General features: G+C 39.6%; 1 protein-coding gene across 1 annotated transcript; it reads left to right on the top strand.

Annotated features, from left to right (window-relative positions):
• Positions 1–15,241: 15,241 nt before the first annotated feature.
• LOC124121559 lies at positions 15,242–37,306 on the top strand. Its single transcript, XM_048394210.1, has 3 exons — positions 15,242–15,468; positions 34,182–34,391; positions 35,800–37,306. Exons 1-3 carry the CDS (start codon positions 15,399–15,401, stop codon positions 36,174–36,176), a joined length of 657 nt encoding a protein of 218 aa, XP_048250167.1. The 5' UTR covers positions 15,242–15,398; the 3' UTR covers positions 36,177–37,306.
• The last annotated feature ends 34,783 nt before the right edge of the window (positions 37,307–72,089 follow it).

Raw genomic sequence — 72,089 nt, 5'->3', positions numbered from 1 at the left:
CGAGAGCCCTCTCCGTCTGTTGTGCAGTTAAACGTAGCATATCTTTTATGGTTTTTCATTTCTTGTGATAGCAACGATGCACGCATGCAAGCACGCATGCACGCATGCACGCACGCACGCACGCACACACACACGCACGCACACACAGACACACACGTCGCTCTATGAGTGAAATAAGTCTGAACTGGGCGTCCTCACCTCACCTTCATTCGTCACCACTCACGCAGAAAGAACCCTGCATTCGGCTTTATTCGTCAACACTCGCGCCTTTCCGTACCCTGGATTCGGCTTGTGCAGTAATGACAAGAAGGATCAAGGATGCACAAAGAGGAACCAAAACTGTTTTAACCTATTCTTTATAAAAGCGTTAAAACCATTACCACAATGCTTAATGCAGAGACCGTTGGACGAGTCCGAACAATATCATAAGCAAAAACACACGCAAGGGCAAATCAAGTGTCCATCTGCCCCACACTGAAGCACATGAACCACATGTGGTGTCTCCTTTGGCAAGTGACTTTGTTCGAAATGTGCCTCTGTTCACCCAGCAGTGAGTGGGTACCCGGTAGGATGAGATGGTAGTGGCTGTTAACCTTCTAGCGCCTCACAGGCAGCTTGGGTTGTATACTTCCCAGGGAGCTGAGAATGAAAATCGAGTGCTCACTGATCCATTGACTGGGCTAATAATGTAAGCATCATGAGCACACGAGCTGGTATGGAGTTTGGAGCCATACAAATGGACTCATTATTATTATTATTATTATTATTATAAACAATCTGGTGCAACGAAGCAGGACCAGTGTTCTAAAACGTGTAGTTCTAGTGCCTTTCGCCTCAAAGCTGTGGCGTGAGGGAAATATGGATTAATAACACTATTCAATTTTTGTATCTTATTCATTATAAGTTACTAATGTTTTCATATCGAAAATATTGTTTCGATTTTGAACCCGTTTCTTTTCAAAATAGTTTGGTAGCATAACTTCTCTTGCACCCTGACGTTGGAACGGTGAGAATATTATTAATTCAACACAATACTAGCAAAGGAAACAAATCTCATAAATAATTATTTATCGGAATACGTTTTGTCATTTCTCTGCAACAAATACATTGTTTATGTCATTTTTATTATAGGTTAAGAGACCCGTGAAGATTCGGGGTAGAATAGGTCTTCAGCAACCCATTCTTGCCGTAAAATGCGACTATGCTTGTTGTAAGAGGCGACTAACGGGATCGGGTGGTCAGGCTCGCTGACTTGGTTGATTCATGTCATCGATCACAATTGCGTGGATCGATGCTCATGATATCAATCACTGGATTGTCTGGTCCAGACTCGATTATTTACAGAACGCCGTCATATAGCTGGAATATTGCTGAGTGCGGCATAAAACAACAAACCAAACCCAAACCAAAGGCTAATCTCAAATTCGAGAAATAAATTTACATAGCGCTATCTCGAACCTTTGGCTCGGCAACAACTTTGACTTTACTGTAGAATTTAGAAGCTTTATCTTGAAGTTGGCATTTGCCACACTAACAACTTTGAGAAGCCCGAATGAGCATTTCACATAGGTGTGAGCAATTCTCCTTGTTACAGGCTGTGGCATCTGAAATGAAGTGAATTACAGAGATAACTTGCACCATTGTCTAACGTAGCTTCATCCACAGAGGGGGCGGTCGGGTAGCCTAGTGGTTAAAGCGTTCGCTCGTCACGCCGAAGACCCGGGTTCGATTCCCGACATGGGTACAATGTGTGAAGCCCATTTCTGGTGTCCCCCGCCGTGATATTGCTGGAATATTGCTAAAAGCGGCGTAAAACCATACTCACTCACTCACTCACTCATCCACAGAGGACGTTGGCATAAAGTGCCAAATAAATCTAGCCCGACTTATTTCGTAAACATAATTAATCTTTGAGGAACTACCGAGGCCACGTTCAACTCACTCAGCTGTTGGCATTTCCACACGTAATACATGTACACATGTCAATTTACCACAGTGGTTTATTGATCATTTCCTGCGAAATACGTTAGTCCTCGCATACACCTGTCGCATTCATAAATTATCGTCTGTGCAATCGTATTGATTTTGATCCATGATACTCAGTCTGTTACTCAGTCATGAGAAATATACGGTACCTTATATTTTCCATCTATACAAAATTATACTCCGGAAAATATTATAACATGAAAGAGATTTGTGAACACACACAATTAACTATCTATTTAAACACCACTTCCTTTCAAATAACAAATATTTTAACACACAATTGTTTTGCAAACAAGTCAGTTTTAAAATTTGCTTCAAGCCAGACGCCAGCTGTCGTTGACTTTCAAATTTAGCCTTGGTAAATGTATCTATTAGTCTTATTAAGCAAATCTCTTTGTTTTTTTCATAAATGTAACACGTGAACTAGATCTCCGCATGGACAAGATGGACATGAATTACATGTAAGCCCCTCCAATATATCTTACTGAGGAGGACCGCCTCCGTGGTCTAATGGTAGAGCGTCCGCCCGGAGAGCGGAAGGTCCGGGGTTCAATCCCTAGCCGCGTCATACCAAAAGACGTTAAAAGGTGGTACTTGTTGTTACCCTGCCTGGCGCTCGGCATTAAGGGGCTAAAACAAGGACTGGTCGGCTCGGAGTCAGTATACTGTGTCTGAGTGGGGTATTCATGTTAAACTGCGGCATGGTATCTCAGTGTGCTATCACTATAAATCGGCATCAGTCCGGACTAGTACAAGCAGCCACACACATACACGTGCATGCACGTCGTTATATAAGTGCAATAATCTTGGACGCGACGATAAACCCCATTTCACCTCACCTCTTACAGAGGAACAGAGCTCTCTTCCAGAATGAGCATGTACGAACACTTAAGTTTCAATTTTTCTTAAGAAACTTATAATCGCAATTGTTTACAATCATTGTTTATTTATTGTCATACATTAATTTTAAATGGCTCAGCATTTACTGTTATCCCAACCACCAATCAGTTCAGAGACAGTATACCAGTCATATTAATGTGAAAATATTCATTCACAGTAATCAGTGACAGGAAGTTGTGTTTCCGGAACACCACTCACCATTCTATTTGTCATCCTTTTAATGTAATGTATAATAATGTTACAGCAGCATCAAACAATCAGGCCACACCATCCCATAGATCTAGGGGGCGGTCGGGTAGCCTAGTGGTTAAAGCGTTCGCTCGTCACGCCGAAGGCCTGGGTTCGATTCCCGACATGGGTACAATGTGTGAAGCCCATTTCTGGTGTCCCCCGCCGTGATATTGCTGGAATATTGCTTAAAGTGGCGTTAAACCATACTCACTCACCATTATAGTCCATGAGCCAGACCCCAAAATTTTATAAAGCGGTACTACTTGGGTGGCAAAATCTCAGTATGGTTTTTTGAAAGTCATATATCCATAGATGAAAAAAAACTTTGAAAGCAATCCGGGACTCACAGCTTAGTGGTAGTAACTTTACAAGCAATAGTCATATGGTGAAGTATGACCACTCAAAATGTTGGTAACCTGATGCTCTACATGTTGGTATGTAATATAGGACTAATACAGTAAAAATGTAGGTCACCAGAGGTCAAAAGGTCACAACATTTGACCTCTGCTTAAAATATTACCACCTTTCAGAAAATAAACTGCACATACCACTACAATGGGACTTTCTTAACCCAAATGGGCTTTGATTGAAGTCAAGAAAAAACCAAGTCCGTTAAAAGTCTGAAAAAAGTGAAATTTATTATCTTTTGTGGTGTGGTAAAGAACGGTTTTTGATGCATTTTAAGACAAATGTCGTTTTGCGCTAAAAGCATACAAGATTTGTATGAAGTTGGACTTCCTGAAATATGTCATTATGTTTTGATAAAACAAAACTACTCCTATTGCTCATAGTCATGCCCTATACGTATTCAGATGATGATTAATTACATTTTGATGTAATTTGGTTACCCTTTATCCAAGAAGAATGCCATCTAGTACCATATATGAACTCGGTTTCAACGTGAATATATTACAAAAAATAACCCTTTGAGTTAGAATAAGAAGGGACCTTTATTCTGCAAAAGAAAAGACAAACTTAATGTTTTGTACTAAAGTTGAATTTTGAGACAGAGACTGCTCGCTTTCAATGGCCTCCTCATAAGAACAAGAACAGGGATGTGAGCCAGAAGCATTATGTGAGCATAGAATCTTTTTTTCTATTGGAAAACAGTTGCTAATATTTAACTCTACTTAACATATAGAAAAGTTTAAATGATCAAATACACAGTTTCCAAGTCACATTACCGGTACTAAACATTCTTAAAAAGGAATCCAAACTGTTGTCTGCTTTTCAAGAGAGATAACTCTCATCTATCGTTTTTCAAAAGGGAGCAGTAAATGTTTTTGAAGTCGCTGCTGAAGGACATTTCCATCGCTCTGGCTATACACTAAGCCTGGAAATACGCCACAAACCAAATCTAGGCTGCAGCTTCCACAGACTCTGTTCCGTGCGACCTTGAGTAAACATATACTCAAAATGAAGAGTATCCATATGATACCTGATGAGAAAAGCAAACCTTCTGATTATCCTGATAAACATTGACTGAGCTAGTCAAAGAAAACCAGAAGTTGAAGGAACAGCTCCTAGCTGCCAAGCAAGACACTTCTCATTTTGATAAAATGATGATGAATGTATACGCTTAAAAAAAAGAAGAAACTTGACATAGATGTAAAACCACTTTTTGCCAAATATCTAAAATAATTACATTAAATGAGAACCAAATAAGTCAAACAGAAAGATGATGTGTCTATAATTCGTGAAAACAGATTCAAAGCACATGAACGTAGAGTTTGGGGATCAATTCTACAGCTTCATCCAAACGGAACCGCCTGTAAAAAACGTGCAGCACAGGATCCTGCATTTAGCCATGCAGGCCCTCCTGCTGAATGGGTATAAAAATCTGCATCAACGGCTGTTCATACAGTCCTTATAACGACAGTAGAGGCGGTGACAGAATGCCAAGACTGAATGCAGCTCAACGGAACAACGCCATTGGGAGATTACTAGCTTGAACAACTCAGCAAGAAGTGGCCAGGCACTTTGGCATATCCAGACAGACAATCTCCGCACTGTGGACCCAATACAACAACACCAACAGAGTTGACGACAGACCAAGGTCAGGAAGACCAAGGGTGACAACCCAAGCACAAGATCGATACATCCGGCTGCGACACCTCCGAGACCGCACTACCACAGCCACGTCTACAACCACACAGATCCCTGGGGTACACAGAATATCAGATCAAACAGTACGCTACAGACAGAGGGAGGCTGGACTTTTTGCACGAGGACCTGTTCGACGTCATGTATTGACCCAACGTCATCTGGCGGACCGTCTGCTTTGGTGCCAACAGAGGGTTAGATGGGCACGTGCAAGGTGGAGAAATGTACTGTTTACTGACGAGTCCCATTTCCTACTCACACGTGCTGATGGGCGCGCACGTGTCTACAGACGTCGGGGTGAACGTTACGCCCCAAACTGTGTGCAGCAGGTTGTCCCATTTGGCGGCGGGAGTGTCATGGTATGGGCCGGAATTCATCACGGTGGTAGGACGCCTCTCGTGCATGTGGCAGGTGCATTGACAGGTGTGCGTTACAGAGACTTGATCCTACAGCCTTACGTTCTTCCTCACGTCAACGTTCATGGCGGACAGTTCCAGCAGGACAACGCTCGACCGCATATTGCACGTGTTTGTCAGGACTTCTTACAGCACAACAACATCCAGACATTACCTTGGCCAGCCCGGTCACCAGATTTGTTCCCGATTGAGCATCTGTGGGACGAGTTGGATCGACGCGTTCGCAGAAGGAATCCACCGCCCCAAACACTTCCGGCGCTTCTTGATGCACTTCAGCATGAATGGCAGCACATCCAACAGCGTGTTATTGACAACTTGATTGCATCTATGGGTCGTCGGTGTGTGGTGGGCACAACATTAACTGTAACTGTTGACATTAACTGTATCGTGTACGTGTGTCTGTCCAGGTGACACGATTAATGTTTTGAACATTGTGTACATTGATCTACATGTTTCACTTATGGTTTCTGTGTCCTATTTTGAAACAATCGCATTATATTACATTTTGAAAGTCAGTGTCAAGTTTCTTTTTTTGAAGAGTATATTTTTTATGCTTAGATATGAAGTCAAGGGATAAGATGTTACAATGTCTTGGCCAACAGTATCAACAGAAATGAAAAATACATCTGCCTACATTCCTGCATCATTAAACCTCTTCTTGAAAATGCTTTTAACTTGAGGCACTAACACGTCAATTCTTGTATCAGACCATATTCACAGACTCTATAGGGTAGGACATTGTGATGGCAAAATGTGTGTCAGGGTGAAACTCCAAAAAAAAATCCTGCTGCCATATGTTGCGAAATTAGTCACTGGATGTGTGAAACTAATTCGCATTCTGAACCGAATTGGACATGGCGTTTCATACTCCCAAATTGAAGAGATTGACACAGCACTCTGTCTTCATAAATTGTCACTGAGCGAAGAAAGTGTTACACTACCAGGATGCATACAACCAAATGTCCAAGTAACATTGGCGTAACAATGTGATAACATCGACTGACGTGAAGAGACACTAAGTTAAGGAGGGACATCACACTAAGTAGATGGAATCAACGTGCAGCAAAAGGTGCGTGGTCCACAGCATTTGAAGGATGTCCTGAATGAACCAACACAGAAGCATGGAACTATCAAGGTTGTCAAGTCGCAGCTTCCTATCTACAATGCTTGTGTATGAGCTGGTCCGCCACCTCGTAATAACATTGAAGTAGACGACATGGAACTGAAACAGGAGGTGAACAAGAAAACCCTACTATGGATGATAACTCGGTTGCATTGTTCAACAAACCAGACTGCGAGCAGCTTGAAAGGGTTCAATATTCATGTCCATGTATAAGTTGTGACTGGCTTTCCACTCACTGTCCATGAGGTTTTTTATCAGTCCCAGAAGATCAGAACGTCACTAGCCCTTGTGACCATTGTTTTGGTTTGCGATCAAGCATTGTATGCAAAGGCCACTGAAAATTTTTTGAAACAGAAGAAGCTATTCTCTGAATCGTTCCTAGGTTAGGCATATTTCACAATTTCATATGTACACACTGTTAAGTGTAGTAGAAAAACTGGGTTAAGAGACCTCTGCATAGAGTGATCGCAGAAGGTTCTGTTGAAGGTTACACTTGATGGTTGAAGATACAACCGTGCTGTTAGATTCCACAAATTGCTATATGAGGCACTGCAACGGCTTGTTTGGAATGCGTTTAACTGATGGAAGGCCTCCAAAAAGATAAAAGAGATGATCAATGCGTTTTCACAAGACATATGCCAGGAGACCTTCTATGAAGCACTTAGCACTCCAGAGTTTATATCTTTGGTAGAGTATTTCTACCAGGATCAGGATGATCTTCATCACCAATTTTGGATGCCACACTTTGATATTGTCGATATATTGTACCTAGAAGGCACGACGGGGCACCAAAGGTTTCAGTCTGAAGCCTGGAGCCATAAGCAGACATTACCTTACTGCATTACCTTAATATGTCGTATACTGAAGTTCCCAAAGCCTTGCGAGAAGGAATATCCTGTGGGTATATTGACATCAATCAATCAAAAATGCAGAGAGTGCCAACGGAGGATCCCAGCATGGCATACCATTCAGGACCCCTGCACCCGAACATTGGGTCATACAGTGAATGTCCTTCTGAACCTAGAGAACAAGGCACACCTGATTTAAGTACTTGTTACTGGCTGGAGTGAAGGTGAACGGAGACGCAGACTTGCATAAGACTACAGTGGAGCCAGTCAACAATGTTAAAGCCCTCAGATGTAGCCAAGAAGAGGCAGACACCAGACTCCTCCTTCATACGAAGCACTGTACTGATTCTGGCTTTACTGCAGTTGTGATTGGGTCTGATACGATACGTATGTCCTTATTACCATCCTCAATTTACATGAAGGGTGGAACCAGAACATGAAATGAATATGTTGACGTCCAGAAAGTTGCTGACACGCAAGGCCTTCTGGGACTGCATGTGTTTACAAGGGGATTGCCTAAGGTCGGGCCAAGAAAAGTCGGGCCGGGCCGGGCCAGAGGGTAATACAAAAAATGGATTGCAGAATAATAAAACGAAACGTGCATATCTAGGCAGATCGCAAATGTCCACAAACGTATAGTTTTGCTCATTTAATTGAGTTTGAATCAAAATGCATCTTCAACAATGTAATAAAATGATAATCATGACTACATACCGTGAGTCCTCGCAGAAAAGTCAGTGTCTTGACTGTGTGTTTTTTTTTATGAGAAAGTTTCTCACCGACCTTGGCGTGTAGGGGTGTGATGTCCAGGGCAGGAAACAACAGTGTCTTGACTACTCTTCTTTCTTTAATTAACGTGTTGGGCATCCCTAATTAACCTTTACTAATTCAATTTAAACTAACACAGAATGTTTTCTGGAAGTGGATATTCGCGAATGTCATAGGGCTGACACGACACATGTTAAGAACTGTCCTCGCACTTCTAAATTTCCTAACATTCTTTATATCTAAAGACTAGTATTATATCTATTTATATACCACTTTATTGTCTCATATTGCGGTAGTTAAAGAAAACACAGTGCTCGAAGTGAAGCCCTTTTCCCTCTACATTCTCAACATAGTCTCTATCAGAAGTGTTTGGCTTGTGTTGGGTCCGACTTGGCCTGGGCTCTCAAAATCAACTTAATCATCACAGATGTATCATCAAATGTGTTTACATCTATACACTAGTATTATATCTTCCTATATACCACTTTATAATGTCACAGAACATCGCATTTAAAGAAAACGGATCCGTTAAAGTCAAGCACTTTTACTGTATTTTTTCAAGAAAATCTGTCACATGTGTTTGCCACGACTCGGCCCGGGCTGTCAAAATCAACTTAAACCTCATATATGTATCATGCCATGGATTCAGATCTATAGATTAGTATTATATCTAACTATATACCACTTCATAGTCTCTCAGATATTTACAGAAAACAAGGTGCTCAAAGTGAAGCCCTTTCCCCCCTACATTCTCAACATAGTCTCTATCAGAAGTGTTTGGCTTGTGTTGGGTCCGACTTGGCCTGGGCTCTCAAAATCAACTTAATCATCACAGATGTAACATCAAATGTGTTTACATCTAAAGACAAGTATTCTGTCTACCTAAATACCACTTTAGTGTCTCAGATCGCGGTATTTAAAGAAAACAAGGAGCTCAAAGTGAAGCTCCTGTGTGTAATCGGTTTAATTGTACGGTATACATTGTAGACAGACAGACAATAATTTATTAATGTCTCACTTCTATACATACATAAAACAGCTTTGTACAAATAAACATTGATAGAATGTACAGAACCATTCAATAGAATTATGAGAGATTATTAACAGAATATCCCACTGCTAAGTATATGATAAATTGTTGAATTAACATAAGATAGGGTTGAGAATTAAGTGTGTGTTTTTTCAATACATCTTAGACTGTTGAGTCGTCTGCTCGATGATCACCAACCTACTCATATATTTACCCTGATCCCCATTGTTGGAAAGTGTGTCGTCTGCTACCCCAGCTGGAGCCATCTGCTAACAATTAATAACAAGCTGTCAATATACAATACATTATAACACATCAAGATGGCAGCTTCCATGTTATGATTAAGTATTTCTAAGCAACTAAAATATATGTACAATATCTAGATATATGTATCTTTAATTTGCTTAGAAATACTTAATCTTTACATGAAAACTGTCATCTTGATGTATTATTCTGTTTTGTATATTGACAGCTGGTGATTGAGCTGTGATTGCTGCCAAGGGCGGTCACACGAGATACTGAGTTCAGCGCACCTTTGTGGCCTTATGTGACATGACAATGAGTGAGTGAGTGAGTGAGTATGGTTTTACGCCGCTTTTAGCAATATTTCGGCAATATCACGGCGGGGGACACCAGAAATGGGCTTCACACAATGTACCCATGTCGGGAATCGAACCCGGGTCTTCGGCGTGACAAGCGAACGCTTGAACCACTAGGCTACCCGACCGCCCCGACATGACAATGAACAGTTTTCAATGCCTTTGTACAACGACAACATGTGACTGTCCAAAAATTCATATTTGTATCTATTAAATTAAATATATCGACTTAAATAGGTTCAGTAAATTTAGTAACAAATCTACCTATTGCGCATTGAGCGATTATCTCCTTTAGCTGTATGCGTAGTATAGAGCTTTATCACGCGTGACCTTGCAATGCTGTACATCGTATCTTATTCAAGCCGTATCACTGAGAGTGAGTGATTATCTCCCTTACCCGAATAGCTCTTTTGCGCACTACCTTTGCAATGTATCGTGTGTTATTCAGGCAACCAGCGAGAATGGTTACAGGGAGGAATTAAGGTCAAGCATGTAACGCGTAACGCGTCGTTCTCCCTTCACACTGCTATTGCAAATTATTGTTCAACACGATTAAATACCAGGCTTCTATGAAGCATGACCTTGTTCAATAAACAACACATGTAAAACAACGGGTTTGATATCAGATATTTGTAATACGTTGTCTTCACAATCACATGTATGGTGCTTGCTGTGCAGATTTGAGCACAGTTTCAAGTGGTTGTAAAATATGTAAAATATGATTCATACCGTTTCATACGGCGGTTTATGGTTCTGCGTGGTTTATTGTATTGACAGTTGTTTTAACTTCCTGCAGAGATTATACACCCGAAGAAGATCTTTGCTTCTGGATACATTGGAAATCAACATGTTGGCCCTTTGTTTGCAATTATTCTCCTGAAAAATAATTCGGTTGCATGTTATATTCACGATGTTTGGCTTGAACATTCTTCTAAACATACCACAAATTTAAGTAGGAAGTAATCACAACACAAACCCAGTTAACCAAACGGAACCGTACACAGGAGTAGTGAGTGAGTGATATGGGTTAAACGCCGCTTTGTATAGTATAATTCCAGTTATATCACGGCGTGTCAGCTTGATGTTGAAGGGAAGCCCGAAGTGATGCAGGTATTAGACGTTCACCAATTTGGTGAAACCCATGAGCACGTGTATAGTGCTGACAACATAATCGGGGCGAACCGGGATTCGAACACAGGTCATAGGTTTCTGGCGTGCCCAAGGGACACCACTCTGCACAGCGAATTGCAGCGCATAAGGCGACTTTGGCCAACCGTGCCCCCGTACACAACTGTAACAAACTATCATACAACAAAGATGTTGAAGATGAGATATGTATTGCGTAATTGCCCGACTTTTAGTCAATCCCGTTTACAAGCTGTGATACCGTCAGCTGCTTCACTGGAAGCACAAGGATACTTATTGAGAAGTGAATTGCGGTTCAAGCTGTTTTGCGCAAAGAAAAAGTAAGCTGAATCTTGGCAGCTTCCTCCTTGCACCTCTTCACCGCAGAACCATTGCAAGTGGGACAATTATCAAGTATGGAAAAGGAGCAAGGAGGCTTTTCCTGTTGGTCATGGTTGGAAGGAGGTGGGGGGCGGGGGGCTTGGTTATTGACTGGGGGGGGGGGGGATCTAGAGCTGCTTGTGGAAATCAGAGGAAGAGATTATTACAATCAATTCAAGGAAAATAATAATATTACCCTTCACGCAACGAAAGAATTATTATTTTGAATAATTCTTTAAATAGTTCATATAATTTCTCTGTATACATAGTTTTCAGGTGTCCATTAGTTAATGACCCAATTAACACATTTGTCATACTGAATGGAATAAATAATCTCTGTTTATCAGATAAAGGGGATGACTACATGAAGACCCTGTCAGGGGATGGGGACAGGAAGGGTCAGCTCCTTGAGGGCATTCTGTGTGAGCTGTGTGGTTCTCATCACCTCCTGTACCCGGCGTCTATTAGAGTCCCGGCGTCTATTAGAGTCCCGGCGTCTATTAGAGTCCCGGCGTCTATTTGAGGCAATACGGTATGCACTTTTCAGGTTCAAATAACAGGCACCCCGAGGATTTGTGCAAGCACCTGGAAAAAAGTTGTGTCTCAGAATCTGACATTAATTGCTACATTAAAGTACTCATGGAAATGGAAAAAAAATGTTTTGCTGGATTTAATAATCGACACAAAGCATTACGTAGATGTAAATACGAAATAACAAAACAACTGGAAAAGTACTAGTCCTGATTTGCTAGTTTTATCTCAGTGCTCAATACAAAATGTACTTTACCGGAGGTAATTTGCAGGCTCTTTCAACATTCAAAAATAAAACAAGTCCAAATTGACATGGCAGAAACAGGCTATAGGCATTATGCAAATAAGCCTGGAAAAAAATTATCAAAACAACAATAAAAATAACAGCTATGTTTATGTACATAATAATAATGACATGTAAGTTGTTGTTTAAGAAGGGAATATGTTACTTTTACGTTCTGATATTTTGACGATGATTCACTATTCCACAATGCCAATCACAAATCACTAACCACTGACAATTCACATGCACGTGGGTTTCAAGCACCTGTTGTCACCTGTCGTCAAGGTGTCATAGGTCATGGACATTCACCTTGATCTACCAACACCTGGTTATGCTCAGTTTCACAATAGTCTGTTTTGTTCATATTTTTACACACCTTTACGTGTAAAAAGACATAAAAACCTTTGATACGCTGTATTTGTGCCAAGGCCTAATTAGTACTAACTGAGTTGTTTGAATATTTATATATTTTGTATATTAACTGCATTTATTTAAAATCTGAGATCGAAAAAACAGTTTGTTTTTATTTCCGTGAGTACTTTTAGCAATTACTTTAGATTAACATTAGTCATTCAAGAATACTTTAATAAAGGAACCCAAAAATAACATGTATATATTTATTTATATTTGGATTTACATACTCCAGAGGCCCTCTATGTTATGACAAAAACATATTGCCTGTTGTTAGGCACATTTTTCACAAATATGTTTAACTCTAGAACTGCTTCGTTAATATTTACCTTCCACACGAGCACGTGTCTTGTGTTCGTACACGTGTTGGGTAGAACTCTTGTCCAGAGTATATTTTACTCACGCTTCAGTGACTATTAAAGCGGGATGGAATGATTGCTGGTGCGGGATTGTACGCCGCTTTTAGCAATATCCCCACAACATCATGTTGGGAGACATTATTATTAATTATATTATTTTTTTTATTGACATTTAATGATATTTTATTTGATGTGATGTGCGACACTTTAATGCGTGTTTCTCTCACTAAGTGGGGCGGCGTGAAACCATACTCACTCACTCACTAACTCACTCACTCACTCACTCACTCACTCACTCACTCACCCACCCACCCACCCACTCACCCACTCACTCACTCACTCACTCACTCACTCACGCACTCACTCACTCACTCCTGATGCGACACGGGGAAAGTTTTGGTGCTGTCCTGGTGCAATCGCAGGCATTACCCCCGTACTTGTATGACATAAACCGTATATCGGAAAGTCCTTCAACCCAGCGTTTTTTGGAGGAAGGTATTAATTTTTATCAAGTTTTTAGATTAAATGTTCAAATGTCGCTCCTGGATGTCTCTTCGTTACACTGCTTTTAACGGGCTTATATTTAAGATATAGTAGATAAGATAAGTAGGTTAATTTGACATAATATTGCAGACGTTTTAAGAACTCATCCTAAGTTGCACAAACAAACATTTTTATTTATAAATAGTTGGGAACTTCCAATACGATTGTGGCAAATAAACTTCATGTAGCTATCAAATGAGCAGTGATGCGTCTTCCTGGTACGAATAATTCACGCAAGAAGGACTCCATCCAAGTATGATAATACGCTTCGAGTCTGCAAACATTGGTTTCAATTATGTAACTGAGAACAGTTCTGTTACATGTACCGCCCAACTCTTTTGTGTATATAGAAAATATATATGGGATATGTGTGCGTGTGTGCGTGTGTTGGCCGTCTATCTATCCGTCTATCTATCTGTCTCGTCTCTTAAGTGTATATAGAAAATAAACATGAAAAAACATGGGGGTTATATTTGTGTTTTTGCGTGTGTGTATTTCGTATCTCTCTCTCTCTCTCTCTCTCTCTCTCTCTCTCTCTCTCTCTCTCTCTCTCTCTCTCTCTCTCTCTCACAACGGGGACTCACAATAAATACTCTAACTCAGACATAATATATATAACGCATGACGTATTTTATTTTATTTTTTAAATATAATTCTATAAATTTATAGGACTGAATTAAAAGACATAGAGTGACGTTTCAACATAAATTGTATTATATTCAGTTATCAGGAGACACCATTCGCCCCCGCAGTGATATCGGTGAAAGCGAGGTCAGCCCTACACAAATCCAGGCGTAGATTTCAATCTGAATATATTGTTGCTCAAATAAAATGTAAAAAATTGGTTATAATGCAAGACCACAACTCATTGAATCACACAATTGCACACAAATGTTGTAAGGTAAGTAATAAAATTCTGAAATTTCACAATGAATTAATTAAGTTATTCCGTGTACCAGTTATTTACATAAATATATTTGGCTGAAAAGCAGGAAATTGGTTATTGAGCATACATCAAAGCAGAACACACCGGGCCGAACAATTATCAATTATCATAGCACACTAAACAATATTAACAAAGTGTGCATATAAACTATCAATTCTTAATTTCCTGAGTTTCATTTCATTAATGTTTTTTGGCTATCTAGGTTGAGACTTCCATTGTTTTGCAAGTACACATTCAGGGTTATGTAAAGGAGAATGTCCGAAATCTCGCGATTATTTTCGCACGTGAAGCTTGTTCGAGGCCGTTAATGCCTCAAACTAATCTTCAAGTGATATTCACTATAGTATGCTATACTACGGGAAGGTGACCGCTCTTGTTTAACTAAGGGAGGGGAACGTGTCAAGGAAAACTATGAGACGATTTAGTACCCATATTCAAAACATTGGAGTGTTAGCAAAATGATTGCGTCTATCCAACTATCATTAAAGTTCACGTAACTTTGTTTTAACCTCAACTTAAATACAGGTACCATCCTGATCACAACAATCGCTTACAACGCTCTATGTATAGCCACCAAACAGTAACACTAACTCCACCCCTTCACACACATCCGCTATCAAACACCGGCCATAACGCCCACATGTTTCGTGACGAATGAATAGCCTCGAAACACTACAAAGAAAACGTGCGCCAAAACGCACGGTATCGAGTACCCGCGACGAGCCGCACCTTGCGTTCTATATTTTGATGATCCGTCTGAATTGAATACAGGCATATTGTTTGCTTTTCAACACGAGGGGTTTCAGGTGTACAAAATGGCTGGCTCGCTCTACCTACCTATTTGTATCGCTGTGGTGGTTTTGGCAGTCTCTGTTGACTACACATGTGAGTTTATCTTGTGTCTTCTTTGATTATATTTGTTATAACTCTCACCTGTATTTGTCTTGTGTGCTCGTCTTATAACTTAAAACAAAGTTGCGTGAACTTTAATGACAGTTGGATATGACGCGATCATTTTGCTAACACTCCAGTAGTTTGAGTATGGGTACTAAATCGTCCCATAGTCTTCCTTGAAAGGTTCCCTTCCCATAGTTAAACAAGAGCGGTCACCCTCCCATAGTCTAGCATAGTATAGTGAACATCACTTTAACGTTAATATTAGTTTCAGGCATTAACTTGATCGAACTTTGTTTTAAGTAGGAGAAAGTCCTCAATCTCGCGATTATTTTCGCACGTGAAGCTTCACGTGCGAAAATAATCGCGAGATTGAGGACATTCTCCCAAACAGACACCAATCTCAACAACAGTCGTCTCTTTTAATCGTTATACACTCTATGTTAAGTTGAGACAAGTCGTTGACATCATATACCAAATTTCTTTCTTATGTATTTTATATTTTATGTTCTTATATAGTCGCACCGTTTTGTTCAGTAAACTTGAGTGTCTCCAGACCTTCGGTCCTGCCCCGAACTGAAACACACGTTACATGTGGTGTCTCGAAATATGTGACAATGTTCGAAATGTGCCTCAGTCTGTTTACCATCAGTTAAAGGGTACCCGGAAGGAGGAATTGATAATGTGACTGTTTACCTACCAGAGCCTGAATAGGCAGTTTGAAACCATACTCCCAGTGGAGCTGAGAATGAAAATGGAGTGCACACTGATCCATTGACCGGTGTAGTCTTGAAATTTTTTTTTTTATTATTATTATTATTATTATTATTATTATTATTATTGCTGTTGTTGTTGTTGTTGTTGCCATAATTAGTCTTGACACTGTGAACGAAGTGTGTGACAAAACGCATGTAAAGCATTCCCCTCATAAACGGTGACAATCTCATTTCACTGTTATAGAAGCAACTTTACGAATATGTTTTTTCAAAACAACCGAACATATTACCCAGGTGTAATAACTCGATATAGAATTAACACGTCCCATTTTAATTCTGGAAACCCAAAAGTCCAGAAACTCTACGCTCTTTGCCCAGTCTCGGTTAAAGGTATTTACAAAATTAAACATGCCGTTTTCATGGGAACATACCAAGTATATGTTCCTTTACTTAAAACTCATGATTTTGTTTCGCAAATACATTAAATGTATTCATTGAAGTATCATGACACAAAATTAAACTCATTTTAACTTAATTCAACGATTTTATAGCGATATTGAAATATTTCGCCCATGGGCGAGAAAAAGGTTTGGCCCATGGGCAGGCCCATGGGCGAGAACATGTTCCTTAACTCAAAACTCATGTTTTTGTTTCGCAAATACGTTAAATGTATTTATTCAAGGATCATGACACAAAATTTAACTAATTTTTACTTAATTCAACTATTTTATGGCGTTATTAAAATATTTCGCCCATGTTTTCGTCAGTCCCTTTCAAGCATCAACTAACTGTTTGCAAAGTATATTGTATCATGTGAAATATACTTTATATTATATCATTACATTACTATTTAAAAAGGGCATTTGGTTGGATGTTTCCTTTAGTTCTACAAATTTCACCTGTTTTACATATTGTAGCGATCTTTAATGAACCCGGCCTTACCTCTCAAAACGTTTTGACAGTTTATCATACGAATTCATGTGCGTGTACTCCAATTCATTGGAGTTATTTTCCACAACATTAAATTTTAGTTAGTTTCTATTTCATTTCCCATTTTATGTCCCGTTGATACATCACACTGGGCAATTACGTGACGCTAGGTATGCAATATACAGGTACGCGTGCGCGTATTTTAATGAAAAAAACTATTCGTCTTTTATTGCATAACGTTTGCTTGAATATCTTACATTCTAACGAAATCTCGAAATAATTATTTAATTACATGCGGTTTCGAACAGACCAGTGGGAATTATGTTTCAATGCGATTGAGGAAAACGTGAGTGAATATTGTGACACTAAAGCAACTTTTAACTGCATTGTCACTTTTGGCATGAAAATGGTAACAGTTCAGAAAAAACAACAGCCTTCTTATGATAATTCTCATTAGTACGTTGTATCTAATTACAGTGTCGGCCTTATTTACATGTTATTCTACAATACCTGCTCTCTGTCAATTACGATCTACCACACCACGCGTGAATAAACAGTTATGCAGGTGTTGCTGTGGGCAAATACCTAGCCTGAAAATGTTTATTTTTTTGAGGATACATGTTTTACAAATGTTCGTTGATATGTGGATATATTAAGCACAAAGACAAAAAAATGTTTATGAAAGATGAATTAGTGCCTTGATATATTCATCGAGATGTGTATCATCGTTTAATGGGGTCATTCAATAAACGTATGTTTGGAGGAGATATCAAAGGAGCCGCTCAATATACACAGTGTCGTCCGGTGAACTACCACCCCTCCCTGTCCATTAGAGTTATGTAATCGGTACACAAATATATTTGATGCGGTGTCAGTGCGGAAGGAGTTTGAATTACGTCCGCCACTTGCCACAGAAATCCTCAAAGTATAGAAACAATAAACACGGTCAATCCGTACACAAGAGCACATTTACAGCTTATTCACAGTGATAAATAATAGGAAACTATCAAAACAATCGACATTTGTGTGTTACATTGATGCTATGAAAGCTTTTGATAAAATTAATCGTAAATGTCTATGGTATAAACTTATGAACATTGGTGTTAACGGTAATTTTCTTCAAGCAGTCCAGGCAATGTATGACGATACTTGGACATGTGTTAGAGATCACCACACAGACCGCTTTCCAGTAGACTCAGGTGTACGCCAAGGGTGTGTTTTATCACCAACTTTGTTCTCTGTATTTATAAATGATTTAGCTGCTGAAATTAATAGCTTACACTGTGGTATCCACCTGGACACTGACATGCTGAGTATCCTAATGTATGCTGACGATGTTGCTCTCGTAGCACCTGACGAGCACTCTTTACAGCGGATGTTAGACTGTGTAGCAAACTGGTGCGCACGTTGGCGCTTACTTGTCAACATCAAGAAAACTAAAGTTGTGCACTATCGTCCCAGTTACATTAAAATGTCCGATTTTGTTTTTACAATTGGGTCTGACCAGGTTGTAAGTACTCACGCTTATAAATACCTAGATGTTTGGCTACAGGAACATCTTGATTTGAATTTTACAGTTAAAGAAATAGCTAAATCTGCAAATAGACACTTGGTGTTATAATTTGTAATTCAAAGGAGTTGGTGGTTTAGCTTATAACATTTTTACAACTTTGTACAATAACTTGGTCCAGCCTATCTTATCTTATGGATCGGCAATTTGGGGAACTAAGGAATTTAGCTGTATAAATGCTGTCCAAAACCGAGCGTGTAGATTTTTCTTAGCAGTCGGTAGAAAGACAGTTTGCATGCTGCAGATCAATCCCGAATGCTGAGTATTATTTGCAGATGGTCAGTAAAATTCCGTAGATCCTGGAATAATACAGTTTTCAACTACTTTGTCAGTTTACATTTACCAATTTATGATCTAAATAATATTTCTACTGAAGAGTTTAACTTGTCTAAAGTATGTCTGTTATCCTTAGACCATTCTGATTGGTTACATGGACTCTGGAACGATACGGGCCAGGTAAATGGTAATAAGTTACGTACATACAGATTATTTAAAGATTCTTTATCAGTAGAACCCTATGTCAGTTTATTGATGAACAGATGTCAGCGCAGTATATTAAGTAAGTTTCGCTGCGGCTCACTGCCATTAGAAATAGAATTGGGAAGATTCACCCGCCCGAAAACACCGCTTATTGAACGTATGTGTAAATCTGTAATTGCAATGCTGTTGAGGATGAAATACACTTTTATGCTGAATGTTCTCTCTATACAGATTTACGCTATGATTTATGGAATTTAGCTTCTCAATCAAATCCAAACTTTATACAGATGTCCGCTGCCGATCAGACCGTGTTCTTTATGCGGAACAATAAGGTGGTCAGACCCCTAGCCGCGCTTCTTCACCACATGTATGAGCGAAGACAACTGTGTCTTTCGTCTCTACCAGCCTAGTTCCATGTATCTTAGTATCAGAATATTCTGATAACTGGTGATAACCGGTGATAACTGGTGATAACTCATTTTTATGTATATGTATGTACTGTGATATTTCTCATTTTTACTCATATGTATGTGATGTCCTGCGTGTCTCGTAGGCCATAATGGCCGGACACTGTACACACTATTTGTGTATTTTTATTGTCACTGCTGTACAGTGTGTGACACGAAAATAAAATAATTTTCTTCTTTCTTCTTCTTCTCTTCGTACTAATTACCTAGTGACGCACGTAACAACGACTGTCAATAGGGAAAATTGTGAAAACAAATTGAAATAGATTTTAATAAAACATTATTGTACTAAATAACTCGCAAAAGCGGTGCCTAAAATGTTTTGACCGTGTTATGTGTGTTGTAAACTGACGAATAGCAAGTAATTGTCATGCTGTACGCATGGTTCCATATACAAATTCAGTTATACAACCGGTATGAAACTGAGAACTGAGATACCAAGTACAACCTGCATTCACACACGGAAGCAATATACTTGTGTGTATGCCCTCTCCTCTAAAAAATGTATCACTAAAGTATTTGCATTGTAATAAATATAGTAATGATAAAACTTGGTAATTTGGTAGGTCTCCGACAGATATGATTTTCAGTTTTTTTACACCTTTGATTGATACGGATTACGTACCTGTAGTCTAGTCACTGTCTCTAATGTATCTGCTTGTTAGAAATTTCAAATGTCTTGTTATAGCACTGTTCCTAAAATACGGCAGTTTCTTTTATCGGGTATAAATAGTTGATTCGTCTTTTCACGCAGTCATTTTTACTTGATCGAATGATTTCCACAAACAATTACGGCAGAGAGTTTTGTATTTTATTATATTTTTAGAAGATTTCAGAAGATGCTTACATCACTGTATCTCAGAACGTAAAACTGATAACATTCAAACATGTAATTAGTACACGGTTAATTGTTACATATAATTTCCTGCATATTCCTTTTTGAACAAAAAGCCTACATGTATACTGATATCGGTGTCCACTGTTAAAAGGGTATTAGTGCAGTCAGCCATGGTAAATGGAGAGACAATAATAAGGTGATTAATTATAGTCTGTTGCAGAATATGCGGTATAAGTGTAGTCATTGATACATATACACATTACACATATACAGATGAAATACACGATATGATGCAGTGCAAGAACAAATTAAGGTACGGTTTCTATTAAAAATAGTTATACGATTTTGGATTTAATTAGCATGTTTAAATTTTCAGGCCAACACGGCTGAGATACAGCATCGGCATCCTCAACTGGAGTTGTTTTCTGCCGGTCGTAAGTTCATTGTTTGACTGAGCACACTCGTGTCGGGGTTGCGATATTTTCTTCTCTTTGTTGGCAGCCTGCCACCGGTCTGAATTTTGAGAAAGGTCTCAGCATGGGACTGTTAATTACTTCTTAATGATGTCTACAAGCTTACAAACTTGTAGATGTTTGGTGCGGTTAGGACCAAACTTTTTCAGCTCAGAGTGTTAGTGGTCCTGGAACCCATAGTGTCAAACAGGTTGTGCACAAAACATCCATCAGATTCTACTGTTCAGCAACATTATCACTGAATTTCAGAACTCTGGCATGATATAATAATCAAGGATTTCGAAGGTGAACGAGGGGAAAGGCAGACGCACGTGGATTTACCCTCAGGTTATTATTGTCTGGAGTTCACATTTTGGGGCATTCCATATACTAATTGAACAGAGTTCACCTGCACATGTCCACTTTAGTGATACAGACTGTAACCAAAAATGCAATGAGCCGTAGCTCTTAATCCCTTATAACAACGGTAACAACAACCAGGGTGAGGACACAGTAAGGTTAAACCGTGTCCAACAGACAATCTGAGGTGGCTATCTCCCATCAAGTCAGCTCTGTTTTTAAGCGCATAGTTATGTTTTTACATATTGAAATAAAAGGAATTTAAAAAATTATATTTAACAAACCTACACATTACCAAATCCAAAACTTTATAACCCTTTCTAGACTTCGTTCCAATTAACCTGGATCATTCAACTCGCTCGCGAAGGTCGTATGCGACTTTAAAGTGAATACGTCTACAGTGTACAAGTAACTTTTAACTGTATCATATATACTCATGATAAGCAATTATTTTCGTTCCTAATTCGAATGAGCACATTCTGAGGCTAAATCTGCAAAAGGACAGATAAAATATTTCTTTGTACAATGCAAACGATACAAACGTAGCGGCTGATAATAGAGACAATGATTTAATAATCTACAATATATCAAGTGTTCTCGTTCAATCTATTGTACATATTAAAGTGATTGTAGAGTTTCAAGGAGTACTAAAATGTTGTGGTATTATGAATGTATTTAGAATATGAATAGCGAAAAACAGTCACCATATCGGATGTACATGTATAACTTGTCTTCCAACACCACGCTTGTGCCGAGGCCCATGGTAATAACCTAATCATCAGTCAGACCAGTCAAGTGTGACCAGCGTACCTGCCTGGATTTGGCTCCTAATTACTGAACTGCCCAATACTGTCATACTGTGGGCAGAGTAAGCGGCCTCGTTGAGTGATACAGACTAACCAGATTATGATTGTGTTTGTAAGTTGCGTTTAATCTGTGTCGGGTTGCAGTTGTTTTATTAGTCAAGACTAGGGGTAGTTTTTTCAATGAAACCTTTTAGCCGTTGAGTTTGTTTTGCATTCATTTAATTAAATACATTGTCAGGTAGAATAATAACACGTTATATGGATTAAACATCTCCCTAATCTGAGTATAATCTCACATGTACTCTAAGTACCGTACTATATTACTTTGCGGAGACACTGAGTATAATTTTTTAGTTGGCATTGTATGCTGTCTGAATGACTTTACACAAATCCCTGCATTCAATAGACCCGTGAAGATCTTCAACAAACCATTCTTGGCGTAAAAGGGCGACAGTGCTTGTCGTAAGAACTGACTACCGGGATCGGGTGGTCAGGCTCGCTGACTTGGTTGATGCATGTCATCGTATCCCAATTGCGTGGATCGATGCACATGATGTCAATCACTGGATTGTCTGGTCCAGACTCGATTATTAACAGACCGCCGTCATACAGCTGAAATATTGCTAGGTGTTGCGTTATACAACTAACAAACAAACAAAACACAAAAAGAGAAAGTGTATGAGTACTAAAACTTGCAATAGATATGCGTACCCTACGTACACACATGAGTCACATTCGACAGTCTACAACACACGAATAACTGTCAAACAAGTTTGGGTACCCCTTCTGTTCAGGCGGTTATCTCCCAAAACCCCTACATCCCATTTCCCCTACAACCCATTTCCCCTACAATTAGTTAAAACAACACGCGGCATATACCTGTCTGGCATTATGAACTCACCTAAAGGAGAGATTAAGGTCTGGAGTAGAGGTAGTAGAAATGAAAGGGGTAGAGCTTTAGGGGATTAGGGGACTTAAAGGAAAGTTTAAAAAAAAATGAAAGTGTAATGAAAGATGCCTGTATGATGAGAAGACAATTTTTAGAAATTACAAAAATAACAATAGGAAGAAACAATTATTACACTGAGAAACTGAGATGAGACGATTTACAGTTGAGATGGCTAGGTTTAGTATATAGATACTTGAAACTGACTAACGTGCGTGTGAAAGGCAGGCAAACAAATATCCTTCTTGTGGATACCCGCCCACGTAGGAATATACGGTAATGAAAACGCCGATAAAGCAGCTAAACTATCCCTCAAAATCCCAGAAATAAGCTTAAACTTACCCATCTCAAAATCAGAAATTAAAAGTGTAAACAAGCAAAAAATCACAAAAAATGGTATAACCTATATCTAAACTCAAATAGCTAAATCAAAAAAGTGCTCAGCAAACCACTAACCAAACCAAAAATTCTCCATCCATCCAAAAAAATCGACAGTGTATTCACTAAACTCCAAACAGGACACACCAACCTAAATAACCACCTCAAAAAATTAAAAAAACACACTACAGGTAACTGCCCACACTGCAAACAACCAGAAACCCCAGAACACGCACTCATCCACTGCACACACTACCTAACACATCGAACCGCATTACAAACCACCCTCAATCTAAACAAGGCTCTAACTCTAGAAGCAATACTAAACCCACAAAATAAAGGCCTTAGGCGTATTCTTAATAAAAACGGAACTAATAAAACGCATCTAAAAACACAATAACCTACCAAATCAAAATCACATAAACAAACCAACATCCACCATACCCAGCTCCCTTAGTTCTCCTCCCCAATCCCATCGGCATCTATTCCAAATCTCAAAATTCCCAAATTCTATATAAGCAACCCCTAAAAACCCCCTCTTGGGTTGCACAGACCACTTAAGCCCCTTTCGGAAACACATTAAATGGCCTGGCCGGGCCGGGCCCGTGTGCGAAATACGCATCAGTCGGAAAGCGCACGTTAAATCTCCAAAGTAAGTAAGTAAGTAAGTAAGTACTAACGTGTGCGAAATACGCATCAGTCGGAAAGCGCACGTTAAATCTCCAAAGTAAGTAAGTACTAACATGAAATACGCATCAGTCGGAAAGCGCACGTTAAATCTCCAAAGTAAGTAAGTAAGTAAGTACTAACATGACATCAACATGGCTGGTCTTCGCAATGTTGAGTTTGTTATGTCACAGAGAGGAAAGCCCAAAGTCCTATTTGATGGTTATCTTCACACTTAGAACGTCGAGAGACTGACTTGCGTACACTGGAAGTGTGTCAAGTCCACATGTAGAGGAAGACTCACGACAGTAGGAACCGTGATCAGGAATGCTACAGAGCATAACCATGCCCCTGATTTTAATAATTATAATGTATTATGAATTTTGAATAATATCGTAATCGTAATTAAATATTTATCTCAATCTATTTGTGTTTCTTGGGTTGTTCCATTGTATGAAATAGGTAACAGACTAGGGATTAGCAGTGCCATGGACCGTGAACTTTGTTGTCTTAAGCTGTAGGGGAAATGGGATGTAGGGGTTTTGGGAGGTTACCGTTCAGGCAAGTTATTTAGTTCGATAATTTTGTATTAAAATCCTTTTCAATTTGTTTTCATCCTTTTTCCCTATTCCATGCATGTTTATGTTGCTACATCTTATTGCTCATGTTTCCAAGTATTGTAAAACACTTTAATGTTTCTCCTTCTTAATCTAACGTTATAACATTTCCGGTCATTGCCATCATCTAATACACAAGAGATGATACCAAGACATATTTGATTCGGTTTTATGGTCTATGCGGTCTTACAATTGATTTTATTAGTCTTTAAATCTTATGTCTAGTAAATATTTTCACAAACAGGGCTGTTAACTGATATAAGGAATGTGACATCCAGTTGAGGACTGAATACGACGTACGTTAGTCTGGTAACGACATTTCTACAATAATTTTTTGAATAAACCCTCTATTATTCCAGTTGTGACAGGGATGATGGTATGGTAGATGTAGCAGACATATTGACAGCCGTTGTTACGCGAGTCACTAGGTTATTAGTACGGCATTGGCTTTGTTGATTGGTACTATACTTTCTGTGGCCACTGACGGACGTAATTCAAACTCCTTCCACACTGACATCGCACCAAATATATTTGTGTACCGATTACATAACTCTTACTGACAGGGTAGGGTGGTAGTTCACGCGAAACGGACGACACTGTGTATATTGAGCGGCTCCTTTGATATCGCCTCACAACATACTTTTAATGAATGACCAATTAAACGATGATACACATCAGGATCGCGGAGAAAATACAAGCTTCGTTCGCGTTGAATATATATATCAAGGCACAAATTCATCTTTCATAAACTTTTTGTGTCTTGGTGCTTAATATATCCACATATCAACGAAAATATGTAATACATGTATCCACAAAAATATACATGTACAGGCTAGGTATTTGCCCACAGCAACACCTGCATAACTGTTTATTCACGCGTGGTGTGGCAGATTGTAATTGACCGACAACAAGTATTGTAGAATCACCTGTAAATAAGGCCGACACTGTAATTAGACACAACGTACTATTGAGAATATGAGAATTATCATAAGAAGGCTGTTACGTTTTTCTTAACTATTACCATTTTCATACCAAAAGTGACAATGCAGTTAAAAGTTGCTTTAGTGTCACAATATTCACTCACGTTTTCCTCAATCGCATTGAAACATAATTCCTACTGGTCAGTTCGACACTGCTTGTAATTAAATAATTATTTCGAGATTTCGTTAGAATGTAAGATATTCAGCCAAACGTTATGCAATAAAGGACGAATAGTTTCTTTCCATTAAAATACGCGCACGTGTACCTGTCACGTAATTGCACAGTGGGATGTATCAACGGGTCATAAAATGGGAAATGAAATAGAAACTAACTAAAATTTAATGTTGTACACGCACATGAATTCGTATGATAAACTACCAATGTTTTGAGAGATAAGGCCGGGTTCATTAAAGATGTTGGGTGCGGTTAGGACCAAACTTTTTCAGCTCAGAGTGTTAGTGGTCCTGGAACCCATAGTGTCAAACAGGTTGTGCACAATACGTCCATCAGATTCTACTGTTCAGCAACATTGTCACTGAATTTCAGAACTCTGGCATGATATAATAATCAAGGATTTCGAAGGCAAAACCTTTTCTCGCGAAATATTTCAATAAATCTGTAAAATAGCTGAATTGAGTAAAATTGAGTGCCATGAAAATAGTAAGAACACCTGCATGTATTTGCGAAACAAAAACATAAGTTTTAAGTAAAGGAAAATATTCTCGCCCATGGGCCAAACCCTTTTCTCGCCCATGGGCGAAATATTTCAATATCGCTATAAAATCGTTGAATTAAGTTAAAATGAGTTTAATTTTGTGTCATGATACTTCAATGAATACATTTAATGTATTTGCGAAACAAAATCATGAGTTTTAAGTAAAGGAACATATTCTCGCCCATGGGCCAAACCCTTTTTCTCGCCCATGGGCGAAATATTTCAATATCGCTATAAAATCGTTGAATTAAGTTAAAATGAGTTAAATTTTGTGTCATGATACTTCTTTCAATACATTTAATGCATTTGCGAAACAAAATCATGAGTTTTAAGTACAGGAACATATTCTCGCCCATGGGCCAAACCCTTTTTCTCGCCCATGGGCGAAATATTTCAATATCGCTATAAAATCGTTGAATTAAGTTAAAATGAGTTTAATTTTGTGTCATGATACTTCAATGAATACATTTAATGTATTTGCGAAACAAAATCATGAGTTTTAAGTAAAGGAACATATTCTCGCCCATGGGCCTGCCCATGGGCCAAACCTTTTTCTCGCCCATGGGCGAAATATTTCAATATCGCTATAAAATCGTTGAATTAAGTTAAAATGAGTTAAATTTTGTGTCATGATAATTCTTTCAATACATTTAATGCATTTGCGAAACAAAATCATGAGTTTTAAGTACAGGAACATATTCTCGCCCATGGGCCAAACCCTTTTTCTCGCCCATGGGCGAAATATTTCAATATCGCTATAAAATCGTTGAATTAAGTTAAAATGAGTTAAATTTTGTGGCATAATACTTGAATGAATACATTAAACGTATTTGCGAAACAAAATCATGAGTTTTAAGTAAAGGAACATATTCTCGCCCATGGGCGACATAGTCTAAATAAAGAGGAATATCTAGGTCACCAGCTAATAAAAATTGTGGACTTTTCTTCATGAGTTTACAATATGAATGCTAACCTGCAATATGAATGCTAACCTGATATACTTTAATGGACAAACTTGCAGGCACCAAGTATTGATCGGGTTATCCAGAACACAGTACGAATGATAACTCGAGTTAAGTAATCAAGTTATGTCTAGCAATAACTGATTGTCATAATTAATTTTCATAGCGGCAATCTCATAACAGTGACAATCTGCTCTTGAAGCATAGCTTTTGACCAGGGGGAGTGAATGTTGTGTAACGCCGCACCCAACACTTTATGGCGGCGGTAAATGATCGAATCTTGACCATGCCAACCAGTGATTGATATAATGAACAATGTCCCATGCCGTTGGGGCACTTTGACATACAATCAACCAGGTCATCAAGATCAAGATCGAATTACGTCGTATATAATCCTGTTCGTGTTCGTGAATAATATCTTCACCACGTCGTTTGTGTATTTATAGCATGATCCATGGACCCCAGTGACGTATCAAGTGAGACTGGATATGACGAACTGATCATCAGACATTCCAGTCATTCTGGATATGACGAACTGGTCATCAGACATTCCAGTCATTCTGGATATGACGAACTTGTCATTACACATTCGAGTCATTCTGGATATTTTGACCTAGTCATCAGACATTCCAGTCATCCGCATATGACGAACTTGTCATCAGACATTCCATTCATTCTGGATATGACGAACTGGTCATCAGACATTCCAGTCATTCTGGATATGACGAACTTGTCATTAGACATTCCAGTCATTCTGGATATGACGAACTGGTCATCAGACATTCGAGTCATTCTGGATATGACGAACTGGTCATTACACATTCCAGTCATTCTGGATATGACGACCGGGTCATCAGACATTCCAGTCATTCTGGATATGACGAACTGGTCATCAGACACTCCAGTCATTCTGGATATGACGAACTTGTCATCAGACATTCCAGTCATTCTGGATATGACGAACTTGTCATTAGACATTCCAGTCATTCTGGATATGACGAACTGGTCATCAGACATTCTAGTCATTCTGGATATGACGAACTGGTCATCAGATATTCTAGTCATTCTGGATATGACGAACTGGTCATCAGACATTCTAGTCATTCTGGATATGACGAACTGGTCATCAGACATTCCAGTAATTCTGGATATGACGAACTGGTCATCAGACATTCCAGTCATTTTGGATATGACGAACTGGTCATCAGACATTCCAGTCATTTTGGATATGACGACCTGGTCATTAGACATTCCAGTCAGTCTGGATATGACGAACTGGTCATCAGACATTCTAGTCATTCTGGATATTGCGAACTGGTCATCAGCCACTCCAGCCGCTCTGGATATAACGACCTAGTCATGAACTGGATGTCAGAACTCCAATTGCTCCGGATGTGACGAACTAGTGGTCAAGAAACATAGCAACTCCGGGTGCGACGAACTAGTTATCTTGCAATCCGGCCACTGTGGGTGTGACGAAATAGTGATATCACAATATACGTTCAAAGTCCAGTTGAGTCCTAACTCACTCACCCACTCATTATACTTGACAAGCTAGCTGCAGGTGTGATGTGTAATGAACTACGATTAGACGTCGAAGGCAAAAAGGGAAAATCACGAAGGAAAACCCAATTTCCATTTGACCTTTGGCTTTTCGTCATGACCTACGTTTGTCGGTAAACCGACAAGCCTTCTCTGAAAAGGATTTGTCCATTCTAAATTCTTTCGTGACGGTATATTTGAACAAAGGATAAATTATACCGACATTGCTGTATCCGGGTAGATATATATAAGGTTTCCATGCTCAGTCGAGATAGAATACTTATACTATGGCTCGTTGCCAAACACGAGATAATCCTTACATAGAGATGAAAGTTATGAACACGTATATTATTATATTATTGTGTTTCGGTATTTCTTATATTTCTTTTAATATTTATTTATTTATTTATTTATTTATTTATTTATTTATTTATTTATTTATTTATTTGTTTGTTTGTTTGTTTGTTTGTTTGTTTGTTTGTTTGTTTGTTTGTTTGTTTGGGAGGGGGTAAATACCGGGGTATGTACAACACAACAGCAAAGTAAAACATTACCGGTTAAAGTATACCCTGAATATGTCAAGCTTCAAAGCAATGCACGTTGTGTATCTTGTCATATATTCATCCATTGCTGGCATCATCTACATGTATATGTATGTCATTCAACCAGGAAGTCATACGCGAAAATCAGTTGCCATTATTACATATATGTATAGTTGGTTGCTTCGCTGACCATTTTCTGTGAACAAAACGTTGTTCAATGAAAACCGCGTTGCTATGACACGGCGTGTTTCGAAACGTGTCACTGAGACACCACAGTAGCTCGTCCTAGAGCACGTGACTTATTATGTCTGTACGTTGTCGACACATTCACATGCTGTGATATGATACCTAACTCAGTAATGTGAGTGAGAAGGACTTTATAGGAGGTAAACAAAAGATAACGTGAGACAGCGATTTCACATTAGTCACATGACACTAATTATCCGACACCCAGGTAAAACCACATACGGGTAGATTGTATGGGGTGCGGCGCATAATAGCTATTAACAACAGCGAATGGACTGTGAACGTGGCTTATGACTTCCTGGTTGAAAGAAGTAAGAGCACTGTTATGCCCAGACATACAAGAGGGTAAAATGTCGAGTAACCGGTCCACTTTGAAATGTCAACAAGCTGATCGATGAGTACATATACTCTTCAAAACAAGTAGGGGATACTTAAAATTTCCAAAATTGTAAATATTTAGTTTCCAGTAATAGTTGTATGATAATAATGAACAAATTATGAAGTATGACAGTAGATGTTATGACCGCCAGTGATGTCGAAGGACGATAGGGGTAAAATGGAAAATGTCGAATGTATTTTTGGAACAATAGTGCGTAATACCACCACGATAAGTCTCCCAATGGCGATTTAAGGGAGTCTGTCCCACCCTTCTTGCAGTGCCTGGCCAAGTTCAGCCAACGTGATTGACGGGCTGTGACCTTGACCAACATGTCTCTCTGTCATGTCCCAGACGTGTTCAATAGGGGAAAGGTCTGGGCTCATTGTTGGCCATGACATTCTATGGATGCTGTGCTGCTGGAGGTGAGAATTGACTATTCGTGCGCAGTGAGCACGGGCGTTGTCGTCCTGAAAGACAAAACGTCGACCCACACACCTTGCAAACGCCTTGCACATCAAAGGGTGTCAGTAGGTTGTCCCGATAGTACTGTCCCGTGACCCTTGCTTGCACAGTGTGGAGTGGGCTTCGATTAGTCATAGTAATGCCACCCCACACCACAACCGATCCGAACCGTGAAGATTCGGGGTAGAATAGGTCTTCAGCAACCCATGCTTGCCATAAAAGGCGCCTATGCTTGTCGTAAGGGGCGACTAAAGGGATCGGGTGGTCAGGCTCGCTGCTCTGGTTGGTGCATGTCATCGAACCCAATTGTGTGGATCGATGCTCATGATGTCAATCACTGGATTGTCTGGGCCAGACTCGATTATTTACAGACTGCCGTCATATAGCTGGAATATTGCTGAGTGCGGCGTTAAACAACAATCAAACAAACAACCGATCCACCGCCAAATTCATCATGAGGTCACATTGACGTTCATTTTGACGTCTCCAGTCACGACCATCTGAAAACATGACACATGACCAGGGACGATAACCTCGGTATCGACGCAAGTTATACCATTGACGTCTGTTGGCAATATGACGATTTGTAGGGGGAAGCACAATACGTGGCTTGAGCTGCACGTTGACGATTTCTAATCAAGTGACCCGAAACTCGTAGTCCAGTTGCCTGATGTAAGTTTGAAGCAATTCGATTCGCCGTTTAAGGTCGATTTCGTGGAGCCTGGTTTCGGATCAATCGATCCTGTCCTCTTGTCGTTGACCTGGGACGCCCTAAAGGGGGTCGATCGTCAATATTGTGGTTTGTTGGTACCTGTTTCAAAGTCTGCTGATCACTGCACGCTGACTTCTGCAGTTTCCAGCTTGCCAATAGCCAGTAGACCCCCGCGCGTTGCAGACGCCTCATCGTTAGTTCATACACAATCAATGAATGAAATCAAGTTAATCACAACTGTAGGATCAAGCAGACAAAAAGATTGACAGAAATTAATCGACCTTCCTTGAAAGTGTCAAAATCATGTCTGTGTCGCTTCTACGCGAGGCCGACCGCCTCCGTGGTCTAGTGGTAGAGCGTCCGCCCGGAGAGCGGAAGGTCCGGGGTTCGATCCCCGGCCGCGTCATACAAAAAGACGTTAAAAGATGGTACTTCTTGTTACCCTGTCTGGCGCTCGGCATTAAGGGGCTAAAACAAGGACTGGTCGGCTCGGAGTCAGTATACTGTGTCTGAGCGGGGCATTCATGTTAAACTGTGGCATGGTATCTAAGTGGGCTAGCACTATAAAATCGGCATCAGTCCGGACTAGTACAAACAGCCACACAAACACACACACGTACATGCACGTCGCTATATAAGTGCAATAATCTTGGACGCGACGTTGAACCCAATTACACCTCACCTCACCTCACCTCACCTCACCTCACCTCACCTCAACTCACCTCACCTGCGTGAGGCACGTGCAAACTATAGGATGGGTCTGGTGTTAACCTTTACTGACATAAACGTTCTTGCTTTGGATGTTTGTCGTCAACAATACTTGGTATCAACATTCCATGACCCCCTGCTTTTTAAAAGTATACATCCATACAATCACAACCGTACATGCTAACAAGTGTTGGTTGTAGTTGACAGTGAATGTGGCTTATGCATTATGTTGAAAGAAGACAATGCACACATTTAGTGCTTCAAACTGACGTTCGGATTATTGATATACCTTGTATAAACCAGCGGATATATGCAGGGTATGAAACTCCCAAAGATTTCAGCCAGACCACAGGACTGGCTAGCTGAAATACTTGCCAGCCCTGACCAAAACCTGCCTGCCCACTATAATCACATGTTTCTCAGGATAATTTAATTAAAACTTTAAATCGAATTCATTGAACATGAAGTAATGCAAGAAAAGAAATAGCAAACACTTTTTAGGTTAGATTTGTATTTAATATCCTAGAATACATCATGTAAATAAATAATGCTTATCATCGGGAAATATTTAGAATATTTTAACATATGAAATATAACCCGACCGTCGGGCAGGGGGATTTGAAAATCTGGCAGCCCAAGTTGAAATCAACCCGTCTCGGACGGTCGGGCAGGCAGGTATTTCGAACACTGATATATGGGTGCACAAGTGCATGTACATGAGCATATATGAGCAATATATTGACAAGTGGGTGGTTAGACAGGTTAGAGGTATACCTATAGAGGTAGAGAGACAATCAAATATATTATACCAGTGCCCCAGATAAGCTGCGTATCTGCGTAAAATACGCAGTAAAATAAAATCCAAGCGAATCAAATACGCAACGAACATTACAGATACGCTACAAAAATAAAACTTGTGCGTATCATCAAAGTATTGTAAAGTAACCCTGCGTATTCGATTAGCAAATCAGCAACTTATTTTGAAATTATAAACCTTGCTAAACTCCACGATGACAGTTACATCATGATCATTTGCCATCACACTTTCTTCTTGAAGTATCGTGATATTTTTTAGTCCTATAAAGTTCTCGAACCCACACGACACCAGTTTGCAGGGACTAGATGAATAGTGTTTTTTAAAATATTTAACTTAAATACCCACATATGTAAAAACTAGTGGGTAACAGAAATTTGAATACCCAGATAGAATTACTGATACCCAATGCTTTTAAAATGCATGGGTAAAATACCCACGCCACCAAAAGCTTATCTGGAGCTCTGTATACACTTTCAATGACATGCAAGTGGGTGGTCCTGAGTGATAGCAAGAGTGGTGGGTCATTAGGTCGATACGTACATACGTTTGGACCTATGCATGGACTCAATCATCCCTGGATTGAAAAGCTCCAAATACATTTATTCAACCGAAACTCATAGGATAAATATTCTCCATAATAATTTCAGTCCCAATTTGACGTGTCAGAGAGTACTCACTGCGTAATCAGTCAACCCCAACATATACATGCCAAAAGTTTATTGAAATAAATAGGTTTAAAATAGTTGTGTCGTTGGGCAACACCTAATGGCGGGATTTGTCATTGTTGTTCAACCCTCTTATTTTCTTATCGTTGTACTTCACTTTCTCGTAAACTCAAGCGTGTTGAGCTGACAGCATGAACCCTGTGTCAGAGAGAGGAGGATACGGGTGTCATGGTGAAGACCCGACTGATTTGTAGTGCCAATATAGCGATAAAGCCACTCGTCATATACTTTCTGCGAACACCTGGAGTCATCACTGATATTCAGTGATCCACTCATGTAACTTTCACCGCTATTACACCCAATAATGGATATTATGGATAATCGAGGCTGATTATTCTCTGGCGATGACATTGAATATTTTATCAATCAAATTGCACATAGGTGATATTCCATAACATAATATGAACATCCGTAAAATCCTCACAACTTCGTCCATCATATCCTCTTTTAAAAAAGAACTTTCGAAAAACAAACATACACTACACTGTAGTTTCCACTTGTTTCGGGCGGTTGGGTAGCCTAGTGGTTAAAGCGTTGGCTTTTCACGCCGGTTTCGATTCCCCACATGGGTATTATGTGTGAAGCCCATTTCTGGTGTCCCTCGCCGTGATATTGCTGGAATGTTACTAAAAGCGGCGAAAAAAACAAACTCACTCACTCACTCACTCGACTTTTTTTCTGTTCAAGCTTCCTTAGCATGCTACCAGTGCGGTGATACAGGGGGAGCGGATGTGGACTGCATGGATGCCTCCGCCCTCCTCAACATCACCAAGACGGAGAAGAAAGAGGGAGAAGAAGAACCTGATGATTCGGATTACGTTAAAAAAAATAAATATTATAAAAACTGTGACGCTGTGAACCAGACGATGTGCATGATCGAAAGGCACATGTCGCAAGGTGAGGGTAGTTTTTTTATCTTATGTATGGTAACCATGGCAACTGATTGGATGTTGTTATACGTCGCAGTCATTGAGGCTCCGGCTATACTGACACGCAATGAAACCGCATAATAAACTGAAACTTGAAATGACAAGATGTGTTTTTGTGCTTAAGTCAATCTCGAAACACACTGATTGAGATTCGACATTGTTGTGTTTATTTATCTCATGCCTAAATGAACCCGTGAAGATTCCGGGGTAGATTAGGTCTTCAGCGACCCATGCTTGCCGTAAAAGGCGACTATGCTTGTCGTAAAAGGCGACTAACGGGATTGGGTGGTCAGGCTCGGTGACTTGGTTGATGCATGTCATCGATCCAAATTGCATGGATCGATGCTCATGATGTAAATCACTGGATTGTCTGGTCCAGACTTGATTATTTTACAGACCGCAATCATATAGCTGGAATATTGCTGAGTGCGGTGTTAAACAACTATCAAACAAACAAAAAATCATGCCTCTTTGCACAGAACAGCTTAATTTGAATATTACAACAATTCGAATATGCGTTTTCAAAGTGTGTCATTATATATATATATATTATGTCATCTTGAGTTTGGCTTAACGCCGTAGACTTTCCGTTATATCAGAACGTGTCAGCTTAATACAGCAGTTAATATATAACGTCGTGCTGGCAATATTTCTACCGAATAACGACGAGACGCGAAACCTTCAGGATACAAACAGGATCAACGAATGAAAGAAGCTGTTAAAATAAAAGACAAAATAATTTGTTTGATTGGTCAATCCATATTTAAATGTCATTATAATACAATAAAATGCACTCGTCTGATTATTAATATAATATCATATAAGTCTTTGATGAAAATCACGGTGAGGTGAGGTGAAATGGGGTTTAACGTCGCGTCCTAAGATTATTGCACTTATATAGCGACGTGCATGTACGTGTGTGTGTTTGTGTGGCTGCTTGTACTAGTCCGGACTGATGCCGATTTATAGTGCTAGCTCACAGAGATACCATGCCGCAGTTTAACAGGAATACCCCACTCAGACACAGTATACTGACTCCGAGCCGACCAGTCCCTGTTTTAGCCCCTTAATGCCGAGCGCCAGACAGGGTAACAACAAGTACCATCTTTTAACGTCTTTTTGATATGACGCGGTCGGGGATCGAACCCCGGACCTTCCGCTCTCCGGGCTGACGCTCTACCACTAGACCACGGAGGCGGTCTAGTTCACGGTGAATATGCTCTTGTTTTCAACAAATCTTTATTGGCATGTGTACAGTAAACCTTTCACTGAGAGTGAGTGAGTGAGTGAGTGAGTGAGTGAGTTAACAGTAAACGTAATGTTTCTTTTGGAATAGAAATGGTTAAGACAAAGAAATATTTCTTCTACCCTTGTAGGTGTAGTTAAAAGCTACATCCGTGACTGCAGTGATGGAGAGACCTTCTCCTTCGCAAAATCAAAGTACCCTCGACTGGAGAACCTTCCGCCAAACAACGAGACCACATGCACTTACGACGTCATACCGAATTTCCAAGTCTGCGTTACGTTATGCACTGGCGATATCTGTAACGGCCCCCAGCCCGTGCCGGAAAAGGAAATTGAATGTCGTAATGTTACGAATGTTTACGGGGAAATTGAGCTGATATGTGGAGCGTCATCGTTGAGGCATTTCTTAATGCATACCTCGCTTAATACATTATTGGGCGGGATGTTTGGATGCAGTTATTTGGTACCCTTCATTTTCTACAGTCTGGGTGTGTTCGTTATGATGTAAATGGCTGTAGGTTGGTGTTATTTACCATGAATATGATATTTTGATATGAGGATATTTTGAGAAAAGGATTCTGTTCCTGTGGATGTATTGACAAAGAAATATTCATGTTTACATATTATGAAAGTTTGAACGTGAAAATATCGAGTTTTCGCCATCAACCGTGACGTCACTATTCTTGACGCTTCATCTCAGAAGCTACTGAACCAATGAATGCGAGATTAGTTTTTGCTCAACAATGTCAGTGAGCGAGTAAGTGAGTTGGGTTTTGCACTTTTTAGCAATCACCCAGCAATATTTCTCGCTGATGACACCAGAAAGGGCTTCACACAATCGAACCCAGGCGAACACCTTAACCACAAGGCTATCCCATCGCACCTCAATTTTAAAACAAATCTAATAGAAATACATGTATTCTTAGGAGTCATATCGAAGGGATAATTTAAACCTGAGAATTAATTCTAACTATGATCGTTCAACAATATTAGGGGCGGTCGGGTAGCCTAGTGGTTAAAGCGTTCGCTCGTCACGCCGAAGACTCGGGTTCGATTCCCGACATGGATACAATTTGTGAAGCCCATTTCTGGTGTCCCCCGCCTTGATATTGCTGGACTATTGCTAAAGGCGGAGTAAAACCATACTCACTCACTCAACAATATTATTCAAGAGAAATCCTTACATTATGGTTTACTCATTACCTTTGTTGCAAGTAAGTTATTTTTTAAAGTAGCGAGAACACGTATTGTTTGATATGTCGTCCATCTTTTATGCTTTACTTAATTTGGAATGCTGACACTGGTTAAACATGTGCTTGTGTTTGGGACGGGTACCACCAATGGGATAGGATACGTTCACCTTTTCGCGAACACCTGGTGTCATCACCAGGTTCATAAACACATGCTCCTGATATAGTCCAGTCTCATTAAAATCAGATCTTAGTTCTCGCTACCGCAAAACAAAGATCTGAGGACATCCCATTACGGGTCCCGTCAGACCGACCTTTCGCGAACTTTGACCGTCTAATGGAATGACTCACATGAAGTGGACAATATCCAATCAGAAGGCAGCTTAATCGAGCTTTACGGCACGAGTTTCAAACTGGCGACTACGCGTCTAAACATTACTCTGACATATACTCGATTGAAAAAATATAAACTGAACAAAAGAACATTCTGGAATGGCTAATAGATGGTCAAGATTGTATGAATACACACATTAAGCCCATGACTGTCGTTCGGAATACCCTGTGTGTGTTTATTTCGAGGTTGCACGATCAAAAATCACATTCCAACTGTCACTTTCTTGATCTGATAAGCGATGCTCTGATTGGTCAGATGAAAGGTCGTTCTGCCATGACCGCAATGATCAGATCTTTGTTTACCGGTAGCGAGAACTAAGATCTGATTTTAATGAGTCACATTGACTTTTGACATATTCTCAATCTACAGCTGCCTTCAAAAACTGTTTTCGGACAATTCAGCTGGAATTTGTTCACTATATATTATACCGTATATGATAGTTTAATCAATAGTTAGTAATAGAAGTCCTTACATTGATATGTGGAGCTTGAAAAAAGGTCCGTACCTGGCAACCATTTCTGATGTCCCCCCGCCGTGATATTGCTGGAATATTGCTAAAAGTGGCGTAAAACCATACTCACTCATTCACTCTTTGCATCGTTCAGTTGCATGTGTATCAATATTATCGTCTTACCTTATTTCTCTCTGCTGTTTTTATTTATGTGTTTCGTTGCGTCCCGGACATGATATACTGAAGCAAATTAAGTGTGTTTATTTCAGCTACACATATCCCTTAGTGATGGAGTTTATCCATCTCATTTCAATGGAGAATTACACAGCGAAAATGAATGCTTCGAAATGCGAGATGGTTATTTTTCTTCCGATGAGCAACCATTTCTAGTTATCACTTAAGTGTATTTTCAGAAAAACCGAAATGTTCATAAATGAAACGTTTTTCATGTTAATAAACGCTATTGCAATGTCTTTATTTAGGACGTGACGATCAAACAGTATTGTGATACATGTCTTCTCTGTGATTTTCTGATAATAGAGGTGGAATCTATGCATTTATTTTTACTTGTGCTAATGTGTAAATAAATGAATTGTTATAAAAATGGCATGATCCTTGTTCGTTTTTGTAGGACATTATATTATTGAACTTCTTTCAATTTTATCAACACGTTTATTTTTCTCGTTCACACTGAAAATTATTTCACTCGGGACATAACCCTTATATCAAATTGAACAGACTGTATTATGTTTTTTATTACCACAGACGATATTTGAACATATTAAAGCTTTCAATTTAAAATTTAAGTTTTTGTGCCTCGTTAAATATGTTCAAGTTGTACCGTGCTAGGGAGATACGTCTGACCGCTTGCATCCATCCCCTAACCCCCCCTCGACCCCCATGCATTATCAGTTGCCCAACAATGCGACTTTGGACTTATCTTGCCACAGGAACAAAGTTTTCCCAAATAGTAATAATTGTATATACGTACGTCGATTAACGCCATTTTACAACGGTAAATCGTATTTTCACGGTTTGTCTGAGGTAATTACGTTGTGTGACGTAACGACAGAAAGTTGCTGTCATGTGACAATTTGACAAACAAATTCTCCTTCAATCACATCCCCCGGATTCCGGGTTGGAATTGGACTCCAGCAACCTATGCTGGTCGTAAGATTTGGTAGTTAGACTGTTTTTAGGGTGAATGTGTGCTTTGTCTGGTCTACTCACTCGAATATTTTTTTACAGAGCAGGGCGACATAATGTAGCTGAAATATTGCGGATTTTGGAATATCGCGGGGTAAAACTACAAATAAACCAAGGAAGATGTAGCGCCTTCAAACTCTCAAACTGGTTTCGGCGGATGGTCGAGTGTGGTTGTCATCTGGAGTTGATGTTTTGTATATATGAGTGAGTGACCTGGGTTTAACGGCACTTTTAACAGTATTCCTGTTATATCACGGCGTGTCAGCTTAATGTGGGAGGAAAGCCCGAAGTGATGTAGGTCTCAGACGTTTACCACTTCGGTGAAACCCATAAGCACGGGTATGGTGCTGACAAACCTAGAAACATAATCGGGGCGAACCGAGATCCGAACCCACTATCACAGGTTTCTGGCGTGCCCAAGGGACGCAACTCTGCAAAGGGAAACGCGGCGCCCGTGCCCCCATATATATTATGATTATGGAAACGGCTTTGTTGCTTTTATTCTAGTTAAGCGTTAATGTTAATATTGCTCCGTAATGTAACTCGTTGGAAATATTCAAAAGTCTAATGCTTGAAACCGATTTGCAGATAGTATGCGTGGGCAGGTTTTGTTAAGTTGCAGTGTCATTTTCTTGACAGATCAGCTTACAGCCAGTTGAATCACGTTGCTGTTTGTTTGTTTGTTGTTTAACGCTACACTCAGCAATATCCCGGCTATATGTAAATAATCGAGTCTGGACAAGACAAGCCAGTGATTGACATCATGAGCATCGATCCACACAATTTGGATACGATGACATGCATCAACTAAGTCAGCAAGCCTGACCACCCGATCTCGTTAGTCGCCTCTCACGACAAGCAGTCGCCTTTTACGGCAAGCATGGGTTGCTGAAGACCTATTCTATCCCAGATCTTCACGGGCCGAATCATGTTGCTTCTTGTTTCAAAACGTCAACGCCTGAGTTTAATCATTCTTGATTGTCTACCGAAACAGATTCAACAGAACGTAACAGGCAAAATAGTGTTGAAAATTAAATGAATGGATCGCTGAAATCAGTGATGACACCAGGTGTTCGCGAAAAGGGTAAGCATGTCCTGTTCTACCGTTTGCATCCCCCACTCGCACAACTCCATCGAAAATGTCATTGTATTGGAAGCAACGCGCATTAGCTTGACAAGCGACGTGTTATATATGTGACCCGTGAAGATCCGGGGTAGAATAGGTCTTCAGCAACCCATTCTTGCCGTAAAAGGCGACAATGCTTGTCGTAAGAGGCGACTATGCTTGTCGTAAGAGGCAACTAAAGGGATCGGGTGGTCAGACTCGCTGACTTGGTTGATGAATGTCAACGTATCCCAATTGCGTCGATCGATGCTCATGATGTCAATCACTGGATTGCCTGGTCCAGACACGATTATTTACAGACCGCCGTCATATAGCTGGAATATTGCTGAGTGCGGCGTTAAACAACAAACAAACAAACAGCAACATATGAAGCACTGAAGGTACAATCCTGCAGTTTTGTTCAATGAATGTGTTGGTGTTTTTATTTTAGTGCAGATAGTTTGATAATTTAAAATGATCTTATTTTCAGTTTATTGTAGTATAAGATACGGAAAATGAAAAAGTACGACATGCTCCTAAACATTTAGATACATTAACATAGATTAAATAATCACCCTTACTTTACACCTGAATGTTTGTTTAAACTATATCCAACTTCACAAAACAAGATCACTGTAACGATAACGATACTCACGATTACAAAATCATATCGTAAACTCAAATGTGAGTATTATCATCTTCGTAGATTGAAGTATCAGTTACGTACATTGAAGTATCAGTTAGGTAGATTGAAGTATCAGTTACTTAGAATGAAGTTTCAGTCACGTAGATTGAAGTATCAGTTACGTAGAATGAAGTTTCAGTCACGTAGATTGAAGTATCAGATGCGTAGATGGAAGTATCATTTGCGTAGATGGAAGTATCAACGATGTAGATGGAATTGTTGAGGTGAGGTGAAATGGGGTTTTACGTCGCATCCAAGATTATTGCACTTACATAGCGACGTGCATGCACGCGCGCGCGCGTGTGTGTGTGTGTGTGTGTGTGTGTGTGTGTGTGTGTGTGTGTGTGTGTGTGTGTGTGTGTGTGTGTGTGTGTGTGTGTGTGTGTGTGTGTGTGTCAGCGTGTGTGTGTGTCAGCGTGTGTGTCAGCGTGTGTGTCAGCGTGTGTGCGTGTGTGGCTGCTTGTACTAGTCCGGACTGATGCCGATTTATAGTGCTAGCTCACTGAGATACCATGCCGCAGTTTAACAGGAATACCCCACTCAGACACAGTATACTGACTCCGAGCCGACCAGTCCTTGTTTTAGCCCCTGAATGCCGAGCGCCAGACAGGGTAACAACAAGTACCATATTTTAACGTCTTTTTGGTATGTTGGTATGTTTTAGTTTCCTCTATGTTCGATAGAGAAACCACTTAAAACATGAAAATAAAAACACAACCGCAGATCAAATATATTCATGTGGAATTTGTAAGAGACACTGTTTATAACAAAATATATACACTTCAACCAATACTAAACAATTAAGTGTATGATGGATCAAATGGACGTATCAAACTAGAAGCGTGTTATTGATCCATGTACACACTGGGTGCGTTGCAAAGCGCCAATCGCTTGTAAGCGATGTACAGCGATTCGCCTTACAACAGTGCGCTAACGTTCAGCCGCTTGCAAGCGAAACAATCGCTGGCTGAGGTCGCTTCGTTCTCAAACCAAAATGGGCGGCTCACTTTGACAGCGGAACAAGAAATTCTTGACTGGATCAACGAGGAAATGAGCAAAGGCAGCTAACACCCCATCATCCTCAGTCTGCTCTACATCTTCAAAGTAGTCATAAATTCCATCAGCTCGTCATCGAGCCTCTTCTATTACGTTCTTCATTAGGGCAAGGCGACCAAGCGGTAGTTGCGCCGCCATTTTGGAAGAGTGGGCAAGCGCTTCGAACTGTTGCAGACCCCAGGATGGGCGATGAATTTGCTTTCTCTGAGCGATTCATGGCTTGCAACGCGCCCACTATCTGTGTTATTTGCCACCCATGCCTCACGCTGCAATGACTATGATGTCTTACGATATCACACTGCAACAATCGTACGTACGCCGATGAACTACGTGAAGGAGCGAAAGTGCTTCGTGTGTGTGTGTGTGTGTGTGTGTGTGTGTGTGTGTGTGTGTGTGTGTGTGTGTGTGTGTGTGTGTGTGTGTGTGTGTGTGTGTGTGTGTGTGTGTGTGTGTGTGTGTGTGTCTTTTCCTTCAGATGTTTGGCCGCTTTATCCATTCACAATTTTCAAATATGGAATTTATGAGATGGAAGTTGCTCCGTACGGCTCCATTGCCTGTACGATTGGGCTGGATATATTTTGTGGATTCACGAGTCCTTCATACGGAGTACTGTCCATTACATATGGGGACGTTATAACGGAGGTGTACTGTAACCGATGTATGTTGTATCTATTAGGCTGAAAACTGTTACAGTTGATTTGACGTTTCTGAAATTGCCTTCTTGTCAAAAGTGCCCTTGGTATCCAGAGCTCTGTCTGACACGTCGCCCGCCTCATTCCCCTCCCCCACGTCCACCTCCACCTGGTCCACGGCCCAGGGCTGCAGCTCCCCCCGGGCCTGGGTGCCGAACACCAAACTACCCAGGGCACAGAATCCCGCACACACGTAGAACACGTTCCGCCATTCTTCCTGGGTTTTCTGTGGGGAGAGACAGGGTGTTAGTAAAGTTGTATTTTTTTAAGCCGCGTTTAGCAATATTCCGGCAGTGGAGGGAATAGAAATGGGCTTTTAGACATTATAGTGAGTGAGTATGGTTTTACGCCGCTTTTAGCAATATTCCAGCAATATCACGGCGGGGGACACCAGAAATGAGCTTCACACATTGTACCCATGTCGGGAATCGAACCTAGGTCTTCGGCGTGACGAGCGAACGTTTTAACCACTAGGCTACCCGACCACCCCTATTGGCGTAAGAATACATTTAGCAAAGTCATGTGAATAAAAACCAACAACATTGACTTCATTGATACAAAATAGTGCACACTGAAATTGCCATCGGCACTAAAGACACTGTTCATACGGCAGAAATACTGCATGATTGCATTTTTATGCGCCTTTATCATCTAAAACATTTCAATCTTAGAAAATATTAACAGCAGTAAGTAAATAACATCATCATGCGCGAGAAGTGTTTATACATTTTCATCACTGTTTATTACGGCAATTCGGTGTAGGGTTTTTTAGAGCAATATTGACATTAATCGTAAAAGTGCCACCTGAACTGTTGTTGCTCGATCCAAACACTGATGAAATGTGGTCGAGTTTTATTGAAGAAACGCATGAAACGTATGAAGCACGTGTTGAGTTCAAGGCAGGCGGCACACCTCGCTATATCGCGAACAGATGGCATTGTTGACCTCCCTGTTCACCTCAGAAGAACGCGGTACATGTGCTTAAGATTTTCATCCTGAAAGAATGGAGGATATTTCCCTGTGTTGTTCAGAGTTAATATGGGAATAATCATTCATGCTGTATATGTTTTTTGTGGCCTGATATCTGCATAATATGAGACGGCGGGACGTTTGCATCGTTTAGCTTTTGCACCAAATATTGACGTGCACTGGGGTTTGTCAGTTTCTGGTGGAATAATCGCCAGGTCTCAAACCACGGTAGAGCTTGTACAGTTTGATGGGACAACGAGCTTTATTTTCCAGAGTGGCAAACATTTTTGGAGTCACATCCCTAGTGCCCTTGGGATCGGAGTCTTGTTTAGTCTTGGATACCCCCTCTGTGAAATCGAGATACTCCAGACCATTTGTGTCAACGCGAAGCTCAACATCCCACAACATTTTTCTTGTTTTCGTCGGAACCACGGAGACCAAAATGTGTGGTGTTGTTAAGCCAAATAGCGTTAATTATGGATTCTGGGGACGAATTTCCTGATTGTTCGGTCTCCCACAACATTTCAATTCCATTGTCGGATTAGGGTCACACCTGTTTGGTAAGTTACCTTTACCCTTTGACTTTAATTGTTTTGTTTTGCTTTCATAATGTCTCTGTACTGAGTGAACTCAGTGTCATTTCGCAGTGTGAAGCTGCAATTGTGTCGGCGCAGGTATCCCTCAATTGACGACCCAATCCTCCACAGTGTGGTAGTTTCAAATTCACCTCCATCCTCTTTCCGCACAGAAATTATGAATTTGCAGATTATTGTGTTGAGATCTTTGGGTGGAATTTCACTTCTAAGACGACCTTCGCCGATAGACAATAAAGCTGGTTCAATAATTTCAAGTCATGAAGGGTCTTTCTAGCAGTGTTTTGATTTTCCTGCATATCAATCATTTTGTTAACATCACTATCATCGACTTCGATAAAGCGTGGTTTGGATTGGCTTTAGGTTGTGTACGGGAGTCACGCGACCCTGTAGTTGTGCAACTTGAACTTGACCGTGATGACGTTACGCTGACGGTCGCCCACCTGATGTCTTTGATGTGCCGATAAGCTTGATTCTAGTCTCCATTAGCTCCATTTCGTAGTCTATTCCATCCAGTCTACACAGATACAGTTTCCTTCACCAAAATTCTTAACAATCGTTGCTTGTCCAGATCATCAATTGACACTTTATCTCCTGCATAAAACTCTTTGATGTTTATGTCGGCCTTGTTTGTTGATGTTTATTAGGTAAAAGTCTGAGTGCGGTGTGTTACGACGTAAATTGTGATAAAAAGGTAAATTGTAATACTTGCAGCAAATTGTAATAATTTTGACGTAAATTGTAATAACAACGTAAATTGTAATAAAAGTTGACGTAAATAGAGGTTATCACGCGAGTGTGTTTGAGGATGGTAAATATCCTGCATTAGGAATAAACATTGTATTTAGCGAGCCTTGGCACACAAACACACAAGCGTGATAACCTCTTTATCATATAATGTCATTCTTTAATTCTGTGCTTCAAAATCGCTTTCCCTCTCTCACAAACATTACCGAAACATTGCGAGTTTTCCTCGAATGCGCGCATTAATATTTATTACGTCACAGGGTAAGTGATGTGTCAGTCGGACAGTGACAGTAGCCAATATAGTTCCAACTGAAATCTGTTTCTTATACAGTGGCGAAGCAACATATACGCAAAACAACAATTGTTTTTAATTGTCTTTCGCGGCAATCCATCGGTCTGTCCGCTAGAGTAACTGCCCTTTGTCAAAGGGAAGCTACTCTAACCCTAGTCTATGAGACGTCACGGCCACGGTCAGACGTTGTTGACAGTCGGTCTGTCCTGTCATTACAATAAGAAGTGTAGTCAGATGTACACACAGCGACAAGGCGAAACAAGGTAACAATTCAAACATATTTCCGCCAAATCCAACTATTTTAATTTGTGGAGGAGGTTTCAAGCCGCAGAGGTCTACAAGCACAGATATGGCTACTGATCCCGCTTGGCTAGGCCTCGTGCCCTCGCCAAATTGTTTCGAAATTTTTATCTCCAAAGTTGACAAAACTTATAAAATGCCTTAGCTTCGTCACAGTTAGACACAGATTTTCAGTATATTAGACTGTTCTTTTGATAATGATAGCAATTATCCCTGTCGTTTATCCAGATTCCCGATGGTTAATTCTGACTCGATCCCCGACGCCATGTTTGTTTATAAACAGTGAAAGTAGTCCCTACTTGACCTTTGATATTTGCATCTCTATCCGCATATGACCCCAACGGATATCGTTTTTATCCGTCGGCTTTATCCTGCCGAGAAACCTACCCATTATATGATAAATTGTAATACGCAAATTGTAATAAAAATTGACGTAAATTGTAATAATCTCAACTTGCGGTAAAATGTAATAACTTTTTACGTAAATTGTAATAACCTTATAAGTTTAGTGTCAAAGGCGTTAAATGACTAGAACCTATCCTTGTCAGGGTTGGTACAGGGTTTATCGTACAATCGTCTTCAAAGTATGAGTGTAGGGGAGGACTGAGGTCGTTATCGTACATTGTTGTATAATTATATGTATATATAAACGCATTGGAATTTCATTTCTATGGTTGTCCAGAAGAGGATTAATTACTAGAATGAACTTAGTTTTCTTATTTATTTATTTGAGAAATACTCTGTGTGTTTTGTAATATATCCTATTGACGATTTTCATCATAATTGTTCATATTTAACCTAATGGAATCATATTTCAATTGGTAAAGTAGGTACTAATATACACAATGGAATAATTATAACGTAACAAACTTACACAAATATATTGATGTGTAAATGTGGAAAGTATGACTTTTACTGACTGAAGCACATTTATTTATTTTGCAACTGTATATTTGTACATATTTTATGCGGAGAGGAGTTTACTAAGTTGCAAGAACTTGTCCCCAATACAATTCTCATTTTGTTCTGTGAATAAAATATGTTTAAACTGAACTAAACTAGCAAATGGATGACATGTCATTCTGCAGTAGTCTGTGTGCAAGCTGATTTGTACATGTTAATATACATTATATCAATTTATTATTATTCAAGTTACAATTTTTTTAACGTTGCTCGGAGTATGTAAAGCAAATAATGACAATGTCCTGGGCGATGTACATGTAGGTATGTGAACCCGCAAGGACTACCTTTATCAATTATTTTACGTGCAGCTTGCGTCATGTCTGTATTGTTAGAATAATACTCTAGCAACTGTACACATCGAAATTTATGACTGAAAGATCCATCCTCGGGTTAAAAATGATGGATTACATTAGGTACGTCTATTCGACAAATAGGTTAATTGATTTATCATCCAATAGTAGCTTAGCTACGAGTCCATTGCAATAACATTGAGTTACGAGTTACCGAAGAGAGCTCTGTGCAACCGGACCCTGAAATTATGTCGATTTGCATTGGAGGTTTACTTAATTTGATAAGGAGCACATGACCGTTTCCTTGAAACAAACGAGACAATTCAATCGTATTTATACATTATATTTTGATGAAGAATTCAAATACAACAAATGAGTGACAGATCTCCTGTGCAATGTCAAAGGGAAAAAAACCAGTCGTCAGCAAATGCAGCATAGATTTCCCATGCATGGGAAAGGATAATACTTAATACATAACATTATATACAATGTTTTTATTTATATCAAAAGAGGGGCGTGGATATTGTTTACCTACATTGCATATACTATTAGATATTGTGTATTCTCGATCTCTGTGAACTTCTCACGGATAAAGAAATAATAATAAATAAATGCAAACCATGTTAACTTATGCAATATTTGTAGCAATGTATGATTAACATATGGATCATTAATATAACATAAAATATTTCCTTTCATAGGAAGAAGTATATTTAATGAAATAAATGAATAAATCTAACTGTCTGGATTCCTTTCATATGTCATGAAGAACTAACAACAACTTACTGACAACTTTTGCTGGGATAATAACTCCTTTCCCCAACAACAAAAAACAGAATCAATCATGATCACGGCACGAAATCATAATTCAAAGCATACACAAATAATATTCTGTATCTTCGGGCATGTCTTGTTGAGTTTCAAAGAGCATCAGAATGTATAATAAATTTGTTGCAATCAATTATTGCTGAAATATATCTGTTTTTATCAAAATTGAAAGGATGAGAAATCTATAATAAAAAGGGTTTTGTCACTAACGTAAATATTCTCTTTGACCTTATACGAAGAGTATTCTAAGATCATTAAACTCGGCAATCGTTGGTGGATTGCGCCAAATTTGGTACCTCACGTATAATGCGGTACATAATTGTCGAAACAGATAACTACGTTTTTCATAAGTTATGACTAATTTGTGACATATATACGGACAAATAATTCCAGCTAACATCAAGCACTGTAATAAAATATTGAAATTATAGCATACCTTCTTAACATTCCAATGAAAAGAATAGTGACTATCTAAGAAATCAAATTATATTTATCTCCGACACTATGCCCTCATCAGTACACACACACACACACACACACACACACACACACACATACACACACACACACACACACACACACACACACACACACACACACACACACATACACACACATACACACACATACATACAAACACATACACACATAGGTATGTATGTATGTGTGTGTTTGTGTGTGTTTATGTATGTATGTATGTATGTATGTATGTATGTATGTATGTATGTATGTATGTATGTATGTATGTATGTATGTATGTGTGTGCGCGTATGTAGGTGTGTATGTAATGACAGTAAATGTGAGCTCTATGTCATTGGTATCATTACTTTCAAGGTCCCTTTATATATCAATAGTTGTATATGGATAACTGTTCACAAATATAATAACTGTGTGTGTCAAACATGCATGTTTTCTCACTGCATGACAAAAGTATCTGGAGTTATATTCGTAACGAAAAATTATACATATAATTTTTCGGTACGAATATAGCTCGATATATATAATTTTTCGGTACGAATATAGCTCGATATATATAATGTTTAACTATACTCCGAACAGTTGGATTACATATATATATACAAAGGTACAAAACTGTTTAGGGAAGTTGGGTACAGCATTTATCGTACAATCGTCATTAAATATGACTTAGTGTGGGGTGAGAGAACTTTTTGAAACTTGATATATCGAACATTGTTGTATATATACTCTTCAAAAACAGAAACTTGACATAGATGTTAAACCACTTTTTGCCAAATATCTAAAATAATTACATTAAATGAGAACCAAATAAGTCAAACAGAAAGATGATGTGTCTATAATTCGCGAAAACACATGCAAAACACGTATACGTAGCGTTTGGGGATCAATTTTACAGCTTCATCCAAACGCAACCGCCTGTAAAAACGTGCAGCACAGGATCCTGCATTTAGGCATGTAGGCCCCCCTGCTGAATGGGTATCAAAATCCACATCAACGGTTGTTCATACAGTCCTTATAACGGCAGTAGAGGCGGTGACAGAATGCCAAGGCTGAATGCAGCTCAACGGAACAACGCCATTCGAAGATTACAAGCTGGAGCAACTCAGCAAGAAGTGGCCAGGCACTTTGGCGTATCCAAACAGACAATCTCCGCACTGTGGACCCGATACAACAACACCAACAGAGTTGACGACAGACCAAGGTCAGGAAGACCAAGGGTGACAACCCAAGCACAAGAACGATACATCCGGCTGTGACACCTCCGAGACCGCACTACCACAGCCACGTCTACAACCACACAGATCCCTGGGGTACGCAGAATATCAGACCAAACGGTACGCAACAGACTGAGGGAGGCTGGACTTTTTGCATGAAGACCTGTTCGACGTCATGTATTGACCCCAGGTCATCTGGCGGACCGTCTGCTTTGGTGCCAACTTTCGGAAGCATTAGGTTTCCTAATTCTGGCATGCCTTGCTCTAGTATCTGTCGCGCGCAGTGCAGCGAGATTTGCTGATAAGCCAGTTTTAGGATATGTAACATGTTAATGGAATTCAGACACGCGCCAATAAGTCAAACCAAACAATGTTACCAAGGTTATTGTGGTAACATATCCCTCCGCACAGTTACCTCTATCGGATACTGGGTTGTGTTTCATTTTGATATAACAATAACTAATTTTTTAATGTGAAGTTTACAAGATATACGGCTCTTCGATTGGACGAGAGGTCGGTCAGATGACGTTCTTCACGTGACTGTATTCTTGAAATGGCGTAAACATTGACTACTTCCACATTCTTGGGGAAAACCCTTGGAATTCCCTGGTACGAATTCATACAGAAGCGTTGTCTCTCATCATTTAGACCCTTTAAGTTTGAATTTTGCATCTTAGCTTACTCTGGGATACGTCAGAGAGTGTGATTGCATGCCCGTTCAAGGATACCCTCGCTACAACCCGTCCCAGAGCAAACCCCCCATTCCGGGATGGCCTATTAAAGCTAGTAGCAAGTCAAGGCACCATGCGTGTATATGATCTGTTATTATATGTGTTTAAATTACGGTTTTGGGCGTTAATAAAATACACTGACGCAAGTATATTCTATTCAAATCAATTGGATAATTGAATATGCTTTCTTTTAATATTACATAGTATCACTGCACAAAATTTGAACAGTTGCAGTAACACACTACGGTAATCGCATTAAACACCATTTTCAACTGTTACAGTATTTTAGTTATATCACGGTGTATCAGACTGATATGGGATAAAAATCCGAAGTGGTTCAGGCCATCCAACGGGTTGTCGGGGAAAAGGTGAGCGTATCCTGCCACACAAGTGGCACCCGTCACAAACACATGCAAGGACAAGTCAATTGTTCACCTGAACAAAGCACGGAAACACACAATGATGCCCGTCCTCACTTTTACCGAGCATGTAAATAATATTGTCCGTCAAAAACATGGACGATAATATAAACAATATGTTCATTCACGTAATATATGTCATACATTTGACAAAATGTATTGACTCAGAACATTATTGTTAATCACAGCGTATAGACTCGGCATGCAGTTGAACTCATCACCCATCCCATTATTGATAATCCTTCTCGAAGATCTATGAAATCAGAAGCTGCAGCACTTTTTCTTTTAATTGGCACGTCAGACTTCTATTTCATAACTCAGTTTTATTTGCATTTGCATTACAAAAACAAGCAAAACGTGTCAAAATTAACAAAAGCGCATCAATTGGCCATTTGTCGCATTGTCGCGTGGTCGCATTGTCGCTCTTTGAATAATCCTTTTCTTTATTTTACAAAAAGGCGACGATGCCGTAACGCGACGTTTTCAAGTTCAAAATATGTCTCGTCGCATTGTCGCCCCATCACAAATGTGTATAAAAGGCGTAAAGTTCAGTTAATGTTACAGTTAGGAAGCGGTAACCAAGTTACATCTGTCGTAGAAGTTCAACCTGATACATGTACGTCTTGAAATGAAAACACAAGTCCGTCCGCGAGTCCATAACGTTTTATTGTGAGCTCTTCTCTAAAAGTGCTTAGTGTTCAACTCCCAGTTCCAAACACGTAGTACCTCATCAACAGTCCACATACCTCTAGTGCAGTGGTCTTCCGGAAGATCTTACTCTTGTCCGTGTAAGACAACTGACGAGTGCACGCCTGACCTGTGACCTCGTTACAACCCCCATGAGGTGTTTGGCGAAGGGAGAGGGGTAGGAAATTTGTGCTCCAGCTCAGCGCAGAGCTCGCGAAACACTGTATACTGCATGTTGTATACAGTATATTGCAGTTGATATACTGTATACTGCATGTGTTACTTATTTGCGGAAATGTTACAACTTTCAAGATTCAAGATTCAATTTGCATTTATTTCTTATACATCAGACCGCCGTCATATATCACTGGAATAATGCTGAGAGCAGCGTTAAAACAATTTGTTTTCATAATGGGGCGCTGCAGTCATTTAAGATAGAACCGTATAATATGTAGTACCAATTCACTCACTCTGTTTCGAATATTCAGCAGAAAATATATTATTAACCAGGTCTTTGGGAAGAGATATCAGATTTTTATATGCAGTCACATAGGGATGATAAAGGACCCCTCGCTGATTAGGTTCTTGTTTACTTAAGCGCAGAGTTGGCCACGTTAGATGATATAACCAAAATCCAGGAGCTCCGGCGGGGGGCAAACTGGTCTTGATAGTGTATGGTATGAGCTGTGACGTTGACCCAAGAGAATAATGTAAAAATGAGACCAACTCAAGTCTATAATGACTGGGAAAGTCTAGATTGTTCTGTGCTCCATTCTAATTGTATTATGTTCATTTTGTAGACATGGATGGACCAACCAGGAAAGAAATTGATGGAATATTAATATCACATGTTACCACTTATCCAGTTAAATTCATCACACAATAATATATTAGTATTTGATATTACGAAGGGCATGGTCTTGTACATGTTCACAGTAGTAATGTACATACTAGTCAACTTGATTATATTTTTTATTAAAATGTAGCGCGGCATCAACGATTACTAAATGACATCCTCACTTGTCATCGATGTTTGGACATCGAACAATGGACGACCATTCGAAGTTCTTATAAATAGCTTCAATAGGGACAGCGCCGGTGTCAGTAAAATTTTCGTAGTTAAAAATATGTATCTACAAAATATAATCTGAAGCAGCCAAGAACATTATTTTTTTATTAATGCATACTTTCATGGATAGAATTGAGGAAATCTAGGCTTGCCAAATCGTTCTAGACTTGAGCTGGATTCATTTAAATTTATTCTCTATGGTCAGGGAGACGTACAAGGGCGTCAGTATCGCATAGAGAACTGGGGCAACCTGGGTTAGCGTAATCGGATATGTTGTTGAGTTTCGGGTTTGGGCTGTTTGGGCTCGCGAACAAGGGCACAATGTAGAGATTAAGTCATTACCACCTCTCTTTATATCAGATATGTTATTGTGATTTGAAATCACTTTTGGAGAATTGCGAGTTATTGTATACTCTGTATTCTTTCGCAATGGTAGAATATATATTTTCTATGTTGCTTTTTGAATTATCCACAAATAATGAGAACTACAATGTAAACCTCTCTCTGGAGATATACAATAATACTACTGAAGGGCATATCTGCAAAATTGGACTTATCGACTAATCTTTCTTTCTTAAATACTACCCGTTACAGGCATTCTGATCATTATATTACACTTTGTACAGTTTAAAAGTCAAATGATGGCAAATTGTGTTTCTTTCTACGTTTTGAATTAATTATAATTTCTGCAATAAAACCTAAGCATCAGATAGTGATATAAACGAATTATCAATTTCGTATCATGAATTAAATAAACAGAAATATGATAGTAAAAAAAACTATTTTAATCTGTTCGTGTGAGTAGGTAACGAGATATCTAGGCAACCAACTAACGTAACCATTTGTGAAAAATGAAATATTTATTTATGAAAAGTTTAGGGGTTTAAACATGTACATTGAATGACAGGAAAGAACGCAACGCAATAATTAAATTATGAATAAAATTATGTTTTAAATATTACAAAATATTTAGATGACTTAGTTTAATTTCTCATTGTTGGAAGGTGTTCAATAATAGTTTTTGTTTGATTGTTAAACGCTGCACTCAGCAATATACCAGCTATATGACGGTGGTTCGTAAATAATCCAGTCTGGACCAGACAATTCAGTTATTATCATCAAGAGCACCGTATTGGGATACGATGACGTGCATCAACCAAGTCAGCGAGCCTGACCACCCGATCATGTTAGTCGCCTTCGTACAAGCATGGGTTGTTGAAGGCCTATTCTAACCCGGAACTTCACGGGTATTTTTTTTTTAAATAAGGTACAATGAAATTCTGTATATGTCCATAATAAGTGTGTATAAGTAGATGGATAATATGACTGCATATGGTTCAATGATGAGTTCTTTCACAAGTCCATATTTAACATTCGTAATAACTCCACAAAAACTACACAATGGCGACAAAACGGTCCCAGCATCACAGATACCAATAATACATGAGATACATATAATTATTTTAAAGTTAAAACATTTATCTAAATAGAAGATTAGAAGGATTAAAATATACACTTCCGACATTTTTTGTATTTTTGTTTTCGTTTAGAGAGAGAAGTTGTGACTGGTATGTGATGGGTGCAAACAGGTATTCCCTTCCGCCCAGGCCTTACGGCAATGCTATAGCCCAAAATGAAACAAGCCTAGATGTTCAACAGGTTTAGGCTGACATAGCCATCCCACTTGGGCTCCTTTTGAATCTAAATATAGTTTCTCGTTTTAATGAGAATGATATGTTTTCAAAAACTAAGCGTTAGTCTAGCCGTGAAGTACAACTATCCAAAAAATCCCATGCATGTCTATATATCTTCAGACGGACTCTCCATGTACCCGTCGATATGTGTCAAAAGACAAATGAATTAAATATTACAGCTATGGTGAATAGGTTATATGCGCATGTCAGCGTCGATCCTACAATACCCTTTTGTGCAAAATACATATATATACTAATGAATTAACGTAGTAATACTACGCAAATATATGTCCAGATGTATACATCAGTATCATCTCCTGATCTTTATTCGTGCTTTAGGCTCTTTTTCTACCGGCTTTACACCAGAAAGCCAGGTCCAAATTCAAGTCATAATTTCATAGTCCGTCTTGTATGTTGGAAACCAATATCGAAATATGGCTGAATATTGCAAAACGTGGTATTAACCCGACTACTCACATAAATATTCCATTTGCTTCATGCATGTTCTACAGTCATCTACGAACACTATCTTTAAGGAGGTATATCTATATCATCCAAATGTCCATACATATATGTCCATATATATATGTATAAAGCAAGTCGGCTGTGTTGGACATATATTTGTTTCGGGGTCAGTATGACAGACAAACCTGATGCCTATAAAGATAAGTAAGTATAGCTGCTGTATATATTCAAATATGTTTGTGATTAACCCAACCTTGAAAAATATTGAAAGATGAGTGGTAACTATTTATGTCATTATTTCAAATTAGAATGATAGCACATCAGGACAGCATGGTACTTTAATATACGTATCTTGTTACCCCAATAGTCTTTTTAAGTAAGAGCAGCATGTATATCGAGAGTATAGGTTTGGTGCGTGACTTATCACACATTACTTTCAGAAAGTGTGCATATTCTGTTTATCGGCAATAAATAACATAAGACGATTCATACGGGTAAATACGATTTACTTCAGAACTAGTAGATTACTTAAGGTTAGGGGGAAATGTATGTAATTAACAGAACCTTGGACGGGTTTAAAGGATTTGGGTCCTGGCTTGGGCTTTGTGTTGGACGTGTAGACGGCATTTCCAGGTTTGACGTGTCAATGACCAAAATGATGTCTGATGCAATTCTCTGCCTTTTCGGGTGAACAATGCGTTTGGTCTTTCCCGTATATTCTCCGAATTTTCTCGTCGAAAATCTGTACTTTTTCTCCCAATACCCATTGTCATATCGCTCTCACTTTCGGATTCGATTGTTCGGGCAGTGCGTTTATCTACCTTCTCCAGCAACATTTATTGGGAACAACTCACTAGACACATACCTCTCAAAAATAAGGTCAAATTTACGACGTTTTCAAGTTGCGAGTGCATGTTTGAATCTATATAAATGACGTCATGATAGAACAACGTTTTATCGTGAAATAAATATCGCTTCCTTTTTTGTTCTTTGCGATTTATCGCGTAGCTATCTTATATCATCAAATGTCAATTTCTCATTGCTTTATCATATACGTATCCATGTCATAACCAATCAAGTAGCAATAGCATACACAAATTTCGTTGACTTCGACGTACATGTAGAATAGTGTCATGACATTTATTATACTTTGGTGTGCAATATTTCTGGTTGATAAATCTAACATATTCTTACTTTTAAGAATAGCGACTAAACATTATTATATCACTTATCAGGTCTCGTTGTAATATCCTTATATAATTAAGTTGCTGAGTGCGGCATTAAACAACAAACAAACAAAACATAATATCTTTAAGAATTATGTTAATAATTCCGATGCTAAAGAATAATCTCACAATCTCCATACCTCTTTCTCTATGTTTGATATGAAAACAATAACTTTTTTTTAATAATCTGAAGGAATAATAATGGCAATACTATCATAATTATCATCATTATTTATGTTACTTATCCTCAAGTGAAGTAGTCCTCAACACTTATAGTATACATTCAGTGAAGAAGCCCATGAACATATTAACTATGTAACATACATTAATGGAAAGTAGATGAACAGTTGAAGTTATGTCTATTCTATTCATGAAGAACATTTCACGTGGGACCAACAGAGGGAATTATGACTATCGACTTGCTTATTATTTTTTATATTCATGCTAGCTTAAACGATCTATTGGTTTGATTTATTGTTATGGTATCCACAAAATAAGTAGGATCCGATGTTTTCCCTTTTTGATGAAATAAAACCGAATTATATTTGCTGTTTACATATCAAAGTTTGCCAAATTGTTACAAAATGTTTGCCCACAGCAAGGCTACGTATTCCCAACATATTGTGCTAGGCACAGTGTAATGGACTGAGGGAGGGCGGTATTCCTCCTTGTGGGTCACCTGCTTGGTAATATGGGACGGGAAAACTGCAGAGGGTGAGGGCTGTTGATGGCACAGACAGATAAAAGAGATCGCTTTACAAATTTGAAACCTCATTCCACAAAGGAAGAGGCGAAAGCTGAAACTTGGTGAGATTTACAGAACAAAGGCAGTTATTTCTAGTTTCTTACTGACTCTCGAGGAATCCTTTAATAAAACAATGTGTGTGTGTGTGAGAGAGAGAGAGAGAGAGAGAGATAGACACAGAGAGAGAGAGAGAGAGAGAGAGAGTGTGTGTGTGTGTGTGTGTGTGTGTGTGTGTGTGTGAGGAAGAATAATAATTGTACAGCATAAAAATGGCTACGTAGTTCGGGTAGATATGTAGATTGTCCGGCCAGAATTACCCTTGAGTCACTACAGTTTCAGTCAGTAAAATGCGTAAAACAGTATTTGAGTGAAAGAAAACACTACACGTGAATGAAACAAAAGACATCAGTACAGGCACACCCAGTCCCCCAACCCTAAGTCTGCATGTATCAATACTCATACCTGCCACATCCTCAACCACTTAACCTTCTCACACAATCATCTCACAACATGTTCGCCAACCCTCGTATCACAACGCGTGCACGCACACACACATCGCATTCTTCTTTCCCCACCATTATGTCTACGTCAGCCATCATGGATCCATGTGCATGCTTTCATACATAATCCATCCTCCCACCGCTCCCCAACATCCATCGAACTATAACTATGTCCGCCCTCATGTATCGGTATTCGTGCTTACATACATACACCCACCTACCATTCCCCTACATCCATCGCACTATAACTATGACCATAACCGCATTCCTGCATCCGCACTTATGTTCACATTGCATTGCATGCATCGAATTACACGTTTAAAATATCGTAAATATTTTACAACATGTACATATTAAATATCAGCAAACAGAGATTATTAGAACGCAATAGATTTCATCCGTCAAAACATCACAGAAAGAGGGGCAGCCTGGAATTTTACAACGACATCTGAATGCACCAAGAAGTTCAACTGGTCAGGAGGTGAGAGATGCGTAAGATTACGATAAACTTCAGTTACAGATCTCCATTACGAATATCTAAAGTGTGAATAAAGATCACAGCTTGCTATGACGTGTACTGCATTCCTGCAGAATTAGCAATGTCCTTAGCGCTAATTTCTATGCCTAAATGCTCATGTAGACCCATATGTTTATAGGCATGACCATATTATATTCTACGCAAATATCACTACATTTATAAACAACGCTAGATTGAGTCTTTGAGGGGCATTAAGAATTGATACACATAAGGAAAACTATTTATGGATGTCAACGTCTTTATTATGAGGAACCAAGCGTTTCGGAGTATATATTATTAATTGCTGTGAGACAGAGAACATATATATGTACCTGTAAGAACAGCAAAAGTAAAAAAGATTGCAAAGAAGGAAACGCAACAAGGGAAGCCAACAGATAATTGGCGCTGATTACCCCGGCCTCCCGTTTGCCCATTGTCCATTTCCCATTACCAATCATTCATAAGTTAAGTTTTGGCTTTAATTTGTCCATCGATAATCAACCATCAACATCTATTATCTGAACCCTATAAAGTACGAGAATATGAAGTTTACTGTGTGAGTGAGTTGGGTTTAACGCCGCTTTTAACATTATTCGAGTTATATCAAGGCGCGTCAGCTTAATGTGGGAGGAAAGCCCGAAGTGATGCAGGTCTCAGACGTTTACCACTTCGGTGAAACCCACGAGCACGGGTATGGTGCTGACAAACCTAGAAACATAATCGGGGCGAACCGGGATTCGAACCCACAGTCATAGGTTTCTGGCATGTCCAATGGACGCAACTCTTCACAGAAAATCGCGGCGCCTTAGACGACTGGGCCACCCGTGCCCCCTGTAGTTGACCACTGTTGACCACTTTCTTAATAGCATTGTGGGTCAAAGCTTTCGGCCATAGAATCCGTGCCATTTTTCACTTGTCAGAGGGGTACACAAAGTACGTGATCTAGACTAACATGTTTGGTTCGGTGGCTAGGTTAGATCGCTGACTTTGTGTGCTGGCGATTGGGTGCCTCACTCACAGTGTGGGTTCAAATCCCGGACGGGACTCAACCCAAAAAAGTACGAGAATCTGTACTTTACTGAGAAAGTATTATCCCAATTATAACATTTGTTGTCAAGGAAGCACAATAAATGTATATTCGACTTTGGATTGGTAATACTATCACAGACATTTACGGATATTGATGATGACTTGGAGGAGCTTCGTAACGCACATCTCAATTCAGGGATTAGTAAATCAAAATGTGTGTGTGTGTGTGTGTGTGTGTGTGTGTGTGTGTCTGTCTGTCTGTCTGTCTGTCTGTCTGTCTGTCTGTTGGGATGGTAGTTCGAGTTGGATAAGCATGCTAATATGCTAAGCATGCGGTAGCGCGGCTGAGTTGACCAGAGGCTATCAGCAGTATTTCCTGTCCAGGTTATTTAGATCCGTTGTTTGTGTGTGTGTGTGTGTGTGTGTGTGTGTGTGTGTGTGTGTGTGTGTGTGTGTGTGTGTGTGTGTGTGCGTGCGTGCGTGCGTGTGTGTGTAAATGTGGGCCTGTTGGATGTTACATAAAACATTCATCTTGAGCGGGATGGTAGTTCGAGTTGGATAAGCATGTTAACTATGATCTTCTTAAGGTAGAGAATGCCGCGCATGAATGTAATAATGAGATTCCTAGGTACATGGGGCCTTTTCGTCCCCAGGAATACCCACAGTGGAGACTTAAATGGGGAGCAGTTTATGTGAGCACGAGTAGCTCTATTGGAATGAGATGAATAAGTGTTACAAAGTTGTAAGCTTCTACACAACTGTGTAACCGTGAATTGAATTTATTGGGTGATAAAAAAGAGATAGCGACCTAAAATAGCCAGATATCATACGATGTCACTCGTCCTCCATCTTGGATGCTAGGCGAAAACATTTCAGCGCGTTTGAAGCCACTGTCAACGTGCATGTTGACGAGGAATTAGCTCTTGGGGGAATAAAGGACAAAATCGACATCACTGTCCCGGAACGCTTTATGCACAACATGTAAACAATAAACAACAATTGCACAATTAGCGGAATACCTGCTCTGAAAACACAAACACAGCAATGAGCGGACTTTCCAGCTCAGGCGTACAAGAGGTGAGCGGAGCTCCAGCTCACCTCAGGGCGTTTCCTACGAGCAGCATATCCTACTCGAGGTCGTCCCTATGCCAGCACTCGGAATACCAAGCCTGACTAACACCGTAATAACTGTGTAGTGGTAGCACATATATAGTAATGAACAACAATGGACAGACAAAGAGACAACGACGTTGCTTTGGACATGTGGGCGTGATTAACAAACACAGTTCATGGGATGATCAATAAGGGCAATAAATGCCATACTATAAAAAGCAGTAGTTAAAGGGAAGTGATATGGTAGTCCAAGCTGACTGACAGTCAAAATACAATAAAATGTTGGTGAGGATTAACAACGGGGATTAGCGCCTAAAACGTAATGACAATTAAGTTATGGAGACATGGCTACAGGGTAAATTGCCCTTGAAGTCAAATGTACTGCAGACAATGGTAGTCATAAATCAGTCGCTATGACAACTTCCCTCCGTTCCGTGAAGCTTGGACCCCAAGCTTTGACAAGTCCAAATTGATATGTGTGAACTTTTTCACCAACGGAAACAATAGTGAAAAATGTGAACAAAATCAGTTAGATGAATTCATGATATCGTTGAAATTCTTGTGCAACAAATATACCTATAGCAATGACGGTATGAAAGTGATCATCTAGCCAATTTGATTAAGTGCCAGTTTGAAAGTGATCTTTGTAATGTGCAAATTCACTACGAGTTAATTACCGCTTTGGACAGATTCAATAAATATATTATTGAGGTTCTTTGAATTCAGGAGTCTGGTTTGGCGGTGCGACTCTGTACTGAATAATGATAATGAGTAATGTCATAAAAAGTACAAATTAAACATCTCAGCAAATATTTCACATAAAGAAATTTGAAACCAGGAGTCTAACTTTACCGCGCGACTCAAACGTTACTTGTGGGTACGTTTGCCCTTTTAAGTACAATGGGTGCTCTTCCCGTGTCTTTGACGGAGCTTGCCCAGATATTGTGGGTGCCATGCCCAAGGAAAATAATAATCCTTAATTCCGACATCAAAATTCTGAAATGCTGAATACCGCTGTGCTGTTAATTACTTAATACTGACATACAATATACATGTGTGTGGGTGGATAACCCAAGAAAATCCCTAATCTGAATTCAAAGTCCAAGACAATACTTTCAATTTTGTACCAAACTGTGCACATTAAAAACTTGTAACGAATGACAAATTTGGTCGTTTAGATTTTTGAAATTACGAGTGTAACTTTCAGGTGTGACTCGATAACCCTACAGCTTGGGTTTGTCTGGGCCCTAGCTGTATCTATATGTCTGGCGTGGCCTAGAGACATTTCAAAGATTCCCTACACAATAACTTCAAAGATCTAGCGTGACTAAACATGGAATTGGAGTATATTGCACATATAAAAATTAATTTTGGAAAGACACATTTTGGCATTAATACACTGGCTTTGATTAAACATACCTGGTTGCACTTATCAACAGTCACACAATATATATCCTGGAATGAGTCCATGTAAGTAAACACAAATTAGTAAGTCCCAATGAGATATCTTGTACACAGTGTCCATCTTGTAGGTGCCCGTGAGGCGGTTTCTGTATGATCTGCATCATGATGGCTGAGGTCAGGATCACTGTGGGATAGGCGTTTATACTTCTTTGGTCCTGTGTATGAACAAAATCTTGAGAGATTCGGAGGGTTTCCTGTTGTTTTCTTCAATCTTGTTTCTTCATGGCTCGAGTTGATGATTGTTCTTCAGGGTGGTAGGCATACAGAGAGGTTACTGGATCGGGAGTAAACTCAAGAGTTACTCCAGCCGGATTCTAACACCAGTTGTCAACGTGCATGTTGACGGGGAATTAGCTCTTGGGGGAATAAAGGACAAAATCGACATCACTGTCCCGGAACGCTTTATGCACAACATGTAAACAATAAACAACAATTGCACAATGAGCGGAATACCTGCTCTGACAACACAAACACAGCAATGAGCGGACTTTCCAGCTCAGGCGTACAAGAGGTGAGCGGAGCTCCAGCTCACCTCAGGGCGTTTCCTACGAGCAGCATATCCTGCTCGAGGTCGTCCCTATGCCAGCACTCGGAATACCAAGCCTGACTAACACCGTAATAACTGTCGACTGACTGACTGATATAGAAGATTTAACGTGCGCTTTCCGACTGCAGCGTATTTCGCACACGGGCCTGGCCAGACCATTTAGTGTATTCCGAGAAGGGTGAAAGTGGTGTGTGCAACACAAGAGGGGGCTTTTAGGGGTTGCTTATATCGATTTTTTGAAATTTTAAAATTTGGAATAAATGCCGAGGTGGGTGGAGGAGGGAACTAAGGGAGCCGGGTGAGGTGGGTGTATGTATGTTTATTGGATTTTGGATTGGTAGATTAATTAGTTTTTAGATGCGCTTGATTAGGCCTGTTTTGATTAGGAATACGCCTAGGGCCTTGAAGTTTTCTCGTTTATTTTGAGGGTTTAGTATTTCATCTAGAGTAGGAACCTTATTTAGATTGAGGGTAGTTTGTAGTGTGGTTCTGTGTGTTTGGTAGTGGGTGCAGTGGATGAGTGCGTGTTCTGTGGTTTCGGGTTGTTTGCAGTGGGGGCAGTTGCCTGTGGTGTGTCTTTTAAGTTGTTTTAGGTGGTTATTTAGGTTCGTGTGTCCTGTTTGGAGTTTTGTAATTAATCTGTCAATTTTTTTAGAGAGGTGTAGGATTTTAGGTTTGGCTAGTGGTTTTCTGAGCACTTTTTGGATTTGGCTATTTGAGTTTTGATATTGATTATGCCATTTTTTGGTTATTTTTTGTTTGTTTACACTTTTAATTTCTGATTTTGAGATGGGTAGGTTTAGGCTTATTTCTGGTATTTTGAGAGATAATTTAGCTGCTTTATCGGCGCTTTCGTTGCCGTAAATTCCTACGTGGGCGGGGATCCACAAGAAGGTTATTTGTTTGCCTGCTTTTGTTAGGTCGTTGGAGCTTTTAAGTATTTGGTTTATTAATTTAGGTCGTTTTTTGGTATTTTTGTTTTGGAGGGCTTGTAGCCCACTAAGCGAGTCAGTGAGAATTAGGATTTTTTTGTTGTTTTTTGATTGTTGGTTATGCAGGGCTGAGGCCATGCCCATAAGTTCGGCCGTGAATATAGATTGGTTGTTAGGGAGTCGGTAAGATTGTGTGGATATAACTGGTTGTGTGGTATGGACTCCGAAACCTGTGTGGTTGGAGATCGGGTCTGAAGATCCGTCAGTGTATATGTGACACCAATTTGGCCAATTTTCGTGTATGTATGAAAGTGTGGTGGTTTTAGCTATGTTTGGGTCGGTTTGTTTATTTATTTGGTTAGTTAGCGTTGTGTCTATTTGGGGTATTTTGAGTTTAGGGGTGAAGATATTTGATTTTTTGCAGTTTTGTTTAAGATTTTGAGTTTGGTGTTCATTGAGGTAGTTAGTTATTCTTTGGGATATTGGGGTGAGTAAGGGGTGTTTGCGAGCTAGAGCTTGGTTTCTTGGGCTAATGTGTTGGTTAATTAGGTTTTGGATGAGAGGGTTTGTTTGGGACGCGGCCCAGAAATTAAGGCTCAGATGTTCCCTGCGTAGATTTAGTGGCATTTCTCCTGTAAGGGCCTGAAGTGAGGTGTAGGAGGTGCCATGTTGGGTGCGTGTAATTAGTTTAAGGGCTTGGTATTGTATTGAGTCAAGTTTTTTAGATAGAGAGTTGTTTAGGGTATTGTATATGGCGCAGCCGTAGTCTAGTTTTGATCTAATTAGTGTTGTATATAGTGAGAGGAGGTATCTTTGGAGGCTCCCCAGTTGGAGCCGGTGAGACATCTTAATGTGTTAAGGTCTTGCTGCATCTAGTTTTTAGGTTTTGGACGTGAGCCTCCCAGGTGAGGTGTTGATCGAAAATAAGTCCTAAGAATTTGGTTTGTTTTTGGAATTTGATTGTTTGGTTGTTTAGCTGGAGGATTGGGTAGGCAGGTTTCATGTTTTTATGTTTGAATACTACTCCTGTTGTTTTATCTGAGTTAAGGGAGAAGCCCCATTTGTCTGCCCATTGTTGTATTTTATTTAGAGATTTTTGGATTAAGTTTTCTGCCATTTTAATGCTTTTAGTGCGGATCCATAGGGCTCCATCATCCGCGAATTTTGAAGTGTTTAGTTTAGGGGATAAGCCCTCGAATAGATCATTTATCATTATATTGAAGAGGGTTGGGCTGAGAATGCTGCCCTGGGGAGTGCCATTTTCTAGGGGACACTGGTCCGATAGCGTATGGTCTATACCCACGGTAATTTTGCGATTGTTTAGGAAATCTTGGATGAAGTTTATTATTTGGCCTTTTAGTCCTATTTTTTTTAGTTTTTGTATTAGCCCGTGGTGCCATACCATATCGAAAGCTTTAGAGAAGTCGAGGAATATGCCTATGGTGTATTGCTTGTTTAGCTGTCCTGTTTTTATATCCTGTTCTAGTCGGGCAAGGTTATCGAGAGTTGATCGGCCAGGAGTGAAGCCGCTTTGGTCGGGGTTTATGATGCTGTTTTGGTCTAGGTAGTGCTGTAGCCTATTTTTAGTCATAAGTTCCATTATTTTGCAGAGATTTGAGGTTAGGGATATGGGCCTATAGGAGTTTGCCTGATCTGCTGGTTTATTTGGTTTAGGTATTGGGATTACTAGAGCTTCCTTCCATGAGGATGGGACCTGTCCGTTTAGGTAAACTAGGTTGTATAGTTTAAGTAAAGTTTGGAGTAGTTTGGTAGGTAAGTGTTTGATTATTTGGTAAGAGGTGAGGTCTAGGCCAGGGGCTGTTCCTTTTTTTCTATTGTTTAGTACGTGATTTAGTTCTTCTATGGTGTAAGGTTGATTTATTTCTAGGTTGTCTTGTCTGATTTCTTTGGAGAATTTTATTTCTTTATTTAGTTTATTTTGGAATTTCTTACTGAAGTTACTGTTGCTACTAACTTTAGAGAAGTGTTTGGCTAGGTTGTTGGCCTTATGGGTGGGGTTAGTTGAGTTGTTTATATTGGGGCTTTTTTTGTGCCGTTTGATGCCTCGGATGGCGTGAATTTTGCGCCACACCTTCCTAGCGTCGGTGTGGTGGTTTAGCTCCTCACAGAATTTTTTCCAGTTTTTGGTTTTAGCATTTTTAACTAGGTTTTGGACTTGGTGGTTTAGTTCATGAGCTGTTTTGAGATGAGAGGGGTCTCGTTTAGCTCTGTTGAAAGCTGATTTGCGTTTTAGTCTAGTTAGCTCTATTTCCTCATTCCACCAAGGGACAGTGGGTTTTCCTGGGTTGGATGATTTGAAGGGGATTGCGGATTTGGCTGCGTTGATTATGAAGTTAGTTAGGTTTTGACAGAATGTTTCGGGGTCTGTTGTTTCTAAATCGTTTAGATTAGCTTCGTTGCATAATTCCTGGGTAATAACTGTGTAATGGTAGCACATATATAGTAATGAACAACAATGGACAGACAAAGAGACAACGACGTTGCTTTGGACATGTGGGCGTGGTTAACAAACACAGTTCATGGGATGATCAATAAGGGCAATAAATGCCATACTATAAAAAGCAGTAGTTAAAGGGAAGTGATATGGTAGTCCAAGCTGACTGACAGTCAAAATACAATAAAATGTTGGTGAGGATTAACAACGGGGATTAGCGCCTAAAACGTAATGACAATTAAGTTATGGAGACATGGCTACAGGGTAAATTGCCCTTGAAGTCAAATGTACTGCAGACAATGGTAGTCATAAATCAGTCGCTATGACACCACTAAGAATGCCCCCTGCAGAATTGGACGATCATTCTGCGGTAGCGCGGCTGAGTTGACCAGAGGCTATCAGCCGTATTTCCTGTCCAGGTTATTTAGATCCCTGCGTGCGTGCGTGCGTGCGTGCGTGCGTGCGTGCATGTGTGTGTAAATGTGGGCCTGTTGGATGTTACGTAAAACATTCATCTTGAGCGGGATGGTAGTCCGAGTTGGAGCATGTTAACTACATGATCTTCGTGAGGTAGAGAATGCTGGTCTTTGGCTGATTGTGGCGTAAAACACACAGTGTGACTTATTCATTAACTTGTATCGGAAATTGAATGCTAATCTTAATTGTTATTGATGAACACGTAATATATTTTAAAGACATAAAACAGTGACATAATAACTACAACTTTATGTGAGCACGAGTAGCTCTATTGGAATGAGATGAATAAGTGTTATAAAGTTGTAAGCTTCTTCACAACCGTGTAACTATGAATTGGCTTATTGGATAATCAAAAATGAGATAGCGACCTAATATAGAGACATATCATACGATTTCACCTGTCCACAATCTTGGATGCAAGGCGAAAACATTTCAGGGTGTTTGAAGCCACTGAAAATGCCCCCTGCAGAGTTGGACGATCATTCTGCAGTAGCGCGGCTGAGTTGACCAGAGCCTATCAGCCGTATTTCCTGTCCAGGTTATTTAGGTCCGTTGTTTGTTTTTTTGGGGTTTTTTTTTTGTGTGTGTGTGTGTGTGTGTGCGTGCGTGCGTGCGTGCGTGCGTGCGTGGGGTGTGGGGTGAGAGTGGGGGGATAGATGATAAATTTAGCAACAAGTAAGGTCATCTTGAGCGGGACGGTATTCGCAGATGGATTAGCATATGAACTATGATTCTCTTTAGGTAGAAAATGAGGATCCACGATGTTCGACCTGGTAGAAGTGTGTAATCAAACCCCACAGGATTGGGCGTCAAAACAAACTCATTCATTAACTTGAAGTGAATGTTCATCTTAATTGTTATGGGTACAAAGTTATTAAAAGGAAGAGCAAAACTGATGAAAGTTACCAATTAAGTGTTATATCGTCATTGCAAAAATAATTAGTTTTTGTCTTTAGTATTAACATTCAAATACGTTATCTCTGTATTTGCGATATTGTCTACGTCCCACCGGTGAGTAAGCGTTTGCCGTACTATTTCGTAGTATAATTGAATTCCTGAAGACATCACGATGCAGTTTTTACGATGCATCACGTCTGCACTAGCGCTTAATAAAAGCCTTGTGTTTGGGTGTTTCATAGGTTTAAATAGCTGCTCTTGATATTGTTGATTAAACTTTGATACTATGAACAATATAATGTTATATGAGAGGATGACTTTTGAACGGTAACATACTATATATATATATATATATATATTATATGATGACATATATAGTACGTCCAGAATAGTGTATAGTCAACATTTAATAATTAAAATAATTAAATTGAACAACTCAACTTTTAAGTCTTTTTTCCTGACTTAAAAGTAAATGCAAGAACACAATCGGCCGGAATACAATGTATAATTCTGGTCCAATTCAATGTGACTATATAGCATACAATAAGCTTTCGGACCCGTTTAGATCGGTTGGGGTTGCAGCCTAGATAGCCATAGAATAGTTTCATCTCGGAATCTCCCATATCACTGGGGCTCCGCTTTAATTTAAATAGAGTTACTTGTTACGATTCCGAACTTTCGCGAGACTGTCTTTATGAATCATTGTCAAACAGTGGTGACATTAAATCTAGGAAACAATACGCGAAATCGCGCATGCAAAGAACGGAAAATTTGGACAAGGCAGTAAGTAATCCGCATGCGCAGAACGATTGATTTCAGTACTTCCGCTAAACGCTTCGAGTGCAGCGTCAAACGCGGGCCTGTAATCTAACACGCGAGAACTGACCAATTAAATCTGAGAAGTAGAAATACCGGTAGAGGCTGATGCTTGATTGACAATGTCAATCAGGAAAGGGAGGAGCTTAACGGTATCGTTCTCTCCCAGTAATTTCCGATGTCAAATACCGACGTTATTTGGACGGAAAAACGATGGTTTGAAAACGTCCAAATAACGTCGTTTTTCCGTCGGATGACCATATAAGGAAAAAAACGACGTTTTCGTGTTTGCAGTGTGAAGTATTCGAATTAACTTGATGAAAATTGATGCAAACCTTTGGAATAAACACTGTGTATTTATCTCACCAAGGATCGCAAAATGCAATGTTTAATTTTGGATACAGGATATTTACCATAAAAAACACACACAAGTGTGATAATCTCTTTATCACACAAGATATCTTTGTTCCAGAGGATCAACACATGGGGTGTTACGTTGACACAAACATAGTGGTATACATGGTGCTGTTGACATTGTTAAATCTACATTGGTAAAGTTGTCAATTTTCTTTCATTAATGAACGAGATCAGAGGAGGCATGCAGATATTGCTAAAATTTAAACCCACAAGGTTGTGGGTGCGTTTGTATTTTCCAGTGAATCATATACTTCTATATGAGAGTTACCTCCCTGTTTACTCATGTAGCCTGAAACGTCAATTATTCACGTTGTCCAAAAGTGCTAATACCTCGCTACATAGAAACTGGGTCAACGATTTCCGCATAGCCATATGCTGTAGGCTGTATCCGGCCGTCTCGATATGGCAGATAATGCAATAATGTCCTTTTTAAATTCTATCATTAAAATATGCACCTTCATCTCTCACAAACGGTATCTAAACATTTGCAAGTTTTCCTGGAAAATGCGCACTAAAATGTTACATCACAATGTCACTCATAAGTCAGTCGGGTAGTGACAACAGTCAATATAGTTCCAACTGCAACTTGTCGAATTACCTTTGATGAAAATTGATAGAAACAAGTATCAAAAATCTTCAAATGGTTGAAGACTAAATGCCTTCAGTTTCTTTTTTAAGGTCAGTTCTACAAGCTGATTAATTTCTTGTTAAAATGATGATGTCAGTGCAACGAAAACAGGACTTTATTTTACTGATAATATAAGGTTGTTATCAAAACAGATTGAGACAAAAAACAATGGGAAGCTATGTGGAGGAAACTAATATCTTATGACAAGTTTTTTGGTAGTTGACTGAGTGAGAACATGTTCTTTTAAACTACTGGAGAGCGATTGTTCCCCTCCAGGTCCGCACACAGAAAAACAGACATACTTATGACATGGCATAGACACATTAAACGCTCATACTGGTATGCATCCCACATATATACTTACACAGCAACACGATTAGACAGACACAGACATATATCTTCAACTACACAGACACATATCTACGATTACACATATGTACACTGACACAGACACATATCTTAGCTTAAACATATTTGCAATTACATATATCAACATCTACGCTCACGTATATCTACACTTATATGGGTACATATCTTAACTAACACAAACACACATCTACACTTGCACAGACACAATGTCATATCTACATTACAAAATCATTTATCTTACCTCCATGTCAGAATGATGGGGACTGATTGGTACACCTGATCTTGATAAAATACTCTGTATCATGCCTGGGAGGGAAAGATATTTCTGATCGGGAGATTAAATCCCGTATACCCCGCCACAAAGAAGAAACGTTGCACGTGGATTTCTAATCGGGAGATCCTTTATACCCCGCTTCGGAGCAAAAAGCCGCATGTTTTTTTATGAGTCAATGGAAGTGTCACATGACATAGCACAAATGACTCGAAGAGACACATATCTGAACAAACACAGATAAGCATTTTCTATTACTAATTACTGGGGACACACGTCTACATTTAAACAAACAATTCCACAGGCACATATTTACACTTACACAAACACATATCTACAATAATACCGACACATATCTGTACTTTCTCAAACAACGATACAGAGAAGTATCAACAGAATTTTACACCTTTGTTCCAGCAAAATAATTTGTTGGTCTTCCCTCAGGGTTCACGCACAAAATATTGTTCCCTTGACATGCAGACCTGAACAATATGTCTAAAAAAATAAGTCACCGCAAAAGATAATCCGCCTCTACCAAATGCCAACAATAACTACAATGTACGCACATGTTATTAATAAAGCCTTGGGGAAGATCAACTTGGTCACTTATATAAGTTTAGCATAAACTCGTTATGAGACCATATATGCACATTTCTCACATCCGACAATTGTCACGTTTCCTGGCATTTTACAATTTCATAGTTTTTCATAACAATTTTCAGTTTATCACATTTGAACATTTCTTCTAACGGATATCATAAACGCATAGTAGTCTACGTTTAGCTTCAGATACTGTTGCAATTTTTCATTGTCAAAATTTCAATTACCCTCACTCATATACTTGGCAGTCGATCAAAGCATCCGTCACAAGTGAGTGAGTGAGTATGGTTTTACGCCGCTTTTAGCAATATTCCAGCAATATCACGGCGGGGGACACCAGAAATGGGCTTCACACATTGTACCCATGTCGGGAATCGAACCTAGGTCTTCGGCGTGACGAGCGAACGCTTTAACCACTAGGCTACCCGACCTCCCCTCATCCGTCACCAATTTAGTTTATATTAACATAAAATATTTACATACGATATATTTTCAAATGATACTTCCGAGCCGAAACAAATATCTATGAATGTCAAAGTCATAGTGTCTGATGTCAAATCTGTCTAACATAAATGTCACACCGACGATCACACAGCGTGATATGGCAGCGTTACCGTCAGTACCTGTTATTACCACCATTGGCCTGCAACGCCTACCCATTGACTGAATGAGTCGCTGAGTTCGAACCTTTGGTATTCGTGTACATTCATCCTGCAATACCTGGCGAAACTACGGAAGCGTTTGGGGCGGCGGTTGACGTTGTAGGCGATTCATCCCATACATGTTCAATTCGGTTTAAATCGGACGATCTTGATGGCCATGGAATGTTCTCATTCTGTAGGAAATCCAAAGTTAGACGTGCAACATTTGGCCGGCGTTGTCCTGTTGTCAATCTTGCAAGTCAAAGGGCCATATCCTGTAAGATATATAATTGCTTTAGCTTCCATTCTGTTCACTAGCAGAAGCCGATATGACCATCTGACATTATTGTTGAACGTTTGGTGTGACATATTTCGGAATATCTGTTTTCACGAAAATGTAAGCCTTGGCAGGACTTGTTGTTAATTAAACTTTTCATGAAGAACACTTACAACAACATTTGTGTAGACTATTTGTCCAATTCGATAGACAGCTAGGCTGGATGCCCACTAAGGAAATGCACATATTGTGTTTTCCTTTTAGAACGCGTCAGTGTGAAATATCGAATTTGAAAGATTCACAGGCTGTTCTACCATGTTTAAGTGAGAAAGTAATCGCGAAATCGTTACTACGTAGTTACGTTGGCTAAAGTGATGCTGTTAGGTGAAATGGGGTTTAACGTCGCGTACAAGATGTTAAGTTTCGATGATTTGAGAAGGCCAAGGTTAGTTCTGTAAGTTTATGGTTTAAAATACTGGATCATTGTGATTGCACAATAAGATAAATTAATCGCGTTATCCATCGCCGTTTGCTTGTCTTTTGCTATCTGTGGATTTCAATAAGTAATTAGGTTCTGATGAGTTTAAAGTGAGTGAGTGAGTATGGTTTTTCGCCGCTTTTAGCATTATTCCAGCAATATCACGGCGGGGGACACCAGAAATGGGCTTCACACAATGTACCCATGTCGGGAATCGAACCCGGGTCTTCGGCGTGACGAGCGAACGCTTGAACCACTAGGCTACCCGACCGCCCCGACATGACAATGAACAGTTTTCAATGCCTTTGTACAACGACAACATGTGACTGTCCAAAAATTCATATTTGTATCTATTAAATTAAATATATCGACTTAAATAGGTTCAGTAAATTTACTAACAATTCTAACTATTGCGCATTGAGCGATTATCTCCTTTAGCTGTATGCGTAGTATAGAGCTTTATCACGCGCGACCTTGCAATGCTGTACATCGTATCTTATTCAAGCTGTATCACTGAGAGTGAGTGATTATCTCCCTTGCCCGAATAGCTCTTTTGCGCACTACCTTTGCAATGTATCGTGTGTTATTCAGGCATCCAGCGAGAATGGTTACAGGGAGGAATTAAGGTCAAGCATGTAACGCGTAACGCGTCGTTCTCCCTTCACACTGCTATTGCAAATTATTGTTCAACACGATTAAATACCAGGCTTCTATGAAGCATGACCTTGTTCAATAAACAACACATGTAAAACAACGGGTTTGATATCAGATATATGTAATAAGTTGTCTTCACAATCACATGTATGGTGCTTGCTGTGCAGATTTGAGCACAGTTTCAAGTAGTTCACTGTATGTAAAGTATGATTCATACCGTTTTATACGGCAGTTTATGGTTCTGCATGGTTTATTGTATTGACAGTTGTTTTAACTTCCTGCAGAGATTACACACCCGTATAAGTTCTTTGCTTCTGGATACATTGGAAATCAACATGTTGGCCCTTTGTTTGCAATTGTTCTCCTGAAAAATAATTCGGTTGCATGATATATTCACGATGTTTGGCTTGAACATTCTTCTAAACATACTTCAAATTTGAGCCGGAAGTAATCACAACACAAACCCAGTTAACCAAACGGAACCGTACACAGGAGTAGTGAGTGAGTGATATGGGTTTAACGCCGCTTTGCATAGTATAATTCCAGTTATATCACGGCGCGTCAGCTTGATGTTGAAGGGAAGCCCGAAGTGATGCAGGTATTAGACGTTCAACAATTTGGTGAAACCCATGAGCACGTGTATAGTGCTGACAACATAATCGGGGCGAACCGGGATTCGAACACATAGGTCATAGGTTTCTGGCGTGCCCAAGGGACACCACTCTGCACAGCGAATTGCAGCGCATATTGTTGTTGGCCAACCGTGCCCCCGTACACAACTGTAACAAACTATCATACAAAAAAGATGTTGAAGATGAGATATGTATTGCGTAATTGCCCGACTTTTA

The sequence above is a fragment of the Haliotis rufescens genome, unplaced genomic scaffold (genome assembly GCF_023055435.1).
Source record: "Haliotis rufescens isolate VD_foot unplaced genomic scaffold, xgHalRufe1.0.p SCAF_13, whole genome shotgun sequence".
In the NCBI taxonomy this organism is placed as follows: domain Eukaryota; kingdom Metazoa; phylum Mollusca; class Gastropoda; order Lepetellida; family Haliotidae; genus Haliotis; species Haliotis rufescens.
Note: the sequence above shows the minus strand (reverse complement) of the source record. Positions and strands in the feature narration are given on the sequence as shown.

Bases quoted from the DNA above. Each gene is read 5' to 3' on its own strand.
- LOC124121559 (XM_048394210.1), top strand. From the start codon at position 15,399: ATGGCTGGCTCGCTCTACCTACCTATTTGTATCGCTGTGGTGGTTTTG. The intron at 15,469-34,181 runs GTGAGTTTATCT...TTTCTGTTCAAG, and splicing joins AGTCTCTGTTGACTACACAT to CTTCCTTAGCATGCTACCAG. The intron at 34,392-35,799 runs GTGAGGGTAGTT...CTACCCTTGTAG, and splicing joins CGAAAGGCACATGTCGCAAG to GTGTAGTTAAAAGCTACATC.